This window comes from Pungitius pungitius, chromosome 13, assembly GCF_949316345.1.
Source record: "Pungitius pungitius chromosome 13, fPunPun2.1, whole genome shotgun sequence".
In the NCBI taxonomy this organism is placed as follows: Eukaryota; Metazoa; Chordata; class Actinopteri; order Perciformes; family Gasterosteidae; genus Pungitius; species Pungitius pungitius.
In genome coordinates, this window is record NC_084912.1 from 2577239 (window position 1) to 2636309 (window position 59071).

General features: G+C 47.0%; 3 protein-coding genes across 4 annotated transcripts; 2 read left to right on the forward strand and 1 right to left on the reverse strand.

Annotated features, from left to right (window-relative positions):
• The first annotated feature begins 36806 nt into the window (after nucleotides 1-36806).
• si:ch1073-126c3.2 (uncharacterized protein LOC555816 homolog) lies at nucleotides 36807-39600 on the forward strand. 2 transcript variants are annotated; one of them, XR_009957233.1, is made up of 7 exons: nucleotides 36807-36958; nucleotides 37041-37120; nucleotides 37246-37357; nucleotides 37561-37673; nucleotides 37783-37897; nucleotides 38194-38471; nucleotides 39402-39600. XR_009957233.1 is itself a non-coding variant. In XM_037466250.2 (6 exons), the coding sequence occupies exons 1-6, from the start codon at nucleotides 36916-36918 to the stop codon at nucleotides 38367-38369; spliced, it is 639 nt and encodes a 212-aa protein (XP_037322147.2). In that variant the 5' UTR covers nucleotides 36807-36915; the 3' UTR covers nucleotides 38370-39600. The 2 variants fall into 2 exon arrangements, 1 of the variants encoding a protein (XP_037322147.2); XM_037466250.2 differs by having other exon boundaries at nucleotides 38194-39600.
• A 120-nt stretch (nucleotides 39601-39720) lies between these two features.
• Nucleotides 39721-46754, reverse strand: ccdc172 (coiled-coil domain containing 172). The gene is made up of 8 exons (XM_037466249.2): nucleotides 46356-46754; nucleotides 46087-46172; nucleotides 44578-44694; nucleotides 43855-44020; nucleotides 42915-43016; nucleotides 42543-42645; nucleotides 40376-40463; nucleotides 39721-40201 (listed from the first exon to the last, which is right to left on the reverse strand). Exons 1-8 carry the CDS (start codon nucleotides 46432-46434, stop codon nucleotides 40166-40168), a joined length of 777 nt encoding a protein of 258 aa, XP_037322146.1. The 5' UTR covers nucleotides 46435-46754; the 3' UTR covers nucleotides 39721-40165.
• Nucleotides 46755-48866: 2112 nt separating this feature from the next.
• On the forward strand, nucleotides 48867-54406 carry gfra1a (gdnf family receptor alpha 1a). Its single transcript, XM_062566713.1, has 4 exons — nucleotides 48867-49202; nucleotides 49633-49938; nucleotides 50661-50741; nucleotides 54267-54406. The coding sequence occupies exons 1-4, from the start codon at nucleotides 49163-49165 to the stop codon at nucleotides 54404-54406; spliced, it is 567 nt and encodes a 188-aa protein (XP_062422697.1). The 5' UTR covers nucleotides 48867-49162.
• The last annotated feature ends 4665 nt before the right edge of the window (nucleotides 54407-59071 follow it).

Consider the following 59071-nt stretch of genomic DNA (forward strand, 5'->3'; position numbering starts at 1 on the left):
TTTAATGAAAGTACAGAGGATCAGAACAAGACAAAAATATATATAGAAATATATATGATGTTTTAAAACTATGAATTACACATAACAAATTGTATTTTATAACGTCCACTAAGGGTGGTCATTATTTGTTCATAGTTGTGTCACTCACTGTGATTAATTGATTAACTTATTATTGAAACACAAACCTTCTTTTTTTTTTTTTACTAAACTCAACCAAGATGCACAACCATTAAATGCATTGTGCTCTTTTCCATCCATAAGAAGTGGCTGATCATTTTGGGGTACTATGGAACTAACAACATAAATAGATTTATTTCAGCATATATACCAAATTTATTCTGACATAGAAACGGAAAAAGTAGATATTCATTCAAGGCTGACTTCGTTAATGTCGTGCGGTTATAAAAGGCTCCTGTGAAAGTTCCTTCGATGGTGAAATAAATGCAGCAGACCGAATAATGAAAGCCCTTCTAAGGTAATAACCAATAATTCATGACACTGATAAAAGGCACGACGTAGATTCAAGGAAATGAGAGTATCATCATTTTTCTAGTTTTGCTCACACGCACCTGGGGAGGAGTCTCTGTTCACCTGCACGTGTTGACAAATCCGAATGTAACTATGAGCTCAAATGTGTGTTTGAGGTTCACCACCTTAAAGTGCTCCCCACTGAGTGGAAAGAGCGGGTGAACAAAGTGATTTGAATTAACTTTTTTCAATTTGACATCACGTTGGATTATAAATGGGTTCATACGGAAAAGTTATCTCAAATCTCAATCTTTTTTTTCATAAGGTGTTAAGATGTCTTTTTGTTTGTTATTGCCCCGAATGTGTGCGTCACAGAGACCGACTGAGCCATGGTGTGGCCCCGTGAGAGTCTCATATGTCGGTTCGTGGTGAAACATTTTAGGATCAAAGATTGGCTCGGAGGCAAGTAGACCTCTTCAAACATCTCCTCCACTCCGACTGGAGCCTCCTGCTGTAGCGTCGCCCCCCCACACCCCCCCCGTCTGCCAGCTCCCTTCCTCCGGCCTAGTTTGCTGATCCAAGGCCAACCCATTGTCGGTGACTCCTGCCTCCTCTCCACGGGTGGCGGTGCTGCGGATTGACCGCTGCGGGGCGGAGGGGGTGGGAGGTCAAGGCTGCAGCGGCGCAGCAATGGGACTCCAAGCGATGAGAGGAGGGGAGGGGAGGGGGGTGGGGGGGGGGATGTGTAGCCTCGCAGACACGCGCTACATGAAGTGCTCGTACCTTTGGCGGACCCCCCCCCCCGGGGAGTGACGGATAGATAAGGAGAGAGAGGGGGGAGTTAAGAGGCAGCCCCGGGGATTGGAACGGCTGGAATGGGGGGAAGGAGGACGGTGGGAAGGGATGGAGCGAGAGAGGGGGGGGGGGGGGGGGGAGAGAGAGAGAGGGCAGAGGTCAACGCAGCCTTCGAGGCAACAGATAGGCGCAGACGCCCTCGCTCTCGCAATGCGTAAGCGGCGTGGAGCCGGCTTCCGAATGGACTGAAAAAGCAACAACAAACAGGAGAAGAGGGTCTGCACCTGAGCCATTTGAAACGTTTCGGTCCAGTGGGCTCAAAGCAGTTTGAAACGCTCGGGGGCCGATTACTGCAAACCATTTACTGTATACTTTATTTATCACCGCCGACCACGCTGCATACCAAATATGGTAATCCATTATGCTGCTCATATTCTGTGCAGCAGCTGAGTGCAAGCGCTTCTCGTAAAGGCCCCTCCCACCAGTCGGATTCCCACCGCCCCCGACCTACAGATGAGTTCTGGGCTCCTGCCTTGAAATAACCCCTTTGCCTCAGTCACCTGACCTTTCCCGCCCGCCTACCCCACATTCCCTCATCTCCTGTTCACGTGCTTCCCATTTCCCCAGATCATGTATATTTAAACGTTCATTTCCTGCTCCATTGTTTCCGGCCTCCATCCACTTCGTCACCTTGTTGCACGGCAGCTGTGACGGCGCTTTGCATTCTGTTAGGAGGAGTAGAAACTACGCATGTGGATTCACATGTGGTTTCACTCTGCGTATTTCAAATCCAAAGTAGGAGTTTTCTCTTTTAGTGAAATGCTGTGAAATGAAACATTCAGGAGCGCTTGCTTTGCTCGTCCTGATGCCTCATGCCCTAACATGCAGGTCTGCATTGGCGCTGGTGCTTTCGTCAACACAGAAGCATGATCAGACCTGTTTGTTCACATCTTCTCGGTAGCTCGTGTGCCGAGGGATACAGCGAGCAGGCGGGCACATCGTCGCTCCCACAGAAAAAAAAACATTCAGTACAGTTTAAATTCTCAGCTCAAGAAGAGCTGCAGAGAATGCTGGAATATTTAAATCAAAGCGAGGTAGAGTTACCTTTGTCAGGTAGCATGCTTTTGTACTGTCAGCATCAAACTTTTATCTTTCATAGCCAGGGGGCTGACTTAGAAAGCAATATTGGACTCTGAGGGCCATTCAGATGTTTCCCAAAGGTTCTGGTGTGTTCAGACATTCAGTCTGGGGGACACGTTTGAAGACGAAGTTGGGAAATCTTGAGGTTAAAGCAAAAAGGTGAATTGTACGCATAGCAATTAACCCACAGAAAGTTTGTGGCAGCCCTAACCATCTCTTCAGCACGATACCAAATGACAGCGTGAGCGTCAGTCCACATACACGCCTTGAATGTTAACAAATGTTCAACCTTCTGTTCACGAGAAAGAAAAGCTGAACCATCCGTACAGCGAACATTGTATTTCGATGTGTATCAAGTGAACCAGAGGTCTCGCAGAACAGGAAAAATGACAAATGCATTCCATCTAAATGTATGAAATGGGTAAAAAAGAACAAATGTACGCATTATACATGTCATTTAACTGACACTTTTATCCAAAGCCACTCATGTTGCATTATAACCAATGTGTTACTTTTAGCCTTGGGAGGAATTGGGGGTTAGGTGTCTTGCTCAGGGACACTTTGGAACAGCCGGGACTCAAACCATCAACCCTGCAGTTCTCACCATCACCACAACATTCAAAATGTGCTTATTTGTACCCTGGAGAAGGCTGTAACCCATCATGAAATCCACATGTGTGACATACAACACTAACCTCAGACTATCGATACGCTGTGTCCATACAATTACACAGTGGGAACGGTAAGTATAGTATTTTGTAAGATTTTAAGTGGAAAGACACAGTGTGGCTACGGGTAATAGATGCGATAAATTATATATCCAAAAGATTGTATTAGTGGATCTTGGACACTAGAGAAGAAGATGAACAGCGTCAAAATGGATTCAGTGACTATTATCAAACCCTGTTGTGCCTCTCAGCAGAGGAGACGACCCACCATTATTGCTCTAATTAAATAACCCAGCTCGCTGCAGAGCGTATTTTGACATAACCTCCATTTATTATTTGAGACAGCATAATGTTTTATTGAAAGTGCTTCCATTCTAATTTGTTGCATTAGTGGTGTACAAATGTTCACACCGTATGAAGGCAGAATTATTTTTTTTTTTGGAATGGCCTTTCTGGGACCTTCCATTTTGAAAAGTACTTTCTCTGCACCACTATACCTCGAACCACAAAGCTTAGGAAGAGACACATTAATGGCGACCTTCCCGACCTTGCCCATATTACGGGGAATATGGTTGTACTAAAGCACAAGTAAAGTCAACAGAAACCTGCCATTGTTCCTGTGAAGGAAAACAAGAAGAGGAGACCACCCCAAGGTTAAAATATCTTTTCTTTGAGGTAAAACTTGAGAAAAGCCAAAGCTTTGAATGAAGAAATGGAAAAAAAGCCCGACAGCACGCCGTCCTGTTCTCACTCCCAACACCAATGCCTGGGTCCAGATCCGTGATGCTGTAACCCCATCCGGCTCATTTGATGCACTCTGCAAATTCATAAAAAAAAAAAAAAACAGTCCTCATTGTCCAAAAACTCGATACTGAAAATATGACAATGACTTTGTGTGTTCTAAGATCCCCGCCTCTGAATTTCACCTTTTGTGCGTTTAAGCCTGTTGGGAGGAAGCTACTTCAAAAAGGTCCAGAGCAGCATGAAATGAAGTAATTACAACAACATAATTGTCTTTACTGAACAAAGACCTCTTAAGGACAATGTTGGACAAGTGTGAATATTTTTCTCGCTGGCGCAACCGCGATCAAAGTGCATCCAGCGGGGCAGATGGTGGGAGAGGAGAGACGAAACGATGATGCAAGCGCCGCCTTTCATTCGCTTAAGGGGCGAGTGCAAAGAAAGGGGCTCCCCGCAGCCCGAATGTCGTCACCACCGCAGTGCGAGGGAGGAAGTGCTGCAGAGTCACAGATCCCTCAACGCAAAAAGTCAGATGAAGCAGAAACTCAAGGCGCTGCTTTGAGACGAACCCAACTGCCTGTAGCAGCGTGAGGAACATTGTTGACTAGATGTAATGGTATGAGTCACGAGGTTCTCCACAGGGTTCACTTTGTTTCAGCCTTAAATCCTGTTCATCAATGAATCTGACTGGTACAAAGTGTTCGATCACACAGGTCCAACGTTGAGTAACGGCATGAACAACGTGGATCACGCGTGGCATGAAACCAGCCTTGAAGAGGTGAGATGAGACGAAATGTCCTTAGTTTTTCGGAGAGAGACTTTTGCCCCTGTGTCTGTTCTTTAGGGTCCTTGTGGAAATTTGGCAAAATAAACAAGGGGGAGGAAAAAGGGGCTTGGGCGACTTTGTGTGTGTAGCGCTCCTCAGTCAGTGATCTGCTGCCGTTATGAATAACTGAATAACCTTTGTGTCTCCTCACAGGTTCATTAATACGGCCCATGATCATAAAATGTTGGTCCCCGGAGTTCGCTCTCATTAAAGATGGCTGAAAATGCATTTGAAAGAACTTCTACATCACTGATGTGTAGTTTGATGGGAATGACGCTTTCAACTGCAGGATCAAATGCACCTCTCAGCGGGCCGTACCTGATGCTGTAGGTTCCCCCTCCAGCAGTTTGTCAGTTTCCACTTGTTAGATGCATAGTGGCTTTTCAGATGAAAAAACAGAATGTCAAAGTTCACCCCTCCCATTAGCGTCTGAGCGTTGCCATAATAAGGCCGGTGGGCTGACTTTGGAGAGAGACGATAGCACTGTGAGTCATACCCACTGGGCCTTGACTCGTAGCTGGTATTTTACGCACGGGGGGGGGGGGGGGGTTGTGTCTCTAATTGGTTTGAGCCATCGCCAAGGTGACGGAAAGAGCGATTCCCGGGGCGTCGGTTTCCGGGGCGTCGATCGAAGGGTCTCCTCTCTAGTCTCGTGCAGACGGCTGCATAGAGACGTTAAACCTCAACCCCCCCCCCCCCCCCCACTTTGGCATGTGTGAATGTCGCGTCACGCCTGTGCATGAGATGAACCCGTGTGCGTGTGTGTGTGTGTGTGCAGAGAGCTGTCGGTTGTTTACGAGCAGCGGCGGCGCTCTTCAGTCACCGCTGGAAAGGCGGCTGCCTGTCTGTCTCATTAGAGCGTCACGCTGTTTGGGATTGTCTCGTTGTGTTAGTTTGTCACCCTTAGTGTGTGCGCGCGCGCTCTCTTGCATCTTCATCGAGAGTTGAGGGAAGAAGAAGAAGAAGAAAGAAACATCCCGAATGCAAATCTGCGCTGAAACGACGCCAAATAATAATAAAAACGCCAAGATTTTCACCCGCCATTATTTATCTTCTCTTTATTCCCCTGTTCCGTCGATGAATGACTGCAACCCGATCCATCCATTCTGCCGGAGTCCTGGCGGGAGGGGGGGGGGCCCGTGAAAAAGGACAGAGAAGCGGCAGCCGGAGAAAGAGGGATGCTGGAGATGTTCAATTAAGCTTTCCTCTTTGTTCGGGCAGCCGGTGGTTGGTTGATCCAGAGGAGATAAATATTATACAGCATTGGCTCCATTCATCCCGCAAAATCAATTCTCTCTTTCCCTTTCTCGCTAGCGCCTCCTTATTCCCCCTCTCACTTCTCTCTCACTTATTCAAGTGAAAAAAAAAAAAAAGAAGTGCCAGAGAAAATGAATCGCTGCCTTTCTAATAAGTGGTCCTAATACAGATGAATGGTGTTGGATCACAGAGCGGTGAAGCCTCTCAACCCGTCTGCCACCTAGTTTCATTTAGCTCCGTAATAAACAGCCAGCGCGACCGAAAGCAATCTCCCAGCGCTTCAGTCTTTTGCTAAATATATATTTGTATATTCCCCCCCCCCCACTGCTGCCTGGAGCCCGGGCCGGGCCTCTCTGCGGCACGGATGAGATATAACCAGCTCGTGGTAAATCTATTTATTTAATACAAAAAAATTAAATAATAATGAAGTAAATGCTTTGATCAAAACGAATGGTGTGTTGCTGATCATCTTATCCGTCAGAGGTTTTTTTTTTTTTTTTACAGATGAGTTTGACACGATTTATCAGCGGTGCCTTTCTGCTCTCTGTAGCATCACTGGGAATGTGTTCTACTGAGGAAATAAAAAAGGTGTAATCCATACAAACCACCCTAATCACAGCCCCCCCCCCCCCCCCCAGCTGCTTTCAGGTCCTTGTTTTGGTTGTCTGACCCATTACTTTACATTAGCGTATCGGTTCCCCCGTTGTTTCTCTTCTCCCTGTTTCCAGGTGCTGCAGCAGCCAGCTTGTTTTCGGGGCTAATAAAAAGCTGTGAAAGCCCAAACCGCTCGCCGTCCAGCATCAAGACCGCAGACAGACACGCAGGCTGCTAAAGAAATTGGAGCATTAGGCAGCTAATGGCCGAGGTATTTCCCTCGGGGACTTTGGGGCGGCTGAACCCCCGGGAGCTGAAAGCAGAGTGAACCTTGGACCAGTTCACCAATCGTGTGACTCCAAATGAAAACTAACGTTGTGCCGAGCGCGTAAATTGCCTGTTTTTTGCACACATCACCTTTCGCCGCTTTGCACGGCCTTTTGTTTCGTGCTTGTTAACAAGTCTGTTAATAAGCTGCCCGGCCGTCTGCTGCCCGCCCCTTTTAACCGGATGCATTCGCCTGATTGGCCGGCATCCCGGTAATGATCCTGCCTGATCCTGTTGTCATTGTCTAAAGTGAAAATAAATATACTCCCGGGAAGCAAAGTTTTGGAGAGTCCATGCTTCGATACGTAACATCTTAACAACATGGGCGTATTGACCCATGCATGTAGGTAACAGATCAATCAGGTGCAGGTACACGGATTAACTGTTACCTTTGAAATGAAAATAATACACCAGTGTCCTGCGTTTCGTTGACCTTTCCCCAGCACAGCGATCATTACGTGCAAATAATGAGAATATTCTTTGTTCAAAGCAAACAACGAATAGAATGCAATCCACTTTGGTCATTTGTCAAGAAACGTGTCCGGCCTTTTGTAAGACGTGTGCTGTTGCACGTGTGCATGCTCAAGCGTACGGGGAATGTTTTTCCTGGGGCAAAACGACTGGAAAATGAAAATAAGTATTTTTCAAGGCTGAGTGCAGGTGAAAAGAGGAACAAGAGCTTACAGAGATGGCGAGATGCGGTAAAAGCCTCGATGAATCACCTGTTTTTTCTGCTTCTCTTTCAAACACTTCCCCTCTTCAGGCCCCTTTTCACCTCATGTCCCTCCCTCTCCTCTCCTTTGTCTTTTCCATTATCAACCTCCTCTCTCTAATCTACCTTTTTGAAGCACGTTGCAGCCTTACGTTTCACCTTTTCACGCATTTCTCATTACGTTCTCTCCTCACACCACCTCGCTTCATTTCTTTACCTCCTCTTTCCTCCCCCCCCCCCCTCACGGCCTCCAGTGTTTGCTCTCCCAACATCGCCTCCTTCATTTTACCTTTCCCCTCAGCCGAGGCTGCACAGTGACTAATTGCCCTTGTCAACACAACTTTCCCTTATTGACACGTTAGCGCGTGTGCCTCTGGCCACAATTCTCTCCTCCGTTTTGTCGGGAAGGGTCAGCGAGGTTAATTCTTCTCGACACACGTTTGCATCTTCGTCGAAGGCGAAGGACGAGCTGAAAGAGAGGTGAATAGTAGGTCCATAGTGGACACCGTGCACGAAATCTAATGGTATGTTGTCAATGTTGTGTGATTGTAGCCTGAACTGTTTAGGTCATTAGCCACAGGTGTTCGGGTGTTAACGTATTTCGTATGTGTGCGAAGCACCAGATTTTCTGTTAGGAAGCAAAATGGATTTTAACCACTGTTGATAAAATAATTATCATTATGAATTGAAAAGGTATATTATCGTTATAATAAACAGGTTACACTAAGAGCGCTGAGTATGTACTCCTTTTCGTGTGGATGAGTGCATGGAGCAACAATTTACATTTCCTGTGGTGTCATGTAGTGTCAGGAATGCATGTGGGGAATATGTTAAATCCGTGGGGACTTAAAGCGTTGAGGATGCCGAAATTGCCTTGAAACTATTTGGGTGTTAAAAGTCCAACATTTTAGATGTTGCCTCTCTTTCGGAGGAGAGATGCTGAGCTGCGTGACTTGAATGTAATGACGATGCAATACGCCAGTGGATTTTTTCTTTTTCTTTTTGGAAGGGCGAGCCAATCAGTTTCAGTCAACATCCCAGTATGATTCAATGCAAAAAGCCAGAATCACCCGATCAGTGTGTTGAGGAAAGAGCAACTCAAAAGCCCCACAAAACTGCACACAATGAATTATTCATGTCCCTGTTTTCATCCACGTCCCGGTTGTGTGTCCTCACCGCAGGCCTGTGTGCGTCGCTGCTGGGTAGCGACGTTAAACTTTAACACCGTGCACGAGGTGCAAGAATATAGGGCGTTAGCGCGTAGCTAACTGGCTAGCTAAAGAGCCCAGGTGTAGAAGCCTCTACAGGAGCGCCGTATGTGCGGCTTCCCTTTTCACGCCGGTCCGTTGTCTGACCGCGAGGTCGCGCTGATCCGGGTGCAGCTGATTCACCTCCGGTTTTTCTCTCGTACCGAGTCCGGGTCGGGTCTTCTTGGAAGGACACTGCCGGTGGTCGCTCTTGTTCTGTTGTTAAACGGCGCGTTAAGACGTGCAGGAAAAGCACATTTTGTGATACAAATATCACCGTATATATAATCCACGTTCCAAAAACACAAATATTGACTATTTGTAAAATGTCTTTTTAATATAATAAACAACAAAGAAAAACGTTTTTTCCCATCGCTCATGGTGGCGCCCTCTACGGACCAGCCGCCACTGCGAGACGCACTAGTTGCCGTTCAAACCATGTGATTTCTCATTTCCCTGATCTAATTGGCTACATTTGGACTGTTTAATGAAGAACAGATTTTTTCATTGTAACGACACAAACATTGTTTGCCTTTGTGACATCACAAGTGAACATAACGGCGTACAAAAAGGGTATCGCCATTAGAGGGAATGGAGGAACAGAGGAGACGTGTCACATTTGCAGAGCAGTAAATGAAGTTGAGATGAGTGAAGGCTTTGAAGTCTGTGAACCAGTGGACACGTCATTCTGCTTTAAAATGAGCTAAGCTCAAGGTTTCGTTTTAAACATTTGAGGGGATGAAGAGTTCCGGAGGTCCGCCCACAGGGATTTCGCGGTGTCAAACTCTATATTTCCTGCATCCCCGTGAATTTGGATGCATGAATTTATGCTAGAAATGTCTTCATTTATTTAAAGCAAAATGAAGAATTCAGGCCACTGTTCAAAAATGAAATTTAATGCAGCCGCGCTGTCGGGGCGCTCTGGGCCTGTCTCTGCTGAGTCGACACGCAACGCACAGGTCGGCCCAGCCCCGCTGCTGTATCGCGTTACATATCGGATCCATCTCTACTGTGAGGGGGGGGGGGGTTTAGACCGGAGAGAGAACCCTGAGTCCGCACTCTCCATTACCACGGTCAGCAGCTGTGAAAGGGCGTTTATCAGAATGTCACCGTGCGCCACATTAGCTCATCGCGCCACGCGCTCCAGCAGCCACGACACTGCGGCTACGCCGGGTCGACCCCGTCTGCGTGTGTGTGTGTGTGTGTGTGTGTGTGCGCGCGCAGGATGATTGGTACGTGCGGTTTGTACTCATTTGCATAACCGCAGGCTTTTGAGTGCCTTGAAAAAAGAAAGACAAATTAAAAAGGTCCACCAACACCTGTGTTTCCCCCCTGAAAGCGGCCTTCAGCACATTCCAGCCGTCCGCCTTGTGCTCTGCAGCCCTCTCTTTAATCCCCCCCACTCTCTCACACACACACACAAACACAAACACCGTGCCAGAGCCACCATCAAAAATGAATGTGATGCCACGTCTTCTTAAGATGCTTTAATTCAAACTCCATATTTAAAGATCACAAACAACGACCGTTTAAATGATTCACATCAACAACATGACTGATGCAGCGCTTTGCTTTGTTGCTTTTCCGGGTGAAGCTTCAGTTAAAGGGAAAGAAGCAACCAGGGGGGGGGGGTGCAGTTTGAGCTTTATTTAATGCCTCTTTGCTTTGTTTTACTTTGACTCGTTAAATCTTTAAAAAATTATTATACCCACAGGTTTCGGTGCACGGCCACGTTGTGTGTTTGTTTAACCTTCCACCCCGGACTGAGTGACACACACACACACACATCTACATCTTGACTCTACCTCTTAAACATAGCGGGTTAATGTGCCCCAACCAGCCGCTCCACTGGGCAAAGCTCCTCTGGTTGCTGTGACTAACAACACTTTAAATTGTGCAGTACTCCTGGGCCATTAGGTCTGCGAATTAAAAGTAGGCCCGAGATTTGAAAGTATGTTTAAGAAAGCACGGCGCAAAGTGAGCCTGACCAAGACTGTTCAGCCCCAGAGACATCAGGGCAGTGTGCTGTGCCAGAGTGTTTTCCTGCTCCTCATTTTCTTTCTTCTTCATTTAGAAACGTCTTCCTCGTCATCAGCGGCACGTCGTTGGAATCTCCCTCCCCTCCTTCCGTGGGTCCAGGAGTTAAATGTGTTGATGCAGCAATTTTTGGACGGGGTCGAGATCAAGCAGAGCGACTTCCGGCTTCCACCCGCCGCTGGTGTTTTATGTTGACGTTGTCCAAACGGCTGCCAGCACTTTAATCGCACAATTTTCTACTGTGTTGCATATGCAACAGTTTGCTAGTGAGTTAAATTTGCTCCAAACAAACTGCGGGCGAAAACACTTGTTTTAATTGGTTTGGTCGCATCGCACTTGTGTGGATTTTATTTCCATGGTGACAGTTCACCAGGTTGTTTTTGTAGCAGAAATCCCTGATCTGGTTTCGACGTGACGGCTGTCGTGAACGTTGCCGTTCACTGGGGCCACTGCTCAGTATTTCAATCCGGAGCTCCTCGAAGCGAGAGTTAACCCTCATTCAGCAGCGTATTCAGTCCCGGATAATGGGTTCGTCAAGTTTCAAAGAGGGTACTTCTATTGTAGTGCAGCAAGCTGGCAGGGTTGCCAATCAAATAAATCCATCAGTATCTCAAAAATCAATGAAAGACAATGAAACATTGACTTTGTGTTTTAAAGACAACGTTCCGCGGGCCAACAAAAATTTGAAGGGTTTTAATGAGAATAATAACTTTTTTGCTTCAGTGATGGACAGGAATCGACTGTGTTTCAAAGAAATACCAGATTTAAAGGTGAAATATGAAACAGTAGAAGCCGCAAAGTGTGTCTCTCTTGCGTTATACCTTTGAACATTTAGAACGCGTGTGAAATTGCAATGTAACGCACTTACGTCTGATTATTGGGAATCAGACATTTGATCTCGTTGAGATCCAGAATTATTGCGAGGTTTCTGTAACGCGCCGTGAAGGAAGCACTAATTGCTGTCAGGGAAATGTCCTGCTCATCATCCACTAAGCTGGTGTCTTTGAAGAAAACGATTTGTCCCAGCACATTTCAGACAGGCCCGCTGCTATTTCACACCGAGGGAGCCGGATGGTGTGAAATAACTCTCTGCTTTGTGTCAGCGTGCATTAAGTCAGTTACGCAGACCGGTCGAGCTCAAACTCATCAATCTCAGACCGACACACGCTGCCAACGCTGTCAATACTGCAACAGCAGCGTGGGCTGACGGTACATTTGTCATCGCATGATCCATAGATATCTGATGGCGTGGGCGGCGCAGGGCAGTTACGAATGACACCTTTAGGCTCTGTTTTTTCTTTTTTCTCTTTTTTTTTTCTGTCTCGGGAAACAACTGTGTCCGGCACTTCACTCTTCCGTCTCTTCTCGGCCTTCAAAAACGTGTCTGAGTGCTCAGAGTGGATAAGTGCTGGTGCCTTGAGTCTTATCTGAGCCCAACATTAGCTTACGCGGGCTTTTACAACATCCACGCAGCTTCCGACCCGTCCGAGTCTTGGATCAGGGGCCCTATTGGCTTCAGAGGACTACTCCCAGCTAACCCTCTCTAATTTTTAAAAACAAGCATTGGTCTTCACAGGAAGTAAGGTTTAGGCAACTCAACTACTTGGTTAGTTTTATTAGTTGACTGACCAACGACACACTGGGACTGCGGGGCGACTACTGAAACCAACGAGTCCAGTGCCGATGTGAGAGAATACTTTTTTTTTCTTCAAATAGATCATTCTCCCTGGTGGTAAAATCGAGTTTTGATTCACACCGTTGTGTTTAATCAAACTGACGTGCCAAAGCAGGCACGCTGTGGCCCCGCCCGTACCCCATGGGGGTGTTGACCCTGCTGTGATTCCTACGGGCCGATGGGCCGGCTTCCTGAGTTCGCTCGGGTAGGATTCTGCTGGCCGGCTCCGAAGGGAAAGAAGAAAGAGAGACCTGGAAATGTGTATTTCAACAGGTTGTAAACTTGCTGCGATCGAGCTGCCCGACGTAGAGCGTTTTAAGTCTCGGGTCCCCCCGCTGCGGAGAAGTAGAACATCTCTGCGGCCGTGTGGGCTCGTTGCTGCTGGGCATCGGTTAAAAGCAGCTGCACATGCGCCTGCAGAGGTTTGAGATCCGAGCGCTTTGAAAGGCGTTCGACAGCCCCGGGGCTGCTGGACATCGGGGGGGGGGGGGGTGCGTTTGATTTGTCTCAGGTCAGGATATCGACCCACGGGTTGGGTCAACTGGGCAACATCGAGCTGCCTTTTATCCTTCCTTCCTGTGGCCCCCTGCTCCTCCGCTGCAGAGACTCGTTTGTGGACAGCAGCAGGACTGAGGCCCAGATGCCGATTGGTGGGAGGCGGCCGACTACCTTCTGATCTTCGGTATCGAGGCGGCTCGGAATATAAGTCACTAAATGAAATGTATAGGTTCCAAGAGAGGGTGGTTTCTATGTTGTTCAGCACGACTTTTTAAAGTTAATCCTCTCCTTCGGCTTGATCCGAGGTCTTCACATGATCGACCAGTCTCAGACCTGCTGTTCCTTTTAAAAGTACTAATATTGAGTTGTGTCTCAACAGCTTGGACCACATATTTTTTAACCTTGTCAATCTGCTTCCAGGTTCAGGGTCTGGGAAATCCGTTTCGCATCTCTAACCTGGCTCTTGGTGTGGTTAAATTAAACTTCATATGGAGTAAACGGACTGTAATTGGACAGCACTTTTCTACTTTTCCAACCACTCTCAGTCAAGCTGAGATGGAGTCTAAGACGTGCGCACCAAGCTCCAAAAAAACATTGCTCCTGTCAGATTTCTTAACACAAAATCTGGCTACTTTTAATGTTCACGCTGTCCAACTCCATGGAAACTGGGCGCAGTCTAATATGTAACGCTGCCACGCTCAACAAGTTAGGAAAACTTTTTTATAACGCCACAGCCTGAGTCAGTGATGACTCACCAAGTCGATCTTCATTTTTTTTTCTGCAATGGTAGCTGTTCGTGAACTTTTCCCCTATTGCAAACGTCGCACCTGATACCTGTGGCGGCGGAGGTGAAAACCTGCACCAAAGCAGGAACAGATAACGAGCGATGGAAAGGTATGGATGCGGTAATGGAGGACAGGGTAATCCTGTTAGCCAGCTAATCGACGTGGATACAAGGTCTGGGGGACGGAGGATGTTAGACACATGAATCTGCACCTTCAGCATCGCCGCGGTGTGAGCAAGTGAGTGTGCGCGCACGCGCGCGTGTGTGTGTGTGTGTGTGTGCACGTGTTTCTTGAAGGGAGCGGCCTGGATATCCATTTCCCATTATCATCCGGGGCTCTTGGGGATTACTGTGGAAAAAGGGAGAGGGAGAGAAAGGGGACTTAGCCCTATATCCTGCAGCTTTTTGCTCTGCTGTCCAGCTCACCACACAATCATTAGGCTGACGGCGAGGCTTAGAACGAAGGCGTGCCGCAGGACGTGTTGTGCGGTAGAAACGGTAATTGAAAACTTTATTTAAATGTTTAATACATTTGCCGTATACCTGCAGTCGGAAAAACCATCTCATTGTCTCCCATTTAATCGAATATCTCATTGCACAATGGGCAAAAGTTCCACCGATGGTGGTTATCAGCAAGAGTGGAAATACTGTATCATTCATTTCTACATTTTTCATAAAGCATAGAAATAATTGGCTGCAGTTGGTAGTAATCTCCAACTGGAGGAGTCATCAGCATAAAACATGCTCTCATCCTGGTAGTGTAAATTAGGGGCTTTTTGCTGATCTGTTAAGCTGATTAGTTGGACAAGTTGGTTTTATTCAAGTTTAAACATGCAATATATGGGATGCATAGCTGCAGACATTTGCAATGTAAACATTGTAGTGGATATTAAGGTTTGAACGCACTTATTGTAAGTCGCTTTGGGTAAAAGCGTCAGCTAAATGACATGTGACGTGATGGATTAGCGTCAATCAAGCAGAGAACAAAGCCACCCTCCGTCTCCGTGTGTGCTGGTCGGGCTTCTCCTCGCTTCGCCCACGTAGCCAAGCCGGCTGCCTCCTTCTCTCCGGCGCTCCCGTGCGGCGCCCGATGCGGCGCCCGATGCGGAACACTTTCACCGTGAACTTTGAGCTACGGGCCCGCCCGGCGCCATGTTGAGAGCCGATGAGAGGCAACTCTTTAAGGGAGCAGACGACAGGACTCATTTTAAAAAGACATTACTCGGGTGTGTGGATTTAAAACAAACACCATTAAACCCCGGCTATAAAAGACCCAACCATCCTGACCTTCCAAACAAAGGTTTTTTTCACCAATATCAAAATATAATTCATTTGCTTTTTAGCCACGCTCTTGCTGTGGGGACAGTAATGTTGGCCTGTCCACCACCTCGGCCCAGACCAAAATATCTCAACACTAATAGCCATCTCATTTGCTCCAGACATTGATATCTGCCTTGGGAGGGATTGTAATCACGTCGGTGATCTTCTTACTCGAATCTGGCATCATCACCAGGTCAAACCTTCCATTTGTGCAATGCGTAAGTTTATGATTTCTGTGAAAATGAGTGACGCTCCCCATCAGCCTTTAGTCGTGCCTTTGTCTTGAGGGGGGGGGGGGGGTAATCAGCAAGTCTCAGCAAACTAAACTCAGAGGGTGAACGTGCTGAACACTGGAACTGTCGCACTGACATTGTGGACATGCTTCTGGTCTATTTTTCTGAAGCTAACAGTCACAGTTACATAACTGCAATGCGATGCAATTGTCGGGGGGGGGGGGCATTTGAAAAACAAGCCATGCAATATTGTTTTTCCTTCAGTGTCCTAAACAGGATGAGAAAGAACATCAGCTAAACTGGCTCCGTAGCTACCCATAAATACAGTTTTTTAGGTAATTAGGATTTACGTGATTATCCCTCAGAGACATGCAGGAGGTCAGAGTGCAGTCGCGCAAGAACGCAAGTTCAGCGCTGCACTCAAGGACAAGCGAGCGCTAATGAATACCTATAGTGACAGTTCACATTATCGGCCTGATGTTTCCCCTTAAATAACACTATCTGTTGTGTTGCTACACGCGGCCACATTGCCATTCCGTAGGCACAACCCTCAGTGACTAAAGTACAGCATCTGTTCCAGCTGTTAACATCAAGGACACACACACACACACACACAGACAATGCCTTTTAAACAGTGTTTATATTAAACCTCAAGCAAAAGCAGGAATATCATTTAAATAAATGAATATAGTTACTCACGGCTCTTTGGCGTGGCAGTTCACACACATAAACAAAATTACATTCATATTTCATGTGCTTGAGCCGCCATGTGCTTCACGTACCATGTTGCAGATTTCAGGGCCTTCATTGAATCTTGAATATTGTTCAGTATGAGCGAGAGAAAAAAAACGCCTCGACCCCCTCAGAGGGAATCGGTCTGCGGATTAAGCAGAGCAATATTTCAAATAGAAGACACGTGAACACTGTGTCCACAGCATGTGTGTGAAGCAAGTGTTTCCTCCTTTTTTCACGCAACAATTGTGTCTGAAAGAGTTGTGTGTCCCATTTGAGATCCCAGTATGTGGCTTCAGGTTTTTTAGTCAGTATTTGTTTTTTCCTTGTGATGTAGTTTTGAATCAAGGCAGCGAAGGGACCCATCTGTCGTGCATCTGTGGCGCTTATAATTATGAATTATGAAGAAAATGAATCCTTCATATGAGCTTCCACAAGTCCTTCCTGTCCCAAGATTCGCAAGACCTGTTGTGCATTCACAATTTTGTTAAAAACCTGGATGATAGGATTGGCAGGACTAGACACAGCTGTCGAGTGGATGCGATGGGACAGAAAGAGGTATTCGTGTGCGTTTAGTGTTTAGAAACGACTACGGTGTCCCATGAAGAAACATCGGAAACAATCATGGAGGAAAAGAACGAACTGAAGCCTCAAACTCTTTGCAGACCCACATCACCAAGCGTTTTACGTGTAGCTCTGTATCTTCAATGAAATGATTAAATGTGCAGGATTTATTAGAAGAAATGGAATATGATAATAATAATAATAATAATAAGTATGTTCATGAGTGTATGTTTACCCAAAGCTATGAATCCTGGTGTGTTGGTTTGTTGCACTGCAGTGTTTTTACAGTAGGCCAGACGCAGAACCATCAAAAGCAGGAGTCCCGTAAGTCAAAACCAAGTAGTGGAGCATTTTGCCCGGAAAGCTCACCTAAAATAAAAGTTTTATCACCATACTTATCGACAGCTCAAACCTTACTATACCATTTTGTATGAATAGATCACAGTTGTTTTCAAACACTCTTTCTCAGCCTTTCAGTCATTGACCCAAACCTCAGGTTTTGGGGAAATCCCTGAATCTTTCACCCTTTTACCGAGTCTAACGCCTCTGAATACTGAGCCCCAGAAGTGTTTTGAATGCATGGTGATGTCAAGCAGCTATAATCCCCCCACCCCTCCCCTACCTTAGTTTAGTGGATTAGCGTTCCAGTGTTTCCTTATTAGTATAATGAACGTCGGACTGGAGCTGACAGGAGTGTGAAAAAACAAAGTATTAGACCTTTCTTTGACTGGATAAAAGAGTTTTGTGACAGAAATCATAGACGCCAGGAATCTTCATACAGAATAGAGTCTGTCAAGTAGTTGGCAAGATATCCTGCCATTGAAACACAGTATCCTCACTCTACTACTTGGATTTATAAAACCTCCATAATGGCCAAAAATATGTCTGTAAGAGCGTCTGAGAATCATAGCATTGGATTCTAGGGTTTTGATTGACTTGTTATTGCTGTGAATGTGAAAGGAAGCAAAGACACCTGTGAAAGCCGGACTATAAATATAGCCATTAAGTACTTTCAATTTACAGATAATTTTAGTCTTCCAGCTCATCTCCCCTCCCCTTGCCCCTCGTATCCTTCAGCAGAAATTACTCATCCATATCCTCAGTTAGGAAATTATTGTTCTCCTTTAATAGCACCGTTCATCCAGAGGTTCTCTTCACAATAGTCTCTTGCATTGATTAAGTTCGAGTACTTAATATGACAGCCTTTTTAATTGCCTTTTATCAAGCCTTGTTCAACTATCCCCAATTTCCCTTTAATTATGATGTACTAACTGCTAACTTTGAATGCCCCGAGAGAAGAAAAAGGTGTAAAAATTACACCAGATTGCTGCAGAAAATAGAACCGACTCACTTCCCCGTCTTGTGCAAGATGGCGCCATCAATAAAATTAGCTGTGAGACAGGCGGGGGACATCAGAGCCAATTGGTGGGAAGATGTGCTGAAAGTTACTGGTGGACGGCCAATCAGTGGGGAACTGGGTCGTCCTCTCCATTCCAGAGACTTGAGTTATGTTTAACATTATCGTTTAGAAGCTTAAATAAAGACAAATGGTTTGTGCCACCCTAGGGAGGCTGAGAAAACAGGAACAGTTTATGATGTGTACCCTTTGGAAAACAGGAGGACAAAGCTAAAAGTGCGTCTCAGACCTGGGTGATGTTCGGTGGTGACTGCATCCTGGCTGGGAGCTCTGCTGGTCCTGCTAAAGAAGCCTTCAGATAGATTCGTGTTGCAAGTCTTGAAAACCAAAGCTGACGGCAGAACTTGAGGATTGTCGGGCTGAAGGTTTCGTCTGCAAAACACCAGTCGATTCCTTTGAAAAGTGGACACTCGTTGTCCTGATTATTTAAAAGCGTGACCTTTGCGTGTTTTGACCTTCCACCCTTGACCTTTACGGGGCTCGCTTTATTTGTCCTGATTTGTTCTCAGGTCAAGTCTTCTTCAGAACATAGGACTGATGATCCAACACCCTTCTTGGTTAACAACTGTAGTTGTCTAGATCTCTTCTGGTTGAATATCTGTTAAACTTTGGCTCACCATTAAGACCAAATTACCCCCAGGATAAGAATCACATTCACTTGAGTGTGCAGCCTAATCTCAGGGGGAACTAGGAAATCACAAAGGCTTTAATCAAACAGTTTGAATGCTCCTTCAAATTGACCCATTTGCAGTGCTTTGTTTCTAAAGAGGTTTATTCATCGAAATTTCAAGTCGTCTGTTCTGAGAAAAGAATTTGGTGTGAAATTATACCTCAGTATGAGAAGGACAGAAGAAATAATTCAGCGAGACCAATTCTCAATGAACTCCTAACTATGAACCTTTACCTACGGCGGTTCATTGGCGGGCTCCTGAGGTAGAACCTATGAATGATGGTGAAGATGAACCAATTTTTTTCTTGCCAAATGGTAAAGCTAAACCATCAACAAGTGGAAGTACGTGATGCTACTCGTTGGCTTTTGGATGGTTTTGCAGCCTCAACTTGCCATTTTGCTTTTTTGAAACCAGAAGTGACTTAAGAGTTCAGAGCGAATTAAGACATTTTTAGTTAGTTTAGAGTTATAATTTTAGAGTTATAATCAACTCTCACGGAAACACAGTGAGACTAAAGTTAGAAGATTAAATCACAGACTACTGACTGACAACTGGCAGCACTGTGCAAGCAACCTGTCAATCACAAGACGCACTAAATTATACCCTTTTTTTACCATCCTTTTAACTGTAAATGGAACAATAATTTACATTTGAAGATGTGAATCTAGATATTACCTGATGTTTGCAAGGTTTACTGAAGTAAATTGAGAGAAGTAGGAGAATGTTCTCATTTACTCATTTACGATTAGACTTCTCTTTGCAACCAGAGAAGACATCCGCTGATGATCAGAAAAAAGCACCAGTTCAGAGCATTAGATTCTTTTTCACGGTTGCCTTTGCTGGGTCTTTCTGACACTACAGTGTAGCCCCACGGAGCTGATGGATCATCCGATGGTGTGCATCTCAATGTATGAACACAAGAAGTAGCCCCCACACAGCGTCACTGGGCCATTTGGTCTAGCTGTGAACTAAACATTGATCATTGGTAACAAACCACTAAGGGTGTGGATTGAAGCTGAAGGTTTTCAAAAGCAGAGCCTTTGGTCGTGTTTGTGAGAAGCCAATATTGATCGTTGTTACGAGATGACGTCAGAGAGACGCTCGCGACTCTGAGCCCAAACTCCTGAGATCCAGCTGAGCTACAAATACGAGGACTGCTTTGCGCCTTCACCTGAACTCAAAGCAGGCCTTAACTTATTCATAGGGGGGGGGTTGCCACGCTGTTACCTGTGTGCCGCATGCCGAACTGAACCTCAGGGCAGACCGGACAGCGATGGCCAGTGACTGGCTAAAAAAAGCAGCGATCCCACATTGCCATCTGTGGGTCAGTTTGTGAACACCAGCCCGCAGACTGCCCTTATATAAGTGATCTATAAACCTGCAGTGTGTGTGTGGCTGCATCACAATACGCCCCGGCTGAGACGGTGCTCAGCTGTGGGGGATCCCACCAGGCGACGCAATGGGCTCAAACCCCCGCCGCGCTGGTTCACACCTGACCCACATCGCTGCGCCAGTTCGGTGTCTCCAAAACATTCAGGGGGAGTCAAAGGGATTAAAACACACACACACACAGAGACAGAGAGGCTGCATACACTCGTACAGTGATTCCGCCCGTCTCTGATGCAGTGAACCCAACCCCATCTGTTCAAGGAGGACAAATTCTGGCGGAGGGAATTCATCTCGAGCCAAGATTTATTTGCTGGAAACGACTTTTGGTTTTTCCACGTCGAGCAGCCTGTCTCTTTATTCCCCCTTTTTCACTCCTCCCACCGGCTGTTCCTCCCCCCCCCCCCCGGCTGTTTGTGTTGTCCTGCAGGTTGTGCGCTGCTAGCCGGGCCCAGGTCGATAGCCGCTAATGAAAGGCGCCTTTATGAAGGTGTCAGCCGCTTTCCCTCACTGGAGCGAGCAGCTCTAATTTGAAGTAATGGTTATTGGCTGGTCCATTGATTCATTGAGCTGGTGATTAGTGCGCTGTATCGGAGGAGGGAGGCTCGGAGGCTGCCACGGGAGAGAAAGTGCAAAAGATGGAAAGGCGGCAACGTGTTTGGCTCGGTGGTGATGGCTGGAGGGAAGATGGGAAAGTACGTGCAGTTGGGTTGCTATGAGACAAAAAAAAAAAGAACAACAACAAAGCGAAGGATTATGTGGTTCTCAGCCTAAAATACATACTTTTCAAAAGAAAAGCAATCACAGAGAGAAATATACAGAATACATACGTATTGATTCAGCAGTGCACCTGCCCTACGTGGTCTCTCACTTTCTAACTTTGCTGCTTTATGTTCTTTCCACTAAACATACCTTTTAGTTGGTGTCCATATTTTCTGCAGGTACCTTTTAGTTTGTACTATTAGTCTTCCTTACTCTTCATATAGTGGACATTTTGCCGCCGTTTGTCAACCTCAGAAAATATGCTCAGGTAAAGGGAAAATAAATCGTGAATGGATTATAAAATCAGAGCCTTTGTGCGTTTGAGTGTTGTTTTGTGGCTGCAGAGCAATGGGGCAAAATCCCCTCCGGGAAAAACTGAAGGATTAGCGCAAACTTTCCCACGAGGCGTCCCCAGGAGTGCTTTGGACTAAAAATCGTAGCATTTGTTAGAACAACCGTTGTTCCCTTAAATGGCGGTTTGGACGCGTTTTGTAACCGAGTCGTGTGGTTTGAGCCGCGGCTCCACAGCAGCACTTGGAGGAATGGGTTTGTCATTAATTATTTAAGTGCTCGCGATTACAGCTCCAAAAAAAGGTACAAGCAGGGAGGAAAGACTTCGGAGGACTGGAGCCTTCACTGAATTCACATCCTAAAAGCAAATTCAATATAATATAGTAACATGCAGGTTTGTAATGACGATGAAGCGATGACACCGTTATCCAAGCGTTGGACTTACCGTCTAAACGGGCTTGTCTTTCACCCCTCAGCATTGTCTCCTCCTTCAGTTTTCCACAGATCACTGGTCTGCCGTCCGTCCGACCCTCTATGACCCGCCCCCCCCTGTGATGAATACTGACCTGTCTCTGCGACGTAGATGTCAGGAGCTATTTGTGGAGACTTTGTCTTTGATTAAACTAAACTGTATGAGGACAAAAAGAAGGTCTCACCTTGTCCCGCCTGCAACACCGGCTCAGGAAAACGGAAGCGATACAACACAGAAAGACTTGCTGAACTTTTCATTACTCACAGGTTCATATTGAAAAAACGCACAGGCAGATGTGTTTATCGTACTCGACGGTAAAGACATGCGGGACTCACTGAAGCATCTGTGCGGACGCAGCTCTCTCATCACGAAGCTTTTCAGTTTCCCTCGTCCGTCCGCCTTGGCGACAGCGGGGCAGCGGCCGTCAAGATCAAGACCTGCCGTCTCCTGCGTGTTGCGTGGAGCTGGTACTGTGGTTCAAAGCAGGAAAAAGGGGCGTCTTCCGGGCACCGAGGGGCGTCCGAGGAGCCGTTACAGCTGACGCCAAATTGAATAAGGATGAGAAGCGACATTTTCCATCACGTCGGGTTGCGAGCCGAGAGGGACGCCGGACCCGCGGACGGGGGTCACGCTTTCATTACAGAGGCTAATGGCGCTCGGAGACAAGGAGCTGATATTAGCCACAGGGGGGAAAACCTATTAAAAAAAAAAAAAAAGCGTGCTGGAGACAGTCGCGATGAAGGGAGCTGATTACAAAATGACTGGAAGGAGAACGTCTCGGCGGAGAAGAAGAAGGATCAAAGGTCAAAGCACGCAGAGGGTTCCTGTTTGAGCAGGAGGGCGGCGGCATGAAGACGATTCTCCAAACCACATCAGGGCTGCACTGCCATTACGGGATGTTGCCGGTCAAGTGTTGGCTGATGACTATCACATTCCACTTTGTGTGGTTTTGTGTGCACATGTGGGTGTGTTTGCTGTGCGGTTGACTGATGTGGAGAGCCCCCCTTGTGTCCCTCTCTGCCTGTGGGGGCCCACAGCGGATGTGTGCGGCCATCTGGTCACCCGCACATCTGTCCGGACAGACGTTCCAGCTGTGGGCGGATCGCAGGCCATCCACTGGATCACCGACAGGACCCACGGGCTTTTTATTCCATGAGTTCCATGAAAGGCATTTAAAAAGTTTGATTATGAAACAACAAGGTAAAGATTCTCGTCTTCTTCTCATATTTTTACCTCTGCTGCTTTTTTTCCAGCCCCAAGGTGAATTGACAAATGTCGTTCTGAAGATTCTTTTGACGTTTTACTCAAACTCAATGTTTGTCTTCATCCAGCAGCTGCAGTAATACCTTGAAAATCCCAGTAAACCTTGAACGAGGGAATATGAAGACCCCGTGAGATGGTTGGGTCCAAACAACAACCATCATCACTTTGGTATCTCAGTCACTCACTTTATATCAACCCAAACACAAACAAATCCTGTGGCCTAAACCTAAACACCAAACAGTCTTAGCTATTCAAACATGTGGAAAGTAAAAGGTTCTTCTGTGAGGGGCACAACTCAATTGTTTTAGAACAAACAGCTCTGAAGGGAACCGTACCTTTCCAAATGAGCGAAGCGGTCGTTCTCGCTCCACTGCTGGGTCTCTCAGACGGTTTAAGGAGACACGTCGTCCACGCGCGGCTGTCATTTAGGATGAAAGGCTTCTAGTTAGCTCATGGCTTGGCCCGGAGGCCTCAAATAGGGGCGCTCTTCGGGAACCCTGAGGGCCGAATTGTCTCCTTTCTCCGGCCCGTCGTGTGAATTCAATCACAGCATCTAGTGCCGTGAGGTGGGAAAGGACTGTAGTTTATACTCTCATTTTTGTCTTAACGTTTCCTGAACCATTGCAGTAGTTCCCTCTATTCCCTCTGATCAACAAAGGCTTGTCACATGGAGATAAGGTGTCATTTATTATCTCAATTAGACCAAAATAAATCCACTAACATGACCCTGAAAATTACCCTTTAAAAATATGTTTTTTTAATTGTGACATTTAGATCTTTCTTCACAATAAGAGAGATTTAATAGTTTAAAAGATGTGACAGAGAAAATGTGTCCGTGCAAGCGTGTCATTTGATTTTTAATGGTTTCACAGGTGGGGTCCAGTGAGTTTATATCATTGCCCAACACTAGAACATATATATATATGAATATATATTTATATATTTGAAGGTCACATTCTTCGTCGCCAGAAGTTGCGCCTTGAACTCGATGCCAGCTGCTGCTGCTGCAGACAAACAATCCATCAAATCCCTCACAGAGCTTCAGGTGGTGCTGCTCGTTGGACACATCTGCAGAGGTTAAACTAAACGGAGACACAACACTACTATTTGTATGCAAATGCATCGCTGGCACGAAAGCGTGCACAAACCACCGTGACTTGTGAAGAGAATGAAAGAAAAAAAAAGTCCCTTAAAGCCCTTAAAATCTGCTTTATGGGGGGAAAAAAGGTTTAATGAGATCATTTTCCTTTGGGTATATTTCTTCCATATAACTGTTACTGTGAGGAGAATAAACTGCTTGACTCGGAGGTTTCTCTGCAGCACCGGTTCAGGGACAAGAGGCTCGCAGTTCAAAGTATTGATCCGTGTGTCCTGGAACCCCCCCCAAAACGATGCAAAGGAATAAACCGGCACCGCGGTGAGTCTGTGGCATTTGCAGCCTGTCCCCTCAAATGCCACAGACTCACCGCGGTGCCGGTTTATTCTTATACTGAAAAACTGCAACAACGGTGACATTTATAAATAGTAATGGAAGGAACACCTTTCTGTGATGTGTTTGCTGAAGCATCCGCTCGTCTCCTGTGGCGTTGAACGCGACGCAGGTCGGGGCCCCGCTCGCGTTTGTGCACATTGGACGCGCACCCCCCCCTCCCAGTGTGTTTAAACCAGGTGTGACAAGGAGAACCCGAAAATACGACTCGTTAGACAATGTCATGTCTTTAGAGACAACTTTGGGCTTTTGGTGCTTCTTCTCCATCTTTTTCATACGTCACAGGTGTGTTTAGAATGCTCAGCACCTTCTCACAATGTGACCGTGTGATGTGTTGATCGAGTCTGTAGCTTGAACACATCATGCTCCTTTTTGGAAGTGAACCGATTTGTATAAAATGACAGCATTCACTCATGTTTATCCTGGAATGTTAATGTGACCTCGTGGTAACTTTGACCTCAGCCCACTCGGGTGTCCTCGTTTTCATACGCCTCCTGGCCTGTTGGCAGCTTCTCTTGTTGAAATTAATATTTATGATTGTTCAAGACAATGAGAACATTTACTTTGCCGAATTAGGCTTTATGAATAAACTATGGACACTTTATTCATTCATGATAAGCCCTCAGAACACTTACTGTTCTGTCTTTTTATTAGGGTCCTCGATATGACTAGTCGTAGAGGAGCCGATTGTATTTCAAGGAATTATTATTATTATTCTCACAAACCGCGGGGCCTTTTTTGGGGCCTTTATCATATTCAAAAAGTTGTTAAATTTGGCTTGGATATCTGGACTGTTAAAAAATTTGATAATTTTTGGGTCTCACGTTTGGGTATAAAGAAATGTCTCTATAGCGCCCTCTAGAAATGTAAAAAAGACCACACTAGGCCAGTTTCCGCCCCCGATGTCCGATCAACTTGAAAGTTGGTACACGGGTCCTCTTCGACATGCTCTACAAAAAAGATTTTCCGCCATTTTGAATTTAGTGAAAAACACTGTTTTTGGCAATATCTCCTAAACGCTGAGTTTGATTGTCACAAAACCTTCGGTGGATCATTATTGGGTCAATGTGCCCTTGATATATCAGAATGGTGCTTATAACTCATTCCTTCGAAACTCGACTTTGAAGGAAATTGGCTCATGAACGGCAATTTGAGAGGCTTTAATTTTGGACTGGTACATCAGAATGTCCTGGTTATATTATATTATATATATTATAATAAAGATTCTTATTCTCTTTATCTCTGTCCATCAGCTCGCTCTGCCTCGTATGTGAACTAGCGGCGACCCTTTCTTGAGCCTCGGCCGCTTCATGCAGCAGCATTAATTTACATTTATTTATCACGGAAATTTAAAACAATATCTCACACACCGGGTACATCATGGGGAACATCACAATAGAATTCAACTTTTTCAAAGTTTTTATTCTGGAAAGATTTAATGTTTAAAAAAATAAAATAAAAAAAAAGCCCAACTCAGGAGCGAGGGAGGGTTCCACAGCTGGAGCCAGGAAGAATCCTAAAGCTGCTTTTGCAGCACTAATCTGAAAAGCCTTTTATCGCAGGGCCCATTAGCAGCATCGCTGTCTTTTTTGCTTGTTTTAATGTTTACACACATTCACTCTGCAGTGTGACTTTAATGGATCTTGCCTCGTTAAAAGTTTTATTATCTGAACAAAGTAAACCGTGAGTAACACTTTTAAAGACGTTCCGTGTGTCATTTTTGGCATTTTTAAAGGGTCATTACCGGTCTGCAGTTTTGCTCGTAGAGCAACACCAATAAGTTATTCACGAAAAAAACCTCACGGTCGATGAACAAGTCACAAATATTGCAGCAACCCTTGGGGAAGCAAAGCCAGCCTCCTGATTGAAAGTCCACAGCTGTATTATACCAAGCCGCTTGCTCTGCATTCTCAAGCAGGTGTTTTCACATTTCCCTCAGAACAAACACAGCTCTAAAAGACACACAAAACCCAAGAAAAGGTGTTGCTATTGCTTCCAAAATAAATTCTTCTTTCATTAATTTAATGTGATTTTATTTACGACCAACTGGACGAGGCTGCACTGGAAGGTACTGTTTCCAGAGGTTGATTTATTTTGTAATATGGAGTCCCTCAGGGCTTTATTATCGAACCTCTACTTTTCTCTATTCACATTTCACCACTTGGCCAAATTATATAGGACAAATTTCCACTGCAATGAAGAACACTCCTACTAATATGAGCACCAGAGTTACCCTGACACATTAAGAGGCTTGCTTTTCTGTCGACACGACAATTCACCTCTTCATATCAGCTAGACTTGATTATTGCAGTGTTTTCTTGCTGAATCACTCCACCATACATACTTTAAATGGTTCAGCTGCAACAAATAATCTAACTAAAACTTTATGATTTCATTTATATTACACCAGCTTTACCTCTCCCAACCTTGTATCCCATGCTCTCAGTTTAATCGAAGCTTGATACAAGTTAATTTTTGTCCCCGTAGGGCGAATTCTGTAAACTTCTGCATCTCTAACCCCTGTTTTTCCCTCCCTCCCACAGTGTTCTCTGTTCAACCCTGGATGTTTGGATCTGGATCCTTTCTGAGTCTGTGAGCATGGCGTGCTTCAGCTCTGCCTCTTGACTCCGTGCTGCCCCCCCCCCTCTCCGCGGTGGAGAGGGACGCGTGCGGCACAGGCCCAATCGGTTGGGCTCACCCGTAGTTGTTGGGGGGGGGGGGGGGGGGGGTAATTTCCCTGTTGCGTGATGTGGAAAGAAAGACTTCCAGTTTTTGATCCTGCAGAAGCACTTTGGAAACGCTCCGGCAGGCAGTGCCAAACATCCCCAGAAGGAGACATCGTCGTTGTGAAGGGGTTCACTCTCAGTCTTTGCTGAATCTCACAAAAATGATGGCGTAGTCGTAGGGATTGTAAGTTGGTGCATTTTTATTCCACTTCGTGGAAAGTGCCAACCAGTGAACACAATATTACAGGCTAAGGAAACTCGGTCAAAATACAAACAAACAAAAGAAATAAATCAAAGTCACCATCTCGCTCTCTCAATGGCCTTTTCACATAACCCACCACAGCCACCTTTCAACACAAAAAACCCCCACTGAACCTCCTGCCATGAGGAAGTCCCCTTAAAAACCCTAAGCCCCTCCCATCAGGCTAATTGACAACCTCTGGCAGTGATTGCAGGCAATCACTATACCTGCTTGTCATGTGTGTGTGTGTGTGTGTGTGTGTGCACATGCAGCCAGTGACGGCCGCTCCGTCACACCATCCCTCTCCTCCCTGAGGTTGGCGATGTACGGCAACCGTGATAGGTAGTCTGCCGCCAAGTTGTTTCTACCCGATCGGTGTCGGATGACAAACTTGAAGGGTTGCAGAGATAGATACCACCGGGTGAGACGGCTGTTGTGGTCCTTCATGGAGTTTATCCAGGTTAGAGCCCGGTGGTCTGTTTCAAGGTCAAACTCTCTGCCCAATAGGTAGTACCGCAGACTCTCCAGAGCCCATTTGATGGCCAGACCTTCCTTCTCTACTACTGAGTACCTGGTCTCCCGGCCGAGCAACTTGCGGCTTATGTACAGAACCGGTTGCTCCTCCCCTTGGTCTCCCTGCGTGAGGACTGCACCAAGACCTACTGCTGATGCATCCACCTGCACCAGGAAACGTTTGCTGAAGTCCGGACTCTTAAGCACTGGTGGGGAACATAGCACAGCCTTTAACCTTCTGAAGGCCTCCTCACATTCTTCCGTCCAGACGATAGGATTTCTCTGCTCCTTCTTTGTCAGTGCCGTAAGTGGGGCAGCGATGGTGGCAAACTGTGGCACAAACCGCCGGTACCACCCAGCCAATCCAAGGAATGCTCGTACCTCCTTCTTGGTTCGAGGTTTAGGGCAGCTAAGGATAGCCTCTACCTTGTCTACCTGTGGCCTCACCTCTCCTCTTCCTAGCTGGTAGCCTAGGTACCGTGTCTCCTGTCTGGCCCACTCACACTTGGCAACATTTAGCGTTAGTCCTGCATCCTTGATCTTTCCCAAGACTTCCCTAAGGTGTTTGATGTGTTCCTCCCAGGTGCTGCTGAAAATTACCACGTCGTCCAGGTAAGATGCACTACAGTCTTCGCAGCCTAGGAGGACCTTATCCATAAGTCTTTGGAAGGTGGCTGGAGCACCATGCAGTCCAAATGGCATCACGGTAAAGTGAAACAGTCCAGCCGGTGTGCGGAATGCTGTGTAGGGTCTGCTTGCGGGCTCCAGAGGCACTTGCCAGTATCCCTTGCACAGATCCAGAGTCGTTATATACGCGGCCGACCCAATTTTCTCCAGTAGCTCGTCAATCCTGGGCATTGGATATGCATCAAACTCTGAGATGGAGTTAAGCTTCCGGAAGTCGATGCAGATGCGTAGGGAACCGTCTTTCTTGCACACGATAACCACTGGACTACACCACTCTGAAGTTGATGGCTCCACCACTCCCAACTTCAACATAGCCTCGACCTCTTCTCGCAGTTTTCCTACCAGTTGCTGTGGGATGCGGTAGGGCCGTTGGCGCATTGGTCGCCCATCCTTCAGCCGAATGACATGCTCCATAATGGTCGTTTTGCCCGGACGTGCAGTGAACAGTGCGGGCACCTCCTGGAAGACGCGGAGAACTCTCGCCATTTGTTCAGGGGTAAGGTGGCCAAGTCCTGGTGTAGCAGCCCCGCTTAAAGCCTCCACTCCAAGATCTTCCTCCTCTTCCATGTCCACCTCCTTCACAAAGAGCGAGGTTTTTGCGGGCTGGATGGATGGCTCCCTCCATTCCTTTAAAAGGTTCACATGGTAAGTCTGTTTTTTCTTCTTTTTGTCTGGCTGAAGAACTTCGTAGGTGACGGGCCCCATCTTGCGGATGACTGTGTATGGGCCTTGCCATTTGGTCAGCAACTTACTACTGGATGATGGCAGTAGTAAGAGCACCTTCTGACCAGGTTGGACATCCCGCCGCCGTGCTTGCTGGTCGTACCACGTCTTCTGTTCTTTCTGGGCCATTTGCAGATTAATTTCCGCCTCTTCTTTGTATCTGGCCAGCCGGTCCCTCATTTCCAGCACGAAGTGCACCACTCCTCTATCTCCAGAGGTAGTGGTAGGTTCCCAACTTTTTCGAAGTAAATCCAAGGGGCCCTGCACATCCCAGCCGTACAGCAACTCAAAAGGGGAGAACCCTGTAGAGGCCTGCGGAACCTCTCTGTAGGCAAAAAGCAGGAAGGGTAACCAACGGTGCCAGTCTTTACCAGTGTCATCCACAAACTTCTGAAGCATTCTCTTCAGAGTCTGGTTGAACCTCTCGACGAGCCCATCTGTCTGAGGATGATATGGGGTGGTCTTGAGTGTGGTGATGCCTAGCTGCTGGTGGAAAAGCTGCATCAGCCTGGAGGTAAAGTTGGTTCCCTGGTCGGTGAGAATCTCATCCGGGATCCCCACTCTGGAAAAAAGCTGCGTTAAGGCATGCAAGACTGCTGGGGCCGTGATGGTGCGAAGTGGGAAAGCCTCAGGGAAGCGGGTAGCGTAGTCGCACACGACCAATATGTACTGGTGGCCCTGGCTACTCTTCACCAAAGGACCAACAATATCCATGGCAATCCTCCGGAACGGTGTGGAGATGATGGGTAGTGGCATCAAGAGGGCTCGGTCAGCCTTACGAGGAGCACAGGTTTTCTGACATGTGGGGCATGTAGCGCAATATGTTTGGATGTCTGTGTACATGCGCGGCCAATAAAACCGTGAACTAACCCGCATGTAAGTTTTGTGTCGGCCAAGGTGGCCAGCCCAGGGGACTGTATGGGCTAAGTACATGATCAACTGTCTACCACTAGCTGGAACCACCAGACGTTTATGACCATCATGCATTGTATACAACACCCCATCTTCAACAACAAAACATTCCTTCCACACATCATTCAAGTTTTCTTTATCTACCACTTTAGTAAACAGAGATTTCAGGGTTTCATCTTGTTTTTGTAAATCAGCAATATTTCCAGGCACTTCCCACTCTTTAGCTGTAGTCAAACCCTTGTTATCATGTCCAGTTAGCATTAGCTGCTTTTCAAAGCGACGCTGGCGCCTTGATTTTCTAGGCCCACTGGTGCCACCCTCACACAAACTATCATCGAAGTCAGGGAGTGGTTGAGTACCAGTTTTGGCCTGGGCTCGAGTAATCACAGGACAGGAAATACATTCATTAGCAGTATCCCCCCCTTTAGACCATTCTCTGTTCAGTAAGTCCATGAGTGCAGGGAAATCTGTTCCCAGCAGAACATCTACAGGCAGATGTTCTACTACCCCAACAGTCAACAGGTACGATTGATCATCGATCACCACAGTCACTTCTGCTTTAGGGTAGGCATGGTTATCGCCATGTACACAGATGATGTCAGTTTTGTTTCTAAAGTCCAGGTTACCAACGGGTATGAGACATTTCTTTGCCAGGGAAGTGAAGCTGCCAGTATCTAATAGTGCTGTCACCTGCTGGCCATTTACCGTTAAGGTTTTGTACATTTTTATCCTCATTTCCTTGTTCTCAGCAGTGTCTGCCTCATTCCTGGGTGCATAACAGGAGCCTGTGACCTTTGCTTTACGTAGTGGACATACAGAAGCTTTGTGCCCCGGCTGCTGGCAATAGAAACAAATCAAGTTCTTACCAGTAGCGTATTGCCCCGTAGCAGGATTGGTTGCACCTGGAGTTTCCTGGCTGCCTCTTCCTGCTGTCATTCTGGGGTGTGGAGGCTGGAAACCAGGTTGACGTCCACTGCTTGTCGGACGAAAACCGGGTCCACCCCTGCGCGCATTCTGGTACTGGAGGGCCAACCTGGCAGCTGTCAATCCTTCCGTAGGCTCATGTTCCCTAACCCAGGTTCTGACCTCTGGAGGAAGGACGCGAAGAAGCTGCTCCAGGATAAGACTCTCACCGATCTCCTCCTTGGAGCGTTGTTCTGGTCGAATCCACCGGCGGTAGAGTCCCTTGAGGCGATGATAGGTTTCTGTGGGAGTTTCTCCCATTGGCACTGAGCCAGAACGAAACTGCTGCCGGTATGTTTCAGGGGAAATGTCAAATTTGATAAGCAATGCTGCTTTCAGAGCTGTGTAGGAGTGTGCTTGTTCCTCGTCCATTGCTGTATAGGCTTCCAATGCCCTCCCAGAAAGCAGTGGAATAAGTCTGCATGCCCACTCAGCCGCTGGCCATCTCCATGTCTTGGCTATGCGTTCAAAGCGTAACAAATAGTTCTCAATATCCTCGCCCATTTGATATGGGGGAATTTTAGGCTCTGAATAGGGCCTCCAGTCCTGTCTTGGTGGATCAGGCCTGCCCTCTGAGCCTGAATTAGGTGGCGATGGCAATGCTGACCGGTCCCTGCCATGGCGATGAGTGGCCGGCGTAGGCAGGTACATTCTGGGACTGCTTGCTGTCATCGTGCTTGGGGATGTAGCTGGAAGTTGCGGGTTTAGCAGGGGTTGAGCTGCTGGCTGCAGAGACACCCGGAGGCTACGTAGTTCCTCCAAGAGGCCCTCTTCTCTTCCCTGCTGTGCCGTCAGAAAGTCCTTCATTATGGACACCAGGTCTCCCCCTGAGCCGCTGGATGAGCCAGGTGTGGGCCGCTGTCGTTCCTCTTCCTCCGCTGAGGAAGACGTTGAATTTGCGGTCTCCCATGCAGCCTGTTTGTCTGCCTCTGACGCCAACTCTTCCTCTTCCCGAAATGCCACTGGCTGAGAGCGCAGACCAGCTCTGCGTGGTCTGGGAAGTCGACCTGCCCTTTTCCGACTAGCCATCCCACTTCTGACACCATATGTGAAGGGGTTCACTCTCAGTCTTTGCTGAATCTCACAAAAATGATGGCGTAGTCGTAGGGATTGTAAGTTGGTGCATTTTTATTCCACTTCGTGGAAAGTGCCAACCAGTGAACACAATATTACAGGCTAAGGAAACTCGGTCAAAATACAAACAAACAAAAGAAATAAATCAAAGTCACCATCTCGCTCTCTCAATGGCCTTTTCACATAACCCACCACAGCCACCTTTCAACACAAAAAACCCCCACTGAACCTCCTGCCATGAGGAAGTCCCCTTAAAAACCCTAAGCCCCTCCCATCAGGCTAATTGACAACCTCTGGCAGTGATTGCAGGCAATCACTATACCTGCTTGTCATGTGTGTGTGTGTGTGTGTGTGTGTGCACATGCAGCCAGTGACGGCCGCTCCGTCACAGTCGTCTACCATTGTCCAAATTCAGTCAACCAGGAGCAGAAGAAAACTACTTTTTCATCAATTCAGTTTAAAACAAAGGAACCAAAACTGTTCATCGAACACAAGCAAATTGTTATTCATCAAATTGTAATATGGTCTCTCTGCTTTGGCTGTGTGTTTTTACAAAGTATTTGATTTGTATGTATGCGTGGTATTTATTTTGTGCTATAAAGCAACAGAATTACTATCATATCCCCAGTTGTCTGTAATAGCCTACATAGGATTGTGTCTTTATGAATAAATGATGACATGCTGTTTTATGTTGTCTGTTTTTAGTTTAATATCATTCTGATATTTGAGGAATCCTCCTGTGAGTCTTAGATATTGAGTTGATATATAGATATGAAGCCATTTACTCCACCAGAGTTCCCTGGATCTCTAAAATGTAGTCCTTGTATCACACAAAGACAATCCCCAACGTGCACAAGTATGAGTCAAACGAACAAGTTAATAAAAGCGTCTTGGAGAAAGCGCTGCATCGATCTCTAACAAAGCCCTGTTTTCCACTATTTAAAAAGCTTTCACGCTGGTGTTTCCTCGCTTGAAGGAAGGAAAAGGCCGTGGCACCGGGTCATTGGCCTCCTGTCACTCTCTGGCAGCGGCGCCGACCCTTTTAAGAGATGAACAATGAGCCTTTGCTCTTTCTGAGTGTCCCCCGGTCACGAAGCGACAGAGCGTATCCCCCCCCCCCCCCCTCCCGACACACAAATCCACTCAGAATGACACGGCGGGGCAATAGGACCGTCAGGGTGGAAGGCCAAACAGTCGCAATTCACAACAAATCTATGGATTTGAACACATGGAACTGTTTTTTGTTGTTTTTTTTTCTTGGGTGGCTCAGAGCTGAAGCATTGAATTGAATTCCCTTTAATACTAAAAGATGGTTGCGATATTAACGCCTTTTTTATACCAACCTTTGCTCTAAATTAGGCACATCAGTCCATCGTGGCTAAGTGATTATCTTACCAGCAAGTTGCCACATTGATCACTGATTAGTAGAGAACCTGGATCGGAATGCAGACCCCCCCCTGGGACGCATCAGTTGGTCATGGGATGACACTGGGAGCCAAGGAAACCGGAGGCTGCAGGGAGCGGAGGGAAACAGCTGTTCTGTTTTTATTCACATTTGCATCTAATAGAGATTTAATAAATGAACAGTTTCCTCCGTGTGGCTGGGGAGGAGGGGGGGGTGGGGGGTTCTCTTTATTCCCGGAGGTGTCGAGCGATGGCGAACTCCTCGCAGTGAGAGTCGAGAAGCTTCCTCCCACTCTTCTTCGACTGTTCAGTCCCGCCCCCTCCGCGCTTTGCCTGTGCAGCGAGCGGCGTCTAACTGACACTGCCGCCAATTTGCCTTCACTAAACAAAAGAGAGAGTAAAAATAACGAGTGGGAGACTGGGTGGGGGGAAGTGGAGCCGTCAGTCACGCTTTTCACTGGAGCTTCTCGTCCCACCAGCAGATGTTCCTGTCACTGTAATGGCTTGTAGATCAGTGTGGAAGTGGAAGCCTCCTGCTGCGAATCCAATGTTTGATGCAGCACAGCCAGAGTTAAGCGGGTTCGGCTGCCCTGCGGCCTCCTCCTCCCTCTCCCCCCCCTCTCCACCCCTCTCCTCCCCCTTTTCATTCTCAAGCCCGAAAATACGAGGTGGCTTTTGGTTCTATTTGAGTTCGGAGTTGAATATCGCCGTTTGTGCCTCCCCAAGTCGTTTGCATCCCGAGAATCAATCGTACAGAAGCTCTCACAGGATTGTGTGAGGCGCAGTTTATTTATTTATTTTTCGGGAAAGATCCTGCAACCGGATCAACAAATTAACAAAATAAATCAGCTTAGCGATGCAAGCAAAGGAGTAATTAAAGTCGGCTAACAGGCGTTATCGGCTTTTCATCAGCAGCGACGCGGCTCCAACTTTCCCCAGGAGGCGGGCTCTCTGAGGCGGGTGGCGCCGGGTCCTTCCTGAATACCAATTAGCTCTCGGCGCCCGTCTTTCAGAGGCTCGTCCGCGTGAATCCGTCGACAAGCGGCTAGCGGGTCTCCCACGCGTGGCCAAATCCTGCACCCGGGCCACGGGGGAGGCAGACGAGGAGCGTCTGGGAGAGGTTAGACGGAGAGAAGAGCGCGTCGCCGTCATGCACGCCTTTCATCGTGTGTGTGTGTGTGTGTGTGTGTGTGTACACCGAGGCTGTCCTCGGTCACACAGCTTGAGACGCTCATCTCTTTTCATTTGACAAGAGTTTTAAAGGACATTTTAAGTTAATGCAAAGAGTGAATGTACTTTTATTTTAATGGATGTACCACTTTACAAAATAATGTATTAAAGGGGAATCATTAGTCATCGAATGCCCCAGAGAAACTCAGGTGCCAGAGCCCCCTGGGGGGGGGGTCGCACTGATTAACACTGTGGTGTTAATCAAGTATTGACTTTGATATAGAGCTGCAGAGGGAGGTGAAGAGGGTCCAGTGCCCCCCCCCCAGGCCAAAGGTTAGAGGGGTAGTTGCATTCCCGGCAGCTTGAAAAACAAGCAAACAAACCTTAACATTTATCGATTGATATTTGGCTGAAGAGGCGTTTGGAGTCATGTTCATATTACGCAATAAAACGCCATTTTAGGCGTTTTAAGCCTAAAAGGTGAAAAAATATCAGATATCAGCAGTGAAAGTGAAAATAGTCTCAAATAGAGATTCTCATTGAGGAGCTGAGCCGGAGGTGAGAAGGGGGCGGGGCTTGGCAAGATTTACCTGCTGAGGATGAATTGAAAAAATGAGAAAATAAGATCTTATAATCAATAAGTTCACGGTGGAATCCTGATGTCTCTGCATAGCACTTTATTCAGTAACCAGGCGATGGAACCACAAGGTGGTGGTTGTTGTTGTTGTTGTTGTTGTTGTTGTGCGTAGCTTCAGTTGGAGCCCGAACACGATTAAAAGAATCTGTAAAGAAATCTGAAGCCAGCGGGTTCAAAGGGCAGCATAGAAAATCTGAATATTATCATATTCAGGCATAACAACAAAAACAACACGATGAGTAAACTAGTTCATCTTAATTAATATTAAAATACAAGGCGGTTCTGCCCACCTTCTAGAAACAAAAGGCAACATTGTAAAAGAATAGAACGCATTTAGAAGAATACAGACAGCCCAGTTTCGGCGACGACGTCATCAGACGGGTTAGTTAGCTGGTGAGGTAATTCCCCGTCTGTAATCCTACACTCACACTGAGTTTACAGCAGCCCCCCCCCCCCCCCCTGGGCGGGATTAGAGCGGACCGTTCTGCACACTGTTGGACTGGCGGGGGCTTTGGGACGTGGCCCTGCCGGTTTAGGGATGTCCCGCTAACAAATCCTCACACGCTGCAGCTTTGATCCTTTTATGAACCATTTGGTAAGTCTGGATTTATGCAGACTTTGACTGAGGGAATCACCCAAAACTCATAGCGTGTCTGAACCTTAAAGACGGGGGGGGGGGGGTAGTGTCACACCACGTGGGGGCTGGTAATTATATGAGGATCTGGTGCGCATCGGTAGCTACTCAACAACAACAACTGTGCCATCTCCTTCTGTGAACCAGGGCAACACGTCATGCATTAAGCCTTAATGACTTCATGAATGTTTTGTTTTTACTAATTTAATCCAGACCGTATTCATAGATAATGTTTCCAATCGGATCTAAAGAGGAATGGCAGAGAGAGCCCGGGCCGTCCAGCCACGCGACACGACGATGAGGGCGGCTCTCGGGGTCCGATTGGAGCGCCGCGCTTTTGTTCTCTGTATCAAACACAAAGAGGCGATTCTCTGCTCAAACACTCCTCCGAAGAGTTTGGATGATTCATCTGGAGCCAGATCGTCAGACGTCCATGACGAAAGGCGTCCGCGGTGACTTATTTACACGGCCTGTGTCTGGGGGGCTGTTGAATTCGTGGGTGCAGATTTGAACGCTGGCATTATTCTCCACGACGGGCTGACAACTAAGAAGTAGCAGTGACGACACCGGCTCGATACTGGGTTAGCGTGTGCTAGCAGCTCCCCCACCTGCACCACGCGGGGACACGCGCAGAGCGGTTTTAACGGGCCAGAATCAGAAGAAACAGGAAAAAGGTCTGCACAGAAAAAAAAAAAAAAGCTAATGATGTTATCCACCTGTGAATATCCAAAGTTCATGTTACATCAGAAATGTCCCTTTGTCCAGTGGGAGATCACAACATTGGCCAATGGTGTAAACTTTGCACCGACAGACAGAATAAATCCCGGGTTCCGGGTCAGAAGGGTTCTATAGCTCAGCGACCATGGCACCGCGGGGGACGTTTACTTTGCTTTGCTCACTAGCAGGTAATCTCCTTGTTTTATGTGTGTGTGTGAAATGGGTAGATCAGAGTACATTTAGACCGAGCGTGCGCCTTTGTGTCTGCAGTGTTTTCCTGTCCAACTCGAGGTGACGCAAACTGCAACTCGCCGACTCAGCTCTTTGAGCGTCTGTCATCAGACGTCAAGGTAAACTAAATGTTCGTCCAACCGGAGAACCTCCACCACGCACGTAAAAAGTCATTTTTTTACAACGCATTTGCCAATTGCTTCTACACATATCACCAAGTGTTGTGTCTGATTTGAACCTGCAGGTGGCGGCAGAGTGCGCCGAGTCCATGTCCATGCTGAGTTCACATGATAGAGCCACTCTGCTGCTGTCCATGAGCAATCTGACCGCCACACTGCACAAACACCAGCTGACAGGTAGGAACACACACACACACACACACACCGCAGGAGGCCCTCATTACGGATTAGAGCTAAATGTTGACCTGTGCAGATGGTGAATAATTGCAGCGGAATATCAAACTTCTTCTAATTGAATGTGGACTCCTGAAATATATAAAAAGGCTGCAGATGACCAGAGACGCGTTGGCATTGAATCGCCTCATTTTTTCGACTTCTAGAATGCCGAGGTGCTGAATCACAGCGTTGCCCAGAAGCCAAAGTTCCCCCCAACGGAGGATTGGCGTGCGCCACAGTGGCCAACAAGCGCTACTGCAAACCCCTGTGCAACCACGTGAGTCCCCCCCCCCCCCCCCCCCCCCATACCCCACCCTTTGCAAAGCCTGGAGACCCAAAATATAAATAATCGGACGGGGCAACTGATTGGATTCTTCGTCCAACAGGGTTACGACTTTGCCTTCCTGCGGAGGAGTCGCCTGTACGAGGAATGCAGCGAGCAGACCGGCTCTGAGTGGCGGAGCCAGTACGTGGGAGGCACCACGCTAGCTGTGTGCCAGGGTGAGGCGCTTTCTTCCGCGTCTACACGGGGAATGTTAAGAGATCCTCTGAGCGGGTGGAACCACGTGGGAGTATTGGCGGCCTTTGGTGCGGCGCTGCACTGTGCGACGTGGCGTTAAAACAGAATGACCCGTAGTTTTGAAATCGCAGCTTACAATATTCATTTTCCAAGTCCTCCAGAATGCGGCAGAACGCACGTGAGATCAAAGCAGCTTTTCGTCCCTACGGTTGTACCTCAATGCGTCAGGCGGCGCCTCCCCCCCCCCCCCCCCCCCCCCCCCTCCCTCTGTTTCCAGAATCACCCATTCAAGTGTCTGGAGCAAAGACGGCGTATTTTCCTAAAGATCAGGACTGCCTGACGACAAAGAGCAGCAGCCGACTGCAGAGCAGCGTCTTGGAAGGTCTCACCTCTGAGCTGAGGGAGGGCGGCGTGGACGGAGAAGTCGAGTACGCCTGCCTGGCGTGTGGCTGACGAGCCGAGCCGCAGAGGCACCTGCGAGGTCACCGATGCAGCGTGGAAGCGCCTCCCGGTGGCAGCGAGGGAGAATAAAAGCCTTCCTCCTGACCCTGAATGGTGACCTTTGTCGTTGACTGGAAGTGCCGCTCGCTGCAGTCTGCATGCTTAAGTCATGGGGGGGGGTCTGAGAGTGGTGGGAGGGGGGAAAGGCAGCGTTGTCACCAAAGTAGAAACACACATTTCCTCTGCCACTCGTTTTAATATTCTCCTAAATAAATACTCTCAAAGTGTATTGGTGTCTGATAAGGTGTCTGATGACCAGTGTTGCCACAGTTACTTTGAAAAAGTAATCGGATAACTGACTACACCTTTAAAAGGTAACTTAGTTACTTTTAAAATCAAGTAATCTGTAAAGTAACTAAGTTAGATTACAAGTCACTTTATTAGTTACATTCAGCAGCTGTCGACAACATAAAAATAACTGGTTATGCCAACACTCACATTTTATCTAGTCGAGTCGGGGGGAGGGGGGGTTGCTGTGCTGCTGACGATCCGGCCGGCGTGTGTGACGCAAGAAATCAAATATATATTTTGCTATTAATGACAAAATAGTAACGCACAGTGACTTGGACAAGTAACTTTAATCTGAATACTGGTTTGGACGTACTAATGCTTTAGATTACCCTGATCTGATGACCCTCTTCCCTAATAATAATACTTATTAATGTGTTCTATGTCAAGGTCTGGACCACAGCTGCGGTTAAAATGTGTCTGCTTGTTTTTTTTTAATGAATAAATCCAGACGAGGCTCACCGAGGTCATGGTTAAAGAGTCAAAATGAGATGGCAGGATCTCATTAGGTAGCCGTTGACATTCCAAATCATTCTATTAGGACTCATCAGAGAGCAAATGACCCTCTGGTGTAGGCCGACAGACCGTGTAATCATCAATTACTGAAATAACTGTCTGCGGATTGAGGGATTACCCCTGGTAAACTGTAACGTCACGCATCTCTCATTGTTTATTTCCCTCTGATGTTTCTTGCAGGTAACCGACTCACAAGTGGCTCCGGGTCTGAATGTGCAGATGTTTCATTAAGGGTCGCCTCAACATGGCTGTAGACATTTACAGCTGCAGTACCCGCTTGGGGCCACATGAGGGAGAGGGAGGGTTTGTGTGCTTCTGATTATTGTAGCCCTCTCTTGACATTGTATGACATATATATAGTAAATTAAATTAAATTAAATCAAAATGAATTCACCTTGCATTATCTTTTGTTCTTTTTACATCTATTCAAATCCAGTATGTGAGATTCTGTCTTGACCCAATGTGCCTCTTTGTACACTAGGGGGCGGTATACAATCACCTTTTGAATGCCTTTATTTACTTGCCAGCAATGAAACACACAACATTGTGTTCACAGAGCAGCTGTGCGTTGTCACTTTTAAATCAAATGCACATAAATCAAATGTAACTGTCAATATTCCTCATTGAAGCGTTTTTTGTTTGGGCTTCATAGGAAAAGAGGAAAAAATAACCAGATGGTTTCATTTCTAATGTCATCTTCCACTGGGTACATGACACACAACAGCAACATTTACAAAGCCTTTTTTGTTCCGACCCAGGCGGCTCACAGAAGGGAATTAGCTCTTTTCATATCACTTTTAAAGTAAATATTATAATAACACCCTCTCCAATTACCTCGCTCTGTTTGTTCTATCCTCTTTATTTGTGCTCACGTTGGCTTTCTGAGAGAAGAGTCGATCCGTGAACCAATATAAGCGTGTTCCTGTCTCCTCATTGTGCCAAACCTAATGCTGCTCTCCTCCATGGCTGCTGTCCAGCTTCTGCTCATAGAAGAAGAAGAAAGACTCAACGACTGAACATGGATGACCTTATGAAAATGAATAACGTTGTGTTACACCATAGAGCGTATGTGAAAGGTATTCATTTTCCCATTTGATTCTTGTGTGATGTGAACACACCAGTTTCATCCAGGCTGAATAAAAGCAGGAGCTTACCGACTTCAGGAAGTGGATCTCGGAGCTGAGCGCCTCTCGCAGCAGCTCCAGCTCTTCTTCTTTGTGCATCTCCAGCTCCTTCCTCAGCCTGGGAAAAAATATAACGTCAGTAACAGGAAGGGCAGAAAGAAGAAGAAAATACTCCTAAAAGCAATCACAAGTGAAGAATCGCGTCTGGTTCTGAATATCAGGTTTGAGCACATTGTTTGGTCTTTAGATCACTTCCACCTTAAAACAATCCACTTCCTTTTCCTCAGGGGAAATATTCCGCCCCATGATTACATCAACGTGAATGACGTTCCATCGCTCAGTCCAGCTTCTGTGGAGAGCCCTGAGGGGTCTTGAGGAGTCGGGTCCACGTACCGGAGGCCTTGGCGAGGACCCGACGGACCTCCTATCTGTTACTGGGACTTAATGGAACCAGCAGTGGAGCTTTAAACTCTGTACAATGATGTTTCCAACACCAGGATATCTGCAGTATAACATCAGCTTTCTACAGAGCAATGACATCATCGGATTGTATGTAATGGAGCAGACGCATCAAAAAACACACAACTTCTGAATCATAAATCCCACGACGATTGAATATTCATTTCCTTTTGTCCTCTACGATATGACAGTGAAAAATCTACAAGAGGCGATGCCCCCCTCCCTCCCTCCTTCCCTCCCTCCCTCCCCCCCTCGTTTTGCACACTGAACACTTTTTTTAACTGACTGTAGCGCTCGTTCAAATTGACACGCATTCAATTTCCAGCCATCAATAAGTGGCGGAGTTAAACATGCGTTCTAAAGAGACAGGATTGATGGACCATGAGATCCTCGTCCTCAGGACTTGGCGGGGGGGGATAACGGACGAGCCGGCTCACTTAAAGAGGCGTGGCGGATGAACACGGCACCCACACGTGTGATTTAGGGCGAGAGGAAAACTGTAAATAACGAGGGGGGGGGGGCAAAACAAAAGGGTTGTGAAACGTGCCTCGTCAGGAGGGGAAGGAATACTGGGGGAGGTGTGACGTGTGGAAATGAAACCCCCAAAGTGTGAACCTCATCATCTGGATGGGTTCCGGGGGGGTTTGTCAATCACTTCAAAGCCGTAGCATCGCGCAGAGGAAACATTATCAAAAGTACTGGCATCCGCAATAACAGTTACCCTTCCTTCCTGTGGCACTATTGATTGAATGAAGGAAGCCCCTCTCTGTCATGTTTTGATAGAGGGGGGGGGTCATAACCTACAACCACTTCCTGTTGCACTCTGTGTCCGATGGTTCACCAAAAGCCCGGCACTGTTTGAGAGGAAAACAGTTATTTCTCCCTGGATATACAAAGCTGGCAATTAAGGTAAATCTGCATATATTAAGTCCATGAAGGGTGACAGAGGTCACAGAATGGTTTGAGTGTCGTGCCATGCAAAGGCCTTCAGTTAACAAAACTCAAGCCAATTAAACAGCTGTTGGAGATTTAGGGAGTAAAACCCCAAATGAGATCATGACTCTCCATCCGGTTCTCTAACCCTAACCCCGATTAAGACACTTTACAAAAAAAACGCTTTCCAACTCCAACTATCTTAATAATTGGAAGATTATCAGAAATCTAGGTTTCAACTGAAAAAAAAAACACATTTCTCTGTTAGTAATTTTCTGGATAAGCATTTTGTGTAACTCACCACCCCTCATTCCTCTTCCCTTTAAGACCTGCCTGCATCAATCACATTAGCCACAGCACCCGCCCCCCCTCCCCCCTGCCCTCCTCCCCCTAGTTGACTGAATGAAATACATCTCGGATCAAAGCCTTAATTAAGCCAAATGGTCCTAATGCTGTTATTTACACTTCTGGATTTGGACTGGAGCCATCAGGATGCAGAGAGACAAACACCGGCAGCGCAGAGGGGGGGGGGGGGGGGGGGGGGGGGGCGCGCCGCTGATGTACTCAGCACTTCTCTCTCTCGCCCTCAGCAAATAACACCGTCTGTCTAGCGAGCCAGCGGAGCGCTACGCGGCGTCCTGTCGTTGGCGCCTCGACTCCCTTCCCGCCGAGCCCCCCTGAGAGTGAGCGAGGGAAACGGGGGGAGAATGCAGCGATGGCCCTTTGCCTGCGAAGACTACCCTAAATGGCTCCGGCAGGAACATGTTGCAAGTCTGCGGCCACGCGCGCAGCTGACGACACTCGCCTCAGACAGGTGGCGTCAGTGAGAGGTCTCCGGCTCACGGACAGGCTCTCGGCCCTCAGAGACGCCGTTGTTGCTTCGGCTTCAATCAACCGCCGCTCCAGGTCTGCAGGTGGAAATAATACATCGCATGAATTTCCTTTGCAATGGGGGGCAAACGGGTTGGTTCCACCACCACCATCATCATCATCATCATCATGATCATTGCGTCTTCTACCTGTGGCAGACACGTCCACATGAATTAATTGATGTAGCTTTCATTCTGGTTTTATATATATATTTGACTTTACTGCAGTTACAGGTCGATAAAAGATGTATAAACAATATGAAAAAGCGCGGCATTAATAACACGGAAGGAGCGTTTGGTTTCTTCACCTCTCTGTGTGTCTTCCAGGCCTCGCAGCGTGAGCTGGAGCGCTCGCCTCTCCTCCTGCATGGCGCTCACGTGGTTGTTCCTACGGCTCATCAGCTCCATCTCTGATTGCAAGGGCAGAAAAGATGAATCCTATTTCTCCAGGATGAGGAGGGAAAAATCACCAGAGGAGAATGCTCACAAACGTCCTGCCCAGGGAATGCCATGCGAGGGCTTTTTGTTTTTAATTTTACAAACATTAAGAAACGTCTGTTTCTCTTGAGCCCAGATTAAATACATATTATGAAAACACTGGCGGGGAAATCGTCACTCGTACACCTGCACACCGTCAGTATTCAGTCTTCATGTTTTGATCCGGTCTATTTGGAGTCCCGATGGATGGATATTCAGACATGGAGGAGTTTCTTTTCCAGTATTTCAAACTGTTCTTTGAGATCTTGACCCGTACAGCATGCTCGCATTAAAGCTGCAGTTGGAGACTTTTTATACGTTTTTTCGCTTTCGCAACCCGTCCCTCTTAACATGCCACTTGTAGATTGTTTGTTTGGGCTCGACTGATCTCAACATTTTGCCACAAACACGGACGCGTGTTTCTGGAATCTGTTGAGACAAGAAGAGGCGCGGGAAGGGAAGATTGTTAGAGCAGAGTTACGCGAGAACCTCCTCAGTGCTGATCCTTGTTCTTCTTCAACTGAGCTCTAGAGGGAGGCAGAGGGACCACGTTTCACAGACGCTCTTCTGGCAGGTACAGTATAGTGACAGTTTGAACAAACATGATAACGTATTTCAATAAAAGTCACCAACTGCAGCTTTTATACACATTGCAGGTACAATATCTTCAGTCCTCTCGGTGATGATTCGAGTTACTGATTTCTTTCTGCGACTATGTAATTCTAGCATATAACATCTATGACAACAGTACAATTGACAGTCTTTTACGACCTTTGTATAATGATTCCACCTCCGTCTGCAGGTCCAGGATCTCAGTGTGTGTTTGGCTCTGGAACACTATGCTTCTGTTCCCACAGAGACTGAAGTCACTGTTGAACATTGAGATCTCTCGAAGGAAGGTTTCCTCCTCTTCTTTACGCTCGCGCTTTATGTGGGCCTGTAATGAAAAGACTTATCATGGGATACGCTTCTAACAATAATAACGATGCAGATTCTTCTGATGCCTCACAGACTTCTACTATGCTATCCCCAGTGTGGTTAATAATACAACTTTGAATTATATATTTGTGTTAGGGCTAAAAATATTAGATCTATGTGCAGTATTTTACCTTTTAATTAGATTAGATTAGATTTGATTCAACTTTATTGTCATTGCACAGGGTACAAGTACTGAGGCAACGAAATGCAGTGTAATCATTTCTTAGTGACTTTTTTTTACCTTTAATGGACTAATAATTAATTATTCAAAAATGTAAAAGATTGTTTTGTAATTGTTCTGAAAAGTGTGTGCAGCCTTTCTGAATCTTTTAAAAGACACCGTATAAAACAGCTAAAGTATATTGAAAAGAAATCTCAAATGTTTTTCTTGTATCTTAATGGAGCTTATTTTCAGTCTAGACAATTATTCCACAGAGTTTACACTATAAATCTCCCCTGGTATTCATATTACACATAAATGATATGTTGTAAATATTGATTCAGGCATCAACCCACAAGACGTTCCCTTCGTTGGCTTCTCAGGCACAGCAGTTCCTCAACTTTCTTCAACATCTGCTCTTCGCATTTCTTCATCAGGTCATGTTGCAGCCTCATTGCGGACAACTGCTGAGCCTGGAGCAACAATGGATGAGGGGCCAGTTCAGAAACCCAATCTGACACAGGTATTTATATTGTTAGTGATCCCACAGCAGGAGAAAAAAATAAGACTTTACCACATTTAACTGAGGTCATGTTTTTTTTTTACCTTTCTTACCTCACTCTCTCCCTCTAGATGTGTACAGTACGTATACTCCATCTCAATCTCTAAACACTTCTTAACTTCTTGTTTACTTCCCTTAGCCGCTGTATGTAGAAGAGGAAATTCATGGAAGGCGCCTATTTAAAGAAGCCACAGGCATTACTTACTGTACAGTTTTCCGTCTGTTAGTCGAGCTGTCAAGGACGGGAGTTTATTGTTTCTTATATTGTGGTGTGAGTTTTCAGAGAACTCAGTCAGCTTCCGAGTTTTGGGTAAGACAGTTCTTGTGAACTGTAAGTGTTTACGTCATGAGAGCTGTAAACACTCCCTGCATATCATATCCTCTCTAAAGGGGTCAGACAAAGTTATCAGTGCCCTGCGTTATCAGGCAGATAACGCTCTCAAGCAAGAGAGCAAGCTGCACTTTTCAGACGTCCACACAAGCACCGGAAGAAGTGAGCAATATTTCGGAGGGGTCAACGAGGGTCAATCTGACACATGCTGAAAGGTTTCACTAATGTTACCCGGTGGAAATTAACCATTGATTTTGCAGTGAAAATTTGCACTGTTGATGAAAACGAATGGGAGAGATTAAGTGTTTTAAATCATGAAGCAGATAAGCTCATCAATATGCCAATATGCACTTCGTCACCTGATATGACACTGCCACTAACAACTATTGCTGTAACAGATTTTATTTTAATTGTATCTTTTAATTGCATCACAAATAAAACTTAATTTAAGTCATTTAAAATAAAGACAAATGAATAAAGCCATCTCTTGTTTTATAAATGCATCTTGAGCAGTGGAATTAAATTTTCTTACTGTGACACAATGGACGAGGTGACTGCTCCTTACACAAGAACCCCAAATTAACATTTACTGGAATGGCACAGTTCAAGGTCGAACAAAATGATATGTGGCTGTGCAAAAATCAAGCTGTTCCATCACAACTCCTCCCTGAAACAGGCAATAGCCACAATAACCTTTTAGAAATTATTAATAATTTGTAAAAAACGGTTCAAACTGATTAAACCCATCAAAGTTATGAATCCATTTAAATGTTAAGACTAATTAAAGTATATAATTTGGCACAATTTTGTGTCAAGACTACTAACAACTTGGTACAAGCTGCCAAAAATTTTAATACATAAAAAGACAAGGCAGATATTTAACACTGCGGCATGAATGCAGCTCCAGTCACAAAAGGTTTTCATAATTGACACAATAGCACCTTATAAAAGCTTATTGTGTCATAGCGTCACCTTTTTATCCAGTAGCTCATTGGTCTTTTCATTCTTCTCAGCGGCGCTCTTGATCTTCTCCTTGTATCTGATGATGGCTACTTTGACTAAAGTAATATATTACAAATAAGGAGAAAGATAATGTTAGATGAGATTTACCCTGGGTAATGTTAGCTGAAATGTGGATTCATAAAGGACCCGGCTAATTACCATTAGTTGGCATTGTTACTAACGTTAGCCTGTCAATAGTTATAACGTTAGCGTGTGTTGCTAGCTGAAAGCAAACTTACCTTCTTTGACTTTCTGTGTCTGTTCAGTTAACTGTTGTTCAGTTACAAGAATTTGTTGGAAAAGTGTGTCTAAGCTCATTTTTATTCAATACGGCACCAGGAGTCAAAAGGTTATATAACCTGCACCTGTAAACCGTCAACTAGCTAGCTAACAGGACTAGTAGCAGGGCTAGCTACGTTAACTTAAACTGGGCCTATGACGTGGCTCTCGTGACACTACGGCCCCGCCCCTCGGAAGACACCGACAGGTTGGTTTTGTCCTCTTTTGCGCTCGTTACTAACAAAACCTACTTTGCCGATAAACGATGAGCTGTAGGAACTAATTTCGTTAAAAAGAATTAAAAAAACAGAACACTGTGTCCAACGTAATGGCCACCACAACCATGTCTTTGCAAGCAGTGATTAAGCTACGTTTCATTTGTTAGCATTAGTTAGCTAACTATTTACTGCATACAACGTTTATGTAGCCTGTCTGATAGTGACGTCATTGTTTAAATTGTAACTAAATAACGTTAGGTCATTTTTGGTGTTTAACCATCGTTTGTTAGAAAAATATAGTATTACAATTTTTTTAAATGAAAGTAAAAAAGGCACAGTCATTTTTCACGACTTAAAATAGAGCCCGACTGGCAGAGAAAAAAAAAAAAAAAAAGCTTCTGATCCACTGCCATGAGCAACATTACTGTGTGAAACGTTAAATGACCCGAGGACTACATCATTGTGACACGCATTTGCAAAATTAATATCACGTATTGATTGAGGCCTTTCATTTAATCACCAGACTGAGCCGTTCCCCCTGACTGGCAAGGCTCCCCTTGGAGACTTAAGAACAGCAAAGTCATCGAAAAATTGTAAGCAGACAATTATCCCGGATGGCAGCCGGGGCCTGTCGCTCATTTGTACCCATTCTGTCTGTGAGCCTGTAGTTTTCCCTGTAAAAATTGCTGTGGACACTGGCCTGTGGCGTATGCATTTAACTAAATTGAAAGCCATTTTGAAAAGTGACTGTACCTTGCAGGAGTGATTCATCGCACCCACCTAATCACAGCTTTCCTTTTCTATCAGGGGCTATTCACTGACGTTTAAATAAGCTATTTCATCCCATCTCTGAATGAGCCTGCCCATGTGTGTGAGTGTGTGTGTGGGGGGGTGATTTACTGACACCAACATCCTTGATTGATTCGGCCCTGTCCTTAATGCAGAGAGGGCCTTATTGACATAGTCTGGTCATTTAGCCAAGTGGATTAGACTCTGAATATTATGGGCAATCAATGAGCCATAGGCAGAGTCACAAGTCGCATGGTGATCATCCCTGTTATTATATGATCACACTCTATTGGTCTAAACTGTCAGCCTTTTGACAACGCTGTGATCCAACAAGAGGTGTTAACAACGGGATGCTCGTTGTTTTTTTCCTGACATTTCGAGTGCGCGGCTTTGCGTCGTTTGAATGACAAACAAATGGTTGCAAATCTTTGCTTTGACCTTTACTTTAAAACCGCCAACAGATGGCGTCAGCAACACGGGGTGTGCGCGCTCCTTTGTGCGTGGTGACACGGCGCTTTATTCTAGTGTTTATTTAAAGAAACTAAAGACCAAATAATAACCGGGTGTTTCATCGTCAAATGGGAGGAGCCACGCACGTGCTCTGCACAGCGTGAATCAGCTGTGCAGCTCGTTTTATTTTTGTTTTTGTTTTTTAAGAGCATTCAGATCTAAGAATTGTCGACAAGCCACTCAACTTGCTGCTACAGTCCACTAAAGTCATACATGAGTAATGCTCTTTGCCCTCTCCCATGTCGGCACAGTTATACTAAAACAGACACGCGCACACACACACACACACACACACACACACAGTTGACGTTGGTTTGATTCCATAACATCTAAAACGTGCCCTGTGTGCGTTTGAAAGGACAGGAATGGACTTTTCCTCTTTGCATTGCAGTTTTCTTTATTTTCTCTTCTTCATTGGACATTTTTTATCAAGAGTAAACATCAATACAACAATAAAATAACGCCTAAGAGAGTCGTAATGAGCTTGCAACTCAGCAGTGACGGTAACCTTTCCAAAATACCAATCACTGGGCCGAATGGACCCTTTAGGACCTAAACAAAGCAAAATATTTATTTTCCATTACACTTCACCGTAATGGGGCAAGTTTGCCGAAAGGCAGGTATGTGTTTGTATTATTAAAAGTGTGTGTGGTTTTATTGTAAGATAACTGTACTTTTGGTGCGTTGCGATGGGGGGGGGGGGGGGGATGGGGGATGGGGGGTGGCACACTCCTCCTGCTGAATGGGCTGCGGACGGCCAACACGTTGGTCTCCAGTTGGCTGTGTGCGCTCAGACGCACAGACGCAGAGCATCCCGCTGGCTGGACTCGGAGGACGCGCTTTCGTTTCGCCTCCACCGCAGGTCCGATCCCTTTGTCTCCCCGCGGCGAGAAGACCCCCACCCACCACCACCCCCCGACCCCCAACCCCACCGCTTCCCCCCCCCCCCTCCTGCACGGGAGGAAAAGAAGAGAGGAGAACATTTATTTTACGCCAAGAGTCCGACAAACAGTGCAGAATCGGGACTGGCCACTTTTTTTTTCTTTGGAGGGTAAGGGGAGTGGGGGGGGGGGGGATTCTCACATGAGGCAATCCGGATCCGTTTTGTACAGCGCAGCGCGCACTGCCACGTCTTTTCAATGGATTTCTTTACAGTGGAAGTACCGTGGGAATCAAACTACTGATAAGTTGCTTTTAGCCGGCGAGTTTCTGTCCAACGAGGGTTCGTGTTTGATAAGAAGAGCAAGACGATGATCCTCCAAGTGCTCTACGTCCTTCTGCCTCTTTTGGGTAAGTTTCACTGGATGCATTTCCCACCGAGGCTGTGTGATTGATACCATATACATCCATGGTCTTTTGGAGCGTAATGAAGGGAGGGGGGGGGGGGGGGTGCTTCTCAATCACAGTCCGGGTAACATTTTTTTGGCTTCCGTGGTCCGAACTGCTCCAAACCCCCAAAGTCAGAGTCAATCAGAGCTGGCGCGGCACCATCAGGTGATAACAACCGTGATGGTTAAATGCTTCGCTCGTATCAATGCGTAACGCATGGCACAAACCCAGCTGCGTCACCAAGTTCCCACATAGCGCAATAAACTGCGTTCGATCAACCGGCGCATATGGATCCCCAGCGGCGACGTGGGTGGTGTCTCGATGTAAAAGCTCCAAGCCTCCGCATTACTTTTATTTGCATTGTTACAAGTGTCGCCAACTGCCTTTTCAGATGTGTTGTCACACGCGGAGGAGAGCGCGCGTGCCGGCGCCCCGCGGCTGGACTGCGTGAGGGCCAACGAGCAGTGCCTGAAGGAGCAGGCGTGCAGCACCAAGTACCGCACGACGAGGCAGTGCGTGGCCGGCGGCCAGGAGAGCAACTTCAGCATGGTGGCCGGCCAGGAGGCCAGGGACGAGTGCCGGAGCGCCATGGACGCGCTGAAGCAGAGCCCGCTGTACCACTGCCGGTGTAAAAGGGGCATGAAGAAGGAGAAGAACTGCCTGCGCGTCTACTGGGGGATCTATCAGACGTTACAAGGTGTGTGTGTGTGGATGCTCTTATATTGTACACAGGTGCAGTGAAGAATACATAATGCCAGTGCTTGTTTTTGCTGGCTGTAAAACCTCTGCTTAAGTCCCTCTGGGGTCTTTGTTTGGGTGGGCTGCTACATTAGGAATATATGCCCCTCAGGCTATTAAATGGAAATGGTCTGCTCAGTATAAAGGGGGTGAGGGGGGGGGGGGGGGGGGATTAGTCGCCCCATGCTCCTCCCACTGTTCACCCCTTCCCCCTCAGAGTCTATGACCTCCCCATCACTGCTGTACCACAGACCAACACAACTTTACACCAAAGAAGTAGCACACAGATATTTATCTATTAGTAGTCCCATCATGCGTTCACAGGCAATCACTCGGTGGGATACTTTTACGACATCCCAAATCCCTTTCCTTCAATGTAATGGAGCGTGAGGCCCACTGCCATCTTTATAAGTGTATATCCTAGCAGGGGGGAGGGGGGGCTTTTAGTCCCTAAACTGCATCCAGCTCGCTTCCAGTTGCGCAACACAGCTGACCAACCTGCCTAATCAGGCGTGGGGCTGTGTGCCAGCGTGGCTATTGACTGACCCAAATAACCCATGACACTGGCAGGCTAATAGGAGGACGGGAGGGAGGGGGGGGGGGGGGGGGGGAATGAAAAACACGTCTATCCATCCATCCATCTATCTGTCTGTCTTTAACGCGTGCTTGTCCCCATCACAGGTAACGACTTCTTGGAGGATTCTCCGTACGTACCCATGAACAGCCGCCTGTCCGACATCTTTCGCCTGGCTCCCATCATAGGTAAGGATTAAAAAAAAAAAAAAAACGTTGTTCCCCGTGGAGGCTTTCACTCCATCCCTCACCTCACCGAAGGTGTGTGTCGAGTATCCTCCCTCATCCTCTCCGCTGTATTTTGTCTTTTCTCTCTCTCTCCACTTGTTCTTGCCCCCCCCCCCCCCCCCCCCCCCCCACGGCAACCATCGCATGCTGGCTGGAAGTGACCTTGCATGGGGAGCTATAGTTCATAGAGTGTCATCAATGCCGCGAGTAAACTCGCCGGCTCTGGTGATCGACGCAGGGGATGAGCAGGGAGAGTCTTGCTGGTCTCACCGGCGCGTGGGAGCGATGCCGGCGAGAGCCTCTAGATGGCGATGTTATGCCCCGCTTTTCCCCCCCCGGCGCCGCGCAGGTACGGAGGCCGCTGTGGCATCATCACGCTGCGGGTGATGAGTGGCGTGTGTCAAACCGAACAGACTCGCTCTGCCTCCACATCGTCAAGAGAACGAGGCCGATGTTTTGACCCCTTTTGAGGAAGAGGAGCCTTTTTTTTTATCTCACAATAGGCCGTTTTTTTTCCCCAAAATCCGATGTTCCTCCTATAGAAGGGTGAGATCATGATGTGGGTGGTTGAGAAAGAGATTAACAAAATCTCGCCCTGGGTACCGACTTACACGTCGATTTCGCTGCTTTGTAGGAGATATTGCCTTGAGAAAAGACAGCTCGTCGTGTGCAGCCATAATCTCTCCTCCTTAGAATCCCAATATGAGAAAAAAAAAAAAGAGGACCTTCACAGGAGTCACCCGACCAGGCCACACTCAGAGTGGAACTCACTTTACGTCTCTGGCCGGACGGGACACCCCGGGGGCCACGGGTGGTGGTTGTTCACACCAGGGGCCAGTGAGACCCGGCCCGGTCTTTACGCCCCAGGAGTGGGAACGGACAGATTTATGGCGTCGCTCTCGTCGAGAAGAGGCTCCTCATTTAATGTCCAAATGCTACTCAGTGGTGATCGACGGCTTTGCATACGCTGTATATCTCTCTTTGTAAGAGGCAGAGATCGGACACCATAGAGTGTCAGTCTCGCGGAGAGCAGGGTTGACAAATGATCATTTTTATTGATTCATCTCTTTTTTTATATATATATATTTCACTTTATTAACTGTTCAAACAGTTAATTAATCAACAAGTTCAACAATGTCCAATGGTATCTGGAAGTCCTCGTATTGGAGAAGTTGAAAAATACCCTTACAAGATGACAACTTTGTTTCCTTTTCTATCACCGTTGGTTCTTCACGCCCTTCATTTTGCAGCATTTTACCACTCAGAATAAACCTTCTCAGGTTGTTTGATTTGAAGGCTTGTTGAAGGCGGAAGACTTAATCATATTAAGCTAGAGGAAAAAAATCCAAAAATGAACATTGTGGATCAACAAATCAAATTTTTTTATTTTCGTAATAATCTTTTAACCGCTCAGATATATCTTTGGACACCGTGACACTTTAACCACTGAGTCAGAGCCTGTTCAAGTGATTCACACCTTTCATTTGACAGATTGCTATGTCATTAAATTGCAGCATGTCCTTTTCTACGGTGGCTACAGGTGGATAACTAGTTGGTGAAATTGGCCAGCTAAATGGCAAAAGCACACAGGGTTGAAGTTAGAATGAGGATTGCATCAGACCTCTGGAGGAGAATTGTGGGCGGGAGCCGGGGGGGGGGGCGGGCGGACGGACGGGTGAGAGGAGAAGGCCGCAGGGGCGAGGGTTAACCAGCGAATATCAGGGTCAGCACAAGAGGACACAACAGGAGAAACCACGAGATCGCAAATGAATCGATGAAAGGGTGAGGTGAAAGGGTGAAAGGGTCGAGGCGGACAGGAAACAGAGCTCACGGCTTGTTTGTGATCACTCACATTCAGCAGAGGACTCCAAAGTCACATGCAAAAACAAAGGCAAAAACACACGGGGGTTCGAAAGGACAACCAATATGCAAAGTGCTCCCCGGGGATTCCCATTTTTATGTACACGTTTACACATGCAAATGTATAGATATCACCTCTGTGCTTTATTTCCCTAATGACTCCGACATTACAGGCACAAATCTAAGAGCAAGGCGAATGCACGAGGGAGATGTACCTGAAATATCAATGCACAATATAACATAGTGCCGATATGGATGGATTTTCTCACAGAACTTTATGTTGGAGGTCGGGTGATATTGGAGTACAGTGTATATGGAAAATCTGTATTCACACACCATCAATTCAACGTTTAAATGAGATTAAATGTTACTTTTTTTTTTGCCACTTCATATCGTTACAAGTTCTCTTCATGCAGAATGCGCTCATGTCCTCGGACTTACAGGATCCGAGTCAGCCATCTGTACCCCACCCCCCCTTCTCTGTTCCACATTGGTCTCAGGGAGGCAGTGGGACTCACAGTGAGCCATAGGAACAATAGGGCCCCACGATGATCCTGTAATTCCACAGTCGGCCCCGTTTCCCTGGACCGAAGAGACTAATCTGCCGTGAACCCCTTACACCCGGAGCACAGATGCACAGACGCTCCGACGCGCACCGCTGGGCCCCCCCCCCCCCCCCCCCCCCCCCGAACACCTGTTCCCCACCAGGTGCCCGTAGGCGCCGGTCCGCTTTCGTTAGAGGGACGGGACGTTTGGGCCACATGTGTACTGTGCAACCCCAGGGAATGTATTTACAACAACAACAACAACGGTGATCTTTAAACAGCACCATTTCCTTTAAGGATAACGGTGGAAAAGGCCAAATGTGTGGGGAAAAAAAGGGAAAGAAGTGGGGCGGATTGAGAGAGAGAACTTCAGAGAGTTCTAGCACATCTCTCGCATGATCCAATTCATCACCACGCCGCAGCGCTTTTGTCTTAATGTTGCTGCCTCCATCCGTAATCATTAGTCACATTAAATCCCCGAAAGTCGCTGTAAACACTTTTTCACTGTCAGCTCAAGTTTGATGAATTATTCAGAAGTGGATACAGGATGTTTCAAACCCTGACATTGTAAAAAAAAAATTAAAAAAAATGATCAACTGTGACTGTATGATGGAAACATTCCAGACACACACACACACACACACACACACACACAGGCCGTTCCACTGGGTTGATTTTAGCTAATCATTTTCAGATCTTTTCTGGAGACCTCTTTGGGGAAGATTCCAGTGTGGGCCAAGTCTCATTCCTGTGCACAGAGAAATGAGCTGTGGTCCTTTTCTTATATACAGTTCATGTTTTTTTTTTTTTTTTTATGAATCCCATTAGCATTTTAATCAATTAATTAAACATATCAAACATTTCCTTTTTCTCTCGGTCAGCTCTTTTCGAGGGTGTGTTGGTTTTCACTTTGCATCGGGGCATGCGCGGCATACGTTAAACACGCGTTCTTTTTTTTTTTTAAAGCTGGGAAACAAAAAGGTAGACGCCGCTCTGAGCAGAGAAGCCAGAGAAGCAGTCACTTTCATGAGTTCACACGAGCTGAGAGTTTGGCTGAAGCGGCAGCCCCGCTCCCTGCCAGTTGCAGATGTTTACGAGCCACCGATCCCTGCAGGAGGAAACGGAGAGCTGTATTCTGAGATCCAAGTGGACTTTGAATTACCGGCCCGCCGCTTTGGCGCCGTGCTGCTGGAGAACCACAGCGGCGTAGGAGATGAATGAAAACCCGCAGCCTGGGTACATTGCGCTGCGTGCATGAACAATGGCTGTTTGTGGAAACCGTTTGCGTCCCTTTTCGAAAACGTCACGTCACATGATCTACCACTTCTTTCCCTTTGCGATGCTTTGAAAATCTCGTGACCTGCGGTCAATTGACGTGAAGGCAGTGGCTGGAAATGGATCAGAAGATCACCAGGAGGCGCGAGCTATGAATAAAGACGAGCTCATACAGTCACCTCGCTGTGCCTGGCCTCTTACAGATGTCTGAAGCGATAACGGAGCGCTCGGCTTGGCGACACTCGGTTTTGTGCTGTTTGTACTTGTGTGAGTCTGCAGGCAGCACTTTCAGATGCGTCCCACTCTGTCCTCAGTGTCCTTCCCTCGTCCTCACATCGAGGGTTTGTCACTTAAATGCAACTAAAACTGGACCCATCCAGGCGGATATGCGGCGGTATGTGTCCTCTGACTTATAAAAGACCTTTCCCACCATCGCAGTAGGTTGATGTGGGATTGACTTAGACTCTCTCCTTAAGCTCCGTCCTCCTCCCCAGTTGGCGCTGTGAACACCACCCACTCGTGAGCCCAAATACACCAAAGCCTCGATACTGTGTCTGATCCACGAGTCGTAGACTTTAAAACGGATCCTCCTCCCTCCTACGACCGAGTCAACCTCGCAGCGTCGCTGCAGCCGGTTGTTGCCAGCGTGAAAACATCAGCAAGCTGCGTGTCCCGGCTGTCAGGCTTCATCGCCCCCCCAGACCCCCACGCCCCCCCCACCCTCCCCGTGACTTGAGAGGAGGCTGTCAGCATCAACCAGTGGCTGCAGAGGAAGTCACTCTCATTACGAGCTGCCAACGTCGGACTGTCTCCCGCTATCTCTTCCCCTTCTCGTGTTTGCCTGCAAGGTGTGTGTGTGTGCGTGTGTTTGTGCATGTGTGTGTGTGTGTGTGTGTGTGTGTGTGTGTGTGTGTGTGTGTGTGTGTGCGAGTGCGAGATGGAGTCAGGGAGAGAATGCGGAGGTCGAAAACATAATTTATTGTTCTGTGTCTGTCAGAGAGAGAGCGAGAGAGCGAGATAGTTCGTATCCTGCTATCTTAACCTTCTTGGGCCCTTTATTTGCTTAGAATTGGTTAACTGACTTGACTTCACATTGATTCGAATGCCTCTAAAGCCGGGAGCCGCTCTGCATACAAACTACACGGTTTGCCACCACACAGATGTAATGTTTACTTGCTGGAACTTTTGGAAGGTTTGTGTGTTTCCTCACCTCGTGACCTCTTATTAAACGCGTTGGCCCGGACATGATGGGTCCTTCTAGACCTAAAGGTTGTCAAGCCCCCCCCCCAGATAGCTCCTGCTGATGGTCCAACACACACAATGATGATGTTTTACCATCGGACATCAGAAAACCAAGGCAGCAGTAGACACACGGTGGATATTAGACAGAAAATGAACAGATTTTTGGGTTCACCCCTGAAGCCTCATGCCAGCTCGGGGGGGGGGGGGGGAGGAACACGCAGCGCGGCTGATGACCTCACCAGTTTCCCGCCGTGGTTTTGGCGTTTGGTCATGGGCTTCATGACCTCATCAATAAACTTACTGCAGAAATCCCTTTGCAAAACCTCCCTCGACGCTGCCTCGAGGAAGGTTTCGTCACAGCTGCGTCGTCATTTTAGTTTTATGGGTTTTATTTTGTCAATCGCATAACAGCTTTCCGTCTGGCGTGAAACTTAAGCTTATGTTGGATGTTTTTCCCAGACATCTTCATCCAGGTTGCTTATCCTTTACAGCCTTTGAGCTGGTGGATGGTGGAACTTTCTCAGGTGCCGCTTGCCTTTTCGCTGCTTCTCTTCTTTGAATTATAGGGTCTGTCTTTGACAGGATCTTGACATCACAGTAACAACATTAAGTTTAGATGTGTATTATTATCTTTATTATTATCAAGTTTATTTAGATAGGGACAGATACAAATAACATAGATACAACTTTAACAGTCATCTGATGTGAGTATCATAGTGTTTTTAGCGAAAGCTAATTTTTGACACTTGTCCCTTGTATATCTGTGCATCTTTTCTATTCAACGCGACATGCTCCCTTATCTAGCTATGTGTAAAAACAATACTGTTTTCACGCAGACTTAGTAAGCTCCATAAATTGATAGGGCACAAGATTTTAATCGCTAATTGTTAGCATATCTTCAGATGAACGCAGCTCAGTCCGAAACATGGAGGAAGCTGACGTGTCTTCGGGGATCCACGAACCGAGCACCTCGTCTCCAGAAAGTCATCTCCTTTGGATGCGGTCACGTCTGTCCCCCCCACTAGACCTCGCCGTCCCAGTCCACTGCACCGGAGTTTGGTTTTGTTAAAGACTCGCAAATCCACTGCCGACATTCCTTCCCCCCCCGCGCGCGCATCTCGTCTCATCCGAAGCCTGATCAATACGCCGCCCGTGTTAGATTGGAAACCCGAGGCTGTGACTACAAGCAGCTATCGACCCGGCTTCCTGTCTGCCCGGCTCCCTCCTTCTTTTTCAGCCCGCAGTGCTTCCGTTCGGCTCGAGATCAGAGGCTTTGTCCTTCAGCGGTGGGGTTCGAGGTGTGCGGTTCCAGGCGGAGCTTTGCTTCTGCCTGCTTTGAGGGGAATAAACTCGCCCCTTTTGGGATCGGCGTTTCCGCTGACCTTGTCTCTTCCGTGGCGGCGAAGGCTGTCCAGAGATTCCACTGCTTCAGGATGATCTCTTCCTAGGTTGTGTGCCGCTCAGGCCTCAAGGCACGAGAAGCCCTTTTACCTCGCGTGCCCTCGCCATACCTTTTTGATATCCCCCTCATCCGTGCAGCTAGTCGTCAGCTGGCCACTTAATTCGCCGCGCTGTTTCAAAAGTGACGGATCCAGCTGCGGGCCTCTGGACAGGACGATTCCAACGGCAGCCGTATCACCGGGTTGCCAATCCAATCGCTGGCTGGGCCCACCATGGGCCAAGAAAATCATTTAGCTAAAGGTGACCACATTTGAGTCCCTCCGAGGGGCCTTTGATTGGATGTAAAGCGGAGGGGTGATTCATCATGCTTAATAAATGCGGCTGACAGCTCAAATCAGCGGGAGGCAGCGCGTGCCAGGTCTGCCTCCCGCTGCTGCTTTATGCCGCATGCAAATATGGACAATTAACTTTCCACATACACAGCCGCACACACCTACGTGAATGGAGTTCTACAGGGACACTGTACGTGGGCACATGCGGGGAGGCAAGGCCCTCAGGAGGATAGTTTGTTGTTTCTATGCAGTGTGAAATGAGACGAGAGGTTAATTACTGGTTTTATTAGCTGAGGTTATTACTAATTGTTTTTATAAGGTGGTGAAGTTAAACCGGGGACCTTTTTTTTTTTTTTTTTTATAGTTGAACTCCTTTTGACCAAGTCTTGTTGTTCCAGACGGATCTCACGGTCAAACGTGGTCAGGGACCGAGTTTCCCTGGCAGTCTTGATTTCATGGCTCTTTATTTGCTGAACTTTATGGAGGAGAGTGTGACCACACTCTCTTCTGTGCAAGCCAAGGCACATAAATGCGCACATGTGGGGAATTTATACATTACACATGCATTTCTGTCCAACAAGGCAATGCCCCGGTGTCCGGTTGTGTGTGCTGTTTGTGTCACTCCATCTGGTTGTTTCCGTCGCATTTGCAGAGTACTAAAAGTTGAGGCCTTGTTTTTACGACAAGAAGAAAAAAATATTTTTTTTATTTTATACACTTCTACACTATCTTTTTGGCAGGGGGCAAGTAGCCTCCAGCAATTTCCGGATTGAGTTGTGATGTTGGTAGTTATACTACTTTCTTTTTATGACTGAGCCAAGGAAGGCCCAGTTCTAGTTTCTGCAGAGCTTTCTTGCTTCCTCGTAGCACACAGCAGTTTACATTTTTCTTTCCCCCCGCTTCGCCCACTTTGACCCGCTGGTCTGAATGGAACCCCCCCCTCCGACCACCCCCCCAGTGTGTTCATGTTTGTCGCACAGTGCGTCGGATTAAAGCCGTTCCCTCTAAACGAACGCCTCGTCTTTGGACGATAATGGCCGCATCCTTCTTTCCCTCCTTGCGTCTCCCTCTGTGCCTCCTCACGTATCCGCAGCCATCCCCCGAAAAAGCCAACACGGCCTGAAATGTACACCAGCACACGTCCATAGAAAAATAAACACACACACACACACAGCTGAGCCCTTGTGCTGTGCCAGTCTCTGCTCGCAGAAATGTTAAACGAGGGCATTGATACATAAATTTGCATTTGTTTCATCCACAACTAAAAATCCATATCTGCATGCCCCCAATTTGCCAGCTGGCCACCGACGCTTCTGTCCCGGGCTTGTTTTTTTTTGTGTGTGAGGCTGGCGTGACTGCTCCATCGATTTCGGGTTGTGTGCACACTCTCTTCACACATAAGTGGGCCGAACGGCGCTCTTTGGTGGATTGGTTTGTCAACGTGTAATCTCTGGTAAACGCCACCCGGTTACGGTACTGGCCGGTGTGAGGAGCTGTCAGATGGCTGTCGATGATCTTGACTGGCTGTGACTGGCACTGACAATGTATTAAAGAGCTTCCTCTCACTGTCTCTGCTCCAGATGAGAACTATACTCCCTCAGCGCTGCAACGATTCCTCTTTTCCCTCAGCGCACCC

What these genes read in the sequence shown, in the direction of transcription:
- si:ch1073-126c3.2 (XM_037466250.2), top strand. Translation starts at nt 36,916, where the DNA reads ATGGCACCGCGGGGGACGTTTACTTTGCTTTGCTCACTAGCAG. An exon ending in GCACAAACACCAGCTGACAG is followed by an intron (nt 37,358 to 37,560) that starts GTAGGAACACAC and finishes TTCGACTTCTAG; the next exon opens with AATGCCGAGGTGCTGAATCA. An exon ending in GCAAACCCCTGTGCAACCAC is followed by an intron (nt 37,674 to 37,782) that starts GTGAGTCCCCCC and finishes TTCGTCCAACAG; the next exon opens with GGTTACGACTTTGCCTTCCT.
- ccdc172 (XM_037466249.2), bottom strand. Translation starts at nt 46,434, where the DNA reads ATGAGCTTAGACACACTTTTCCAACAAATTCTTGTAACTGAACAACAG. An exon ending in ATGAGCTACTGGATAAAAAG is followed by an intron (nt 44,695 to 46,086) that starts GTGACGCTATGA and finishes TTGTTGCTCCAG; the next exon opens with GCTCAGCAGTTGTCCGCAAT. An exon ending in AGATCCACTTCCTGAAGTCG is followed by an intron (nt 40,202 to 40,375) that starts GTAAGCTCCTGC and finishes TTCTATGAGCAG; the next exon opens with AAGCTGGACAGCAGCCATGG.
- gfra1a (XM_062566713.1), top strand. Translation starts at nt 49,163, where the DNA reads ATGATCCTCCAAGTGCTCTACGTCCTTCTGCCTCTTTTGG. An exon ending in CGTCCTTCTGCCTCTTTTGG is followed by an intron (nt 49,203 to 49,632) that starts GTAAGTTTCACT and finishes CTGCCTTTTCAG; the next exon opens with ATGTGTTGTCACACGCGGAG. An exon ending in GATCTATCAGACGTTACAAG is followed by an intron (nt 49,939 to 50,660) that starts GTGTGTGTGTGT and finishes TCCCCATCACAG; the next exon opens with GTAACGACTTCTTGGAGGAT.